General features: G+C 40.1%; 2 protein-coding genes across 12 annotated transcripts in view; one reads left to right on the forward strand and one right to left on the reverse strand.

Moving 5' to 3' along the window:
- Positions 1 to 6290: 6290 nt before the first annotated feature.
- LOC129817514 (clavesin-2-like) lies at positions 6291 to 35438 on the forward strand. The gene is made up of 5 exons (XM_055872841.1): positions 6291 to 7684; positions 8358 to 8532; positions 24753 to 24863; positions 25337 to 25557; positions 32825 to 35438. The coding sequence occupies exons 1-5, from the start codon at positions 7296 to 7298 to the stop codon at positions 32916 to 32918; spliced, it is 990 nt and encodes a 329-aa protein (XP_055728816.1). The 5' UTR covers positions 6291 to 7295; the 3' UTR covers positions 32919 to 35438.
- A 3298-nt stretch (positions 35439 to 38736) lies between these two features.
- Positions 38737 to 72089, reverse strand: part of LOC129817513 (triadin-like) — a 69063-nt gene continuing 35710 nt past the window's right edge. For 4 of the 11 annotated variants that reach the window (XM_055872833.1, XM_055872828.1, XM_055872831.1 and 1 more), the window contains 55 exons: positions 70037 to 70075; positions 69600 to 69665; positions 68942 to 68974; positions 67938 to 67964; positions 67237 to 67275; positions 67025 to 67066; positions 66672 to 66716; positions 66189 to 66233; positions 66027 to 66068; positions 65747 to 65803; positions 64851 to 64898; positions 63607 to 63792; positions 63264 to 63311; positions 63140 to 63178; positions 62890 to 62925; positions 62766 to 62813; positions 62633 to 62680; positions 60169 to 60216; positions 60027 to 60065; positions 59881 to 59949; positions 59488 to 59631; positions 59337 to 59372; positions 59163 to 59189; positions 58997 to 59044; positions 58855 to 58893; positions 58711 to 58779; positions 58516 to 58563; positions 56005 to 56052; positions 55863 to 55901; positions 55717 to 55785; positions 55324 to 55467; positions 55173 to 55208; positions 54999 to 55025; positions 54833 to 54880; positions 54691 to 54729; positions 54545 to 54613; positions 54350 to 54397; positions 51857 to 51904; positions 51715 to 51753; positions 51569 to 51637; positions 51176 to 51319; positions 51025 to 51060; positions 50853 to 50879; positions 50688 to 50735; positions 50546 to 50584; positions 50400 to 50468; positions 50007 to 50150; positions 49856 to 49891; positions 49683 to 49715; positions 46359 to 46391; positions 45486 to 45536; positions 44627 to 44689; positions 44472 to 44501; positions 42375 to 42419; positions 38737 to 42267 (listed from right to left, as the gene is read on the reverse strand). In XM_055872833.1, the coding sequence (XP_055728808.1) occupies positions 42107 to 42267; positions 42375 to 42419; positions 44472 to 44501; positions 44627 to 44689; positions 45486 to 45536; positions 46359 to 46391; positions 49683 to 49715; positions 49856 to 49891; positions 50007 to 50150; positions 50400 to 50468; positions 50546 to 50584; positions 50688 to 50735; positions 50853 to 50879; positions 51025 to 51060; positions 51176 to 51319; positions 51569 to 51637; positions 51715 to 51753; positions 51857 to 51904; positions 54350 to 54397; positions 54545 to 54613; positions 54691 to 54729; positions 54833 to 54880; positions 54999 to 55025; positions 55173 to 55208; positions 55324 to 55467; positions 55717 to 55785; positions 55863 to 55901; positions 56005 to 56052; positions 58516 to 58563; positions 58711 to 58779; positions 58855 to 58893; positions 58997 to 59044; positions 59163 to 59189; positions 59337 to 59372; positions 59488 to 59631; positions 59881 to 59949; positions 60027 to 60065; positions 60169 to 60216; positions 62633 to 62680; positions 62766 to 62813; positions 62890 to 62925; positions 63140 to 63178; positions 63264 to 63311; positions 63607 to 63792; positions 64851 to 64898; positions 65747 to 65803; positions 66027 to 66068; positions 66189 to 66233; positions 66672 to 66716; positions 67025 to 67066; positions 67237 to 67275; positions 67938 to 67964; positions 68942 to 68974; positions 69600 to 69665; positions 70037 to 70075 (3137 nt within the window). In that variant the 3' untranslated portion in view covers positions 38737 to 42106. The remainder of the gene's footprint in view (positions 42268 to 42374; positions 42420 to 44471; positions 44502 to 44626; positions 44690 to 45485; positions 45537 to 46358; positions 46392 to 49682; positions 49716 to 49855; positions 49892 to 50006; positions 50151 to 50399; positions 50469 to 50545; positions 50585 to 50687; positions 50736 to 50852; positions 50880 to 51024; positions 51061 to 51175; positions 51320 to 51568; positions 51638 to 51714; positions 51754 to 51856; positions 51905 to 54349; positions 54398 to 54544; positions 54614 to 54690; positions 54730 to 54832; positions 54881 to 54998; positions 55026 to 55172; positions 55209 to 55323; positions 55468 to 55716; positions 55786 to 55862; positions 55902 to 56004; positions 56053 to 58515; positions 58564 to 58710; positions 58780 to 58854; positions 58894 to 58996; positions 59045 to 59162; positions 59190 to 59336; positions 59373 to 59487; positions 59632 to 59880; positions 59950 to 60026; positions 60066 to 60168; positions 60217 to 62632; positions 62681 to 62765; positions 62814 to 62889; positions 62926 to 63139; positions 63179 to 63263; positions 63312 to 63606; positions 63793 to 64850; positions 64899 to 65746; positions 65804 to 66026; positions 66069 to 66188; positions 66234 to 66671; positions 66717 to 67024; positions 67067 to 67236; positions 67276 to 67937; positions 67965 to 68941; positions 68975 to 69599; positions 69666 to 70036; positions 70076 to 72089) is intronic. The other 7 variants (XM_055872829.1, XM_055872832.1, XM_055872834.1 and 4 more) reach the window with 7 other exon arrangements.

Raw genomic sequence — 72089 nt, forward strand, 5'->3', positions numbered from 1 at the left:
TGAGTACCACTCTCCATATCTTCAAGCATAGTGGGGCCTGCATTATGTTATGGTTATGCTTGTAATTGTTAAGGACTGGGGAGTTTTTCAGGATGAAAAGAAACAGAATGGAGCTAAAACAGGCAAAATCCTTGAGGAAAACCTGGTTCAGTCTGCTTTCCACCAGTCACTGGGAGATTAATTCACCTTTCAGCAGGACAATAACCTAAAACACAAGGTCAAATCTACACTGGAGTTGCTTACCAAGAAGACAGTGAATGTTCCTGAGTTACAGTTTTGACTTAAATCTACTTGAAGATCTATGGCAAGACCTGAAAATGTTTGTCTAGCAATGATCAACAACCAATTTGATAGAACTTGAAGCATTTTTAAAGAATAAAGGTCAAATTTTCCAGGTGTGGAAAGATCTTACAAACTTATCCAGAAAGACTCACCGCTGTAATCGCTGCCAATGGTGTTTTTACAAAGTATTGACTCAGGTGTGAATACTTATGTAAATTCGTTTTTTCTGTATTTCATTTTCCAAACATTTGCATAAATTTCTGAAAACATTATTTCACTTTGTCGTTATGGGGTATTTTGTGTAGATAAGTGAGAAAAAACATCTAGTTCATCCATTTTGAATTCAGGCTGTAACACAAAAAAATGTGGAAAACGTCAAGGGGTATAAATACTTTTTGAAGGCACTGTATGTGGACAGAAGGACATATTTCCAAGTCAGTAATGATTTTCTAAAGACAGGCCTAAGCCGATTGTGTGCCTTTGCTGCAGGTTTCCTTCCTTGGCTTTATCCTTGGTTTGTAGTGGGGCAGAGCCTCAGTAGGCAGCATTGAGTAGTTCAGGGTCAATGGTTTTGCCCAGGATGGAACATATTGGCCAAGGTCTTTGATCATGGTGGAGCCTTGGGGTCGTGACCCCTTTTATTCCACATGATAACAACTTTACTGACCCATGATACTATGTCTGCGTCCCTAATGGCACCGTATTCCATATGTAGGCCATTATGTTTGACCAGGGCCTGCACTATGTAGGGAATAGGGTGCCATTAGGAACGCACATAGCCCAACAGATGACCCCGCCTGCAGTTTAGGGGCACAGAGCTGGTTAATTTCTAAAGGCAGGTTTCCTCATTACATTTAGCCCCTGCTAACTGCCTTTTGAACTCTTGATGTTCACCATTGTTACATGCATTAACCAGGCTAGTTTGATATGGATATGAACAATTGCTCTGAGAAACACTGTACAAATAATACTTGAAATGATTCACAGTAGAAACACTATTCTGACAACCTCAATATTGTCAATTTGACTTTGAATTCCCAAGATATTGTTACTCCGCCCTTAGTTTACACAGTTCACTGTTGTATGCATGATACAGTATATTGCCATCTTCATTGCAATGGCCTGATGTTCTACAAAACAATGGATGGAGATGATGTGGTGTGGGAAGGTTGCCAGGACATACTTTAACACAATCAGACCTGACCTATGCATTCTGCTCATGTGGAAAATTGATGTTTAGGTTTAGTTTTAAACTGGCTATTCAATTGTTTAAAAGTACTCATTATGATCATCTTCTGTGTTATCATATTAGCATTAAAACTGTGCAAGCTATCTGTAGTTGCTGACCAAAATGCAATACGCTACTCTGTGGCAAAGGGGTCTGAAAAGGTGGTAGACTGCAGATTAACTGTTACAACAGTGCCATCATCTGGCATTATATGTTCATTGCATCCTTCTGAATAAAATCCTGCCAACAGTTTTGCACTTTTGTTGGTAGAGTGCATTGGTCATCTGTAAATATGGGTGTGTGCTTTTTACTTAATTAGGTAGTTTACCATTGGAAACTTGTGATGTGACCTGACTGAACATTTAAATGAATGGAATCATAAGAACAACAATAAACATGTCAGAACCTTAATATAATTAAATTACATTCCTCATATCATATGAATGTAGTGGTATGTTGTATTCTCTTATAGTTAATGTGACAAAGGAGGTAATAACAAAGGCAAGGGCTTTTTCAATTACATATATTAAAATAACTAATTGAAAAGCACTTCCCTCCCACATAAGAGTATAAAAGTGATTCTGGGATAAATGTAGACAAAGTGACATATAACCTAATTTTTCCCCATAATGTTACACAGAACAAAACAAGGTGTACAAACAGATTGTAATATTTTGTAACATAATCAGTGAACATGACATTATTGGTCTCCTGGGACCTCATTTATCATTCATGCGTAGGCACAAATCTGTGTAAACCATGCGTGGGATCATTTCCACGCAAAGTGCGATATTTATCAATATGAACGTTGGCTTGAGAGTGTGCCATGACCATGCGTACACACAGTGCCAAGTGGTAGAATAAGGGAACTGTTTGTCAAGCGTAGTATGGGGAAAATATATGTTGAAAATGTGTGAACCCGTGAGAGTAATCATGAAATCGTTTTTAAATGTAATCGTATTTCCATTTCCCAAACCCATTTTTATAGGATTTTTGCGAGGATTTAAGACTAACCTTAAAAAGAGATGCCATTCCGGTGCACATCCAAGTGCTATCCACCCTCGGGGTTTTGGCAACCGGTACTTTATAGCGGGAGCTTGACAATTCGCATCTCACAGCCCTCGATGAGCCAATGTTTTGGATGCAATCATCAGCAAAACGAACAGTAACACATACCATTTCCATAAACCATTGCACAACAGGTTGACGTCAACGGGGGTTTCTTTGCCATGATGCCATCAATGGGTTCCCAAATACGAACAGATCAATAGATGGCACCCACCACATCGACATAAAATCATCATCACAAAACGAATTGAACTATGTGAACAGAAAAGGCTTCCACTCTTTATGTGCAGGTTATGTGATGCGCAAAAGACGCTGCTGAATGTTGTGGCAAGATGGCCAGGTGGAATGCACGACTTGTTTATTCTGCAGAACAGCATTATTGGCCTATATGCCGACAGAAGGGAGCTGTTGAGGATGGATGGCTTATTGGTGAGTGTTGCATACTCAGTACCGATATTTTGCCATTGCTAAAGCAACTTGACTTGTCCTAATGGTCCTCTCTTTGTAGCTATGTTTTTATTTTTACTGGGCAAGCCACAACTGAGCAAGACAAATAACACATTTTGGTTGTACTCACTCTCTGACACTAGCACCTCTATTTAATGTATTATGTATCTTTTCTTAGATTTTTTTGGGAGAGCGGTTGTATTTCATAGTATGGCGTCGTGCAATCCCCACGGTTTAAATGGACCACGTGGTTAATTAGGGGCGTTTCGAAAAGCAAACAGCTACAGTCGTGCATGAGCACTGATGCTGGGAACAGTTGGTATTTGTTCATCAATGGTTATCTCCTACCCGTGTGCATATGACGCTCATAGGTTTGTTTGACAAATCACACTTTTTCTATGCATACGACAATTCTAAATTCCGTTCGTAAGTGTTATGCTATGACAACATCCCTCAACCCCCAGACTATTTATTGAAACTGTCGCCACTAATAACACCGTGTAGGCTGCGTCTGACAAGATGTCAGATAGTGAGATTGGTTCAGGCCTTAAACACGGGCCGGTGCGCCATATGGCGTGTAATTTATCATGAGTTATACCCTACAGCAGCTCAAGCATATTGCTCCATCTGAACATTAGCGGACACGCAGCGACCATATTGGCAAAGGCCCCGGGCAAGCCTCCGATAAACCACTAGTCCATTAGGTGGCATCTGAATCCCTGTCTGTCTGTACGAGCGAGCACACCCGGCCTGGCAGCACTGATGCTACTTAGCACTGGGCGCCATGTTGAACAAACTCACCCATTTCTCTGAACTTGCTGGAACCGGGAACTGGAAGGCTAAAAAAAAAACGTTTTAATGAAAATTCTTCATGACAGTTCTCGAGAATGTTAAATTAAACGGAAATTCGGGTAATTTGTTAACATTTCAGTTGTAGGCCTACGTGCTTCCATTCCCCCCATAGATTGTTCAGAGAGCCACCATTCCCTCCACCATCTGGCTATTGAGATAAGCTCCTGGGCATTGGCTTAGTGGGCGCCTGCCCCGTCTAATATTGAAGCAGCACCAGACCAGTGGTTTTCACACAACCACGCTTATGGACCAGCCAAGGTCAGAGGCCCCGGGCCTATGAGGAATTAATTGAATTCATTAACATGACTGTGGAAAATCAAAACTCAAACTAAGAGCACTGTCTTTCCATTAAGATGTGCAATTGAATCATCATTGATATTCAAGTTGAATAGGCATACACAAAACATTATTGCACTTTACAAAATAGGCTAGTATGCAACTCATGGCATCTGTCCATGCACTGATGTACTGAGTGTTCTGGACTATATGGTCCCGTGTTGTTTAATAAGTAGCCCGTTTTGTCTCACTACTGTATATTTGGGATGTTTTAAACTTGACATCTACACCCCAATCGAAACATCTAAAATAATGTTACATCGTAGTAATTTATACCAGCGACACCAGTTTCCAAATACCCCGCAGAGCTAGAGCAGAGTCAACAAGGCGCTGTCCACTCACCTGGTGCTGAAACGGACACCGGGCAGCACTGGAGTGACTGGACGCGTGAGTTTGGTCAAGGTCACTAATTTCATGACACCTTTGTGATCTGGCTCTGTAATATTAACCATTTTGTAAACATCCAACTTGTCTTACCAGGTAGCTGCTAAAGCCTACATCTCCAGTTTTTTTGTAGATAGGTGTAATTGTCATCAAGCATAGATAGCCTAATGTCATTCTGAATGCCATCATGCACCAATACAAATACTGCAAACTGAGTTCTAACATCTTAAGCTACGATTTTTTTTAAATAATCAAGGAATCAACCATCGAAAGACCAAATGGCCTATTCACAGAGCAACGTGAGAGAGCACTTCAAAATGACAGCTGTGCCTTCACAACAAAGGTAATTTGCAATGCAGGTCCGTCCATTCAATTCATTTCCTCCACACACCCGTCAGAACAGAGTGTAATTATCGTCTGCCCATTTCCCTCTCCCTCGGGAGTCTATTTTTCCTCCCTGTCACTGCTCAGATGTCAGTCCTGTGCTCCCCCTGGCCCTCGCGCTACATAAAATTATCCACGTGCTGCGCCTTATCTTCCGCTACATCCTCACCAGTGTCGAGCTCGAGCTGGGGGAGCGGTTGAGTGATGTCCAGAATATCTGATGTCTAACTAACACTATGAATCAGTTAACGAAATAACCAATTAATAAACCCCACACAAGCTCTGCAGAATAAGTGACTCCAGAGGAGATGCACAAGGAACAATGCATAATTGGTTCGACTTTGAGTGAGTGGGAGGACATTTCCTTTGTTGCACTAGGTTGATAAGCTCTGAAAATTGAGTCTTTTATATCTATAAGACTTTGAACTGAATGTCTCATCATCCACATGGCACAAGGAAGTGTATGTGCATCTCACTCTGGCTCAGACAACATCACCCATATGATTATTATCCAGGTTGGCAATTAGAATATAGGCCTACACAGGTTTGCGCACCATTATAAGGACTGAAATCAGCAGCCATGATGCGGATGGTACCTCAAAAAATCACATTGATTGGATCCCTGTCAAGTCAAGGGGTCCCCGGCTGTGGGCGCGCGCGTGTGCACCGGTGCGCATGCCAAGTCCTCCTCAACAGTGTGCGCCGTTGATCATCGCTCTCAGAGCTTGGAAGCAATTCGGGCAACCTTTGTAGCACAACTTGTAATCACATTTGTTTGTACAGGGGGAGAGAGCAACAAATGCTGGAACAGACAGGTTGGTATTTATTATTCAGTTGAGCGGCCACTGGCCCCGCCCTGAGTGGGAGGACCAGGAGGACAGTGTGCAACCGTAGACCACCACAAGACAATTGCCTTACTGAAACAAAGCCCATGTCGGGATTCTCCTGCAATCAATTAAATAGATATATCAAACCAATTGTGTTGCCTATTTGTTGCAACATTGTAAACATTTTGATAAAAAGTGTCACAATAATGAAAGGGAGGGCCATAGGAATAAACTAAAGAGAATGAAAATTACCCAAGAAGTCATAACACGTGCATTTTTTCCGGTTGTAATTGTAGGCTATAGCCATATGACCTAATGCATTTATAGCCTAACGCAAAATGGGTTCCCCAATGCAATGCTAAATGACATAAACATGGTTGGATGGTTGGAGGTCGTTTCAAAAATATTATTTATACAGCACTAGAATAACCTATACGCTAAAATAAAATAAATAATTCATGACCCACAAATTGATGACAGACTGAGATTGAGACGACGATAGAAGAGGAATCAGCATAAATTCGAATGTAAAATCAGAGTGGGCAGCCTATGTCTGGTCTGGTCGCAGCCAATGAGCAGGTGGTGTTTGGGTGCGATGAATAGAGAGTGAAGAGAGGGTTATTCTCCCTCCTACACCATGTGATGACGGACAGAGTGACTATAACACTGGAGCGATGGTTTTTAGTCACTTTCAACAGCAACAAAACGGCAACAGCATCACTGACGTAAAGCAACCACAAAAAGAACCGGAGCAGCACCGAGCTCAGAACAACGGGAATTGGACTTGGTCATCCAATATTGGGACCAAACACACATAATGGAAATAGACAGCATACTGGATGGAGTGAGGATGTCGACGGAATATGTCGCCTTGAGTCTTTCTAATTTCTAGCAGTCGGGGACAGCATCTTTCTGATTCTGAATTGCAATGCATTCGGTAAGGAGAGTTATGACAGTAGTTGCTGCATGGTGCCGCATTGCCTGACCGCTTGAAGGTAGCATAGTGTAATGCTTTTATGGTAATTGTAATGTTAGAGTATTTTGGGTGGGGATGGATGATAACGGTTGTCTCACAATTGTGTGTTTAGGCTTCCAACATAGCCAGGTTAGAGATGCAATCGGTGACTGAACATAGGCTATTCATAGACCTAATTAGGAAGTCAGCAACAGCCAGTATTGCGACTGATTTGAGAGCTATAAATGTCAACATATGAAAAGAAAGTTGGAAACAGAAGTCAAATGTTAGATAGGTACAGGTGGAAACATAATGTCGCTGTCCAAAAAGTGAATGCAGCCTATGTTGCACCTTCTATCACAGGCCTACTCAGGAGGACCCAGGACGATATCTGAAGTCAGGCTTTGCTTTTAGGGAACTGATTGAGAGGGTCCAATAGGCATATACGTGACGCATTCATTGTTGGAGGTTTTGGCTCCATCGACGGTAATATTTTACCTACCATTCAATATTGGCAGTGGAAGCAAGGACGATGGCTCACTTGCAAGCGGGCTTGTCTCCAGAAACCCTGGAGAAAGCCAAGGTGGAGTTAAAGGAGAACCCCGACACTCTACATCAGGACATTCAGGAGGTGAGGGACATGATCATCACCCGCCCAGACATTGGCTTTCTTAGGACAGAAGATGCTTTCATCCTGCGCTTTCTCCGAGCGCGGAAATTTAATCATTTCGAGTCGTTTCGCCTCTTGGCCCAGTATTTCGAATATCGTCAGCAAAATCTGGATATGTTTAAAAACCTCAAAGCAACCGACCCGGGAATCAAGCAAGCTCTCAAAGACGGATTTCCGGGGGTGCTGACCAACTTGGACAGATATGGCAGGAAAATACTGATTCTCTTTGCTGCTAACTGGGACCAGAGCAGGTAATGTCCGTCTGATATTTGGGAGCTGTCCTTTCAGAACTACTGTAACGCCACTTGACAGTTTGCTTTTAGTCGACCATCTATATATTTTCCCACAAATCTGTGGCATTGGCTTTGTTATAGCCTAGTCTCATGAATTTAACCGAAACATAAATTGAACTATTAACCAAAAGGCAAGCCTTGTCAGTGTCTCATTGATGTAGGCCAGGGCATGGGCATAGACTAGGCTGCACAGGTCAGTAAAAATGCTATCACCCCACTAGTGAATAAGGAATGTAAGTGTTGAACCAGATACAATCAAATTACGTTTCACCACATTACTTTAGAGATTTGAGTTTGTGATTTCTTTTACTTTAGGGGCCCACTCATGTGATCTCCATAGTCACAATGAAAACACAAACATTAGTAATTTCACACAATAGCAGGATGTGATAAACACACAAAAGGCCATCAGGAGTGCACATTAACTTAATAACAGCACTCATACAAGTCAAGTTGTCTCTGCAATCTGCATCTCTGTGTATTACTCTCCTGAATGAAAAGGTTAAAGAGTCACATTCTGTATTTACTGCCAAACAACGGTATGCTGGTTACATGTAATGTTTATAGTTAACTATATAACTGGGATTACAGTACTAGAATAGTCTCCTAATGCTTTTGCTCACCTCTATAGGTATACATTTGTGGATATACTGCGATCTATTCTGTTGTCGCTGGAGTCCATGATAGAAGATCCAGAGCTACAGGTGAATGGATTTGTCCTGATCATTGACTGGAGCAACTTCACGTTCAAGCAAGCCTCCAAACTAACACCGAGTATGCTGAGATTGGCCATAGAAGGTCTACAGGTAATAGTCTCAACATTCTTATAAACCTTCTCTTTGCTGGGCTCCACATCACTCAGATTAAGTTCTTAGCTACTTTTGACACTAAACTCCATTTACTGAGATTACCCAGATGACTCCTAATTTAGAGCGGTTTGCTACATTTACTAATTTTAGTCAAGTCTAAAACAATAAAGGTCTTTGGGGATTTTGAATACACCAGACACATGTCAGTCTTGCAGTGTGGAAGTGCAGATCTTCGTTGTTGTCATGGTCGGTTATAGAAATATAGCACTACTGCTACTAGTTTATATGGGGGGAACATTAGCGACAAGCTATATTTCAACCGCTTACCACACATGGTTCTGCACACCTGGGATGCTTGCTGGAGTAGTGGGACAAGTCACCGAATCTTCATGAAAAACAGTTTCTGACCAACTTTCTTATCATTCTCTTGGTGATGTGACAAGCTGTTATAATGTAAACGCACATCCACTCAATAATCACTCCTCTGTACTCTCAGAAAGGACTTTACAATCAAAGACTTGCATAAGAAATGAATTACATTTCCACTTTGATTTCTGAGCCTATGATTGCAATCTTCAGCAGGTGATGCAGAGACTCAAATTTGAACAACATTCCTTTGACCCTGTTCAATATTTTCTTGTCAAAAGACAAGGTCTCTGTCCAAGTGCATCCTTTGGGAGGTGGCCAACCAAATTATGAATATGATGTGTAGCCTAATAACAAAATGCATACAGCAATTGCATTTTTGTCATTTAGCAGACACTCTTATCCAGAACGACTTATAGGAGCAATTAGGGTTAAGTGCCTTGCTCAAAGGCACCGAATGATTTTTCACCTAGTCGGCTCTGGGATTCGAACCAGCAACCTTTTGTTTATTGGCTCAATGCTCTTAACCGCTAGGCTATCTGCCAACCAATTCCTCTGTAGTCCATCATTCAAATTTCAATGTATGGAAAGTTAAGATAGGCTAGTTCTATAGCTGTGTAGCCATGTAATATGTAGCCATGTAGAGCGTAGGCTGTTATCACCAGAAAGGTTCTTGACTGAATATCAATGGAGGACCATGATGAGGCCGTTGCACATTCCACTGCCTCTCCAGACACAGATTAGAGTGTGAATAATTGATCACTGCTATTAGTATTTCTGCCTCCTGATGTGCCGCTACCAAATCATGCGGGAACACTGTTGTCATCCTTAGAATGGAAAATAAAATAAAACCCAACAGAAACATTGTACTAACTAATGGAATCAGCCACATAATCAACAGTTACTGGCTGAATGTTTCTTGCTGTCTGAGTCGGAGACGAAAAGCTCCAACTGAAACCCATTTCAATCTGAGCAGGTTTATATCTACAGTACATAATATATGTTCATCAGTTCTACAATAGTAGATACTTCATAAGGTATATGTGCTATTTATTATATGGTATGGTATCTTCAACTATTGATTTTCCCCCTCAGACACAAAATGTGTTGTCCAGTGCCTGACCCTTCTCCTCATAATGCTTCTCTCCAGTGTAACGGATAGTGGTGACATCCTATCTGTGAGCCCGCTTGACACTGAACACTGAGAGCATCTCAGGGTGTTGTGACCCTCTGGTGGGTTGTGTAATGACATTGAAGGGCTCATGTGTGCCAGCCCGCCTCATGATTCACTATGACTGTCATGAAGGGCCTGAGCTGCTAAAGAAATCACACACAAAGAAAAGCACATTCAAGACATCAACATTAGGTTTTCATCCTCAGCTGAGGTTAACACTCGTTGCCTCTATGGGTATTGATTTTTGAAATTGCCAAGACGTCAAGACGTTGTTCTTTTTTGTTGTGAAGGACATGTTATAGCTAATGATTTATCCATATTACATATCATTTGTACATGCATCAGGTGCAGCTAACTGTTTGCTGCTCACCAGTGTGTTTGTGTGTGTGTCTTCCGGATCTCGGTTCAGCTTCTTTATAATTTCCTGTCAGTACATTTGTTAATGCACGTGGGTGGTGTGTTCAGAATAACATGATGAAATTCAACATTACTGACAACAATTTTTTTTTAAATGTAACACGTCCACTGGCAACAATGAAAACACTCTGCTTACAGAATTTGAAAGAGATAATGGAAGATTCTGAAGCTTAACAGAAAAATGAAAATTACCCGAAAATCTGAACATACCCCATAAGGATATTTCAAAAGGCATCTCCAACTGTGTCTGCTAAATAACTCAATTGTAATTGTCAATGTGTGATAATTCCGTTTCCTATTCCCAAACTGACAGTCACATCTATTGTTGTTGGAATAGCTAATACACAGAGCACAGCTCTAGTAGAGATTTCACTGCGTATTGCAAAACAAAGAGAAAGAAATTAAGACTTGTTTAGAGTGTGGGTATTCTTGGCAAATCAATGACAAGAAAAACAAATGGTTGAAATGAGTAGAACACTCCATGCCGGCCTTGGTTTCCCCAAGCTATGCTTTATTATCTTAGAGCCTCTGTTGTTTCCTCTTGCTCTCTCTCTCTCTCTCTCTCTCTCTCTCTCTCTCTCTCTCTCTCTCTCTCTCTCTCTCTCTCTCTCTCTCTCTCTCTCTCTCTCTCTCTCTCTCTCTCTCTCTCTCTGTCTGTCTGTCTGTCTGTCTGTCTGTCTGTCTGTCTGTCTGTCTGTCTGTCTGTCTGTCTGTCTGTCTGTCTGTCTGTCTGTCTGTCTGTCTGTCTGTCTGTCTGTCTGTCTGTCTGTCTGTCTGTCTGTCTGTCTGTCTGTCTGTCTGTCTGTCTGTCTGTCTGTCTGTCTGTCTGTCTGTCTGTCTGTCTGTCTTTGCCATGCCTTTTGTCCCTCTTAGTCTAGAGAATAACCTGTGTTCGGCAGCCAATCACAAAAGACCAGTCTTCCCCATCCCATCCCACAAGTTTCCGTGGCAACCTGTCCAACCGCCATGCTATGTACTCTCCAGATGGACTGTTCTGCTAGATGAGAGAAACACACTTCTCCCATTCTCTCTCAGAGTGGGTGAGGATTGTTTCTGTGGGTTTAAGACAAATTGGGGGACAAATGTTTTACATTAACATAATTCTGCAGATGTAGGGCTGTAGTCAGTCCCTCTCTCCATATGGTCTGCTTCTCCATAATTATGTCATTTGGTGCAATGGTGTTAATTCACATCTTAAAAGGTGACAGCTTAAAACCCATTTATCCAGGCTCAATCAATTAGTTATATATGATCAATAAATTATATATGAGTGCAACACATTTTTCAAATGCTCTTACATTTTTAAATTTGAGCCATTTAGCAGCCACTCTTATACAGAGCAACTTACAAGAGCAATTAGGGTTAAGCTCCTTGCTCAAGGGCACATCGACAGATTTTCACCTCGTCGGCTCAGATTTGCACCAGCGACCTTTCGGTTACTGGCACAATGCTCTTAACTGCTAGGCTACCTGCCGCCAAACCTTCATCACTATTATTAATGATAGTGGGAGATCGTCAGTGAAATAATTGGAACTGCGAGAGGTTCATGCTTGGAGCTATTTTTAGATCTCATTTTTTTGAGCACTCTATAAAGTATTCATATTGCATTGCCATTTTTTTCTAAGTGTATTGTGGTGAAAAAATACATTTTGTTCATTCACAAATTAATGTGTTTTTTCCCCCTGCCTATGGCTGATAGACTTATTTCAGTAGCAGCAGATAATGCCGTGTTGTGCTTTGAGGACAGCGGCTGTAGCTATACAGTATATGATGTTCTGTCCGAGGAGAAGGAAAGTCTACTTTTGTGAAAAGGTGTAGTATAAATATGATTTATGGCTTTATCCTTTAGAATTAAAGTGCTAGATAATTTGATGGAATAGTTATTTTTTTGCTGTGCGTTAAGTTGGGCTTTGCCTGAGCTTGGTGTGCCCTTGAGAGTGGTTCAATTGATTGAAAGCTGTTATCTCTGTCTGTGTCTTTTCCCTTTGTTATCTAACATCTAATCCCTGAGGATGTATATCTATTAGATGCCCAGTCAGTCTCTCACCCATCAATACTCTTCTACATACTGTAGCTACACATTGTATATACACTACATGACCAAAAGTATGTGAACACCTGCCCGTCGAACATCTCACGCAAAAATCATCTGCATTAATGTGGAGTTGGTCCCCCCTTTGCTGCTACAACAGCCACCACTCTTCTGTGAAGTCTTTCCACTAGATGTTGGAACATTGCTGCTGAGACTTGCTTCCATTCAGCCACAAGAGCATTAGTGATGTTGGGCGATTGGGCCTGGCTCGCAGTCGCCATTCCAATTCATCCCAAAGGTGTTCGATGGGGCTGAGGTCAGGGCTCTGTGCAGTCCAGTCAAGTTATTCCACACCGATCTCGACAAACCATTTTTGTATGGACCTCGCTTTATGCACGTTGGCAATTTCATGCTGAAACAGGAAAAGGCCTTCCCCAAACTGTTGCCACAAAGTTAGAAGCACAGAATCATCTAGAATGTCATTATATGCTTCGCGTTAAGATTTCCCTTCTCTGGAACTAAGGGGCCTAGTCATCCACCAAACTTTACAGTTGGCACTATGCATCCGGGCAGTTAGCGTTCTCCTGGCTTACCGTTGGACTGCAAGACGGTGAAGTGTGATTCATCACTACAAAGAACACGTTTCCACTGCTGGCTGCTCGGACATGGGAACCCATTTCATGTAGCTTCCTATGAAGAGTTCTTGTGCTGACGTTGCTTCCAGAGGCAATTTGGAACTCAGTAGTGAGTGTTGCAACCGAGAACAGACGATTTTTACGGGATACGCGCTTCAGCACTCGGCGGTCCCGTTCTGTGAGCTTGTGGGGCCTAGCACTTTGCGGCTGAGCCGTTGTTTCTTCTACACATGTCCACTTCACAATAACAGCACTTACAGTTAACTGGGGCAGCTCTATCAGGGCAGAAATTTGACGAACTGACTTATTGGAAAGGAGGCATCCTACGAAGGCTCTTCAGTAAGGCCATTCTACTGCCAATGTTGGGCTATGGAGTGGCTGTGTACTCGATTTTATACACCTGTCAGCAATGGGTGTGGCTGAAATAGCCGGATCCACTAATTTGAAGGAGTGTCCACATACTTTTGTATATATAGTGTATGTGTCAGGGTTAAGGTAAATTCAGGATGTACACTGAAATTCCAATTCCAATTATCCCCAATGATTTTCAGTGGGGAAAAATGTGAATTTTCGTTTACTTTCTGAATTGACAGGAATGGAAATAGAATTGACCCCAACCCCATTATGTAGTAATGCAGGGAGAAAACCCTATTCCCAGACAGATACTTCTTACAATCCACTGAGCAAAACATTTTGGTCAGTATTCTTAGTCAACTCAGTGTTACTGTATTGTTTGGATGCAAACTATGATTCATGCATAGATAATGATGTCATTACAGGTGGATAAAATAGCCCTTGAGCTTTGAAGGGATTATACAAAGTGTTTTTCCTTTTCTACTTGTGGTGAAAACTCCAGTAGAAGAACACTGATCAGATCCTAATGCCATTCCATCAATAACTTATTGAGCAATGATATATTCCCATCGATTGCATGTTTTATTAAGCCCACCCACAGGATGGATGAATTGAAAGCAGCAAACCGCTCGACACGGTTCTCTAAGCTTGCCGATAACGCAGTGGACTTGCTCCTTTGTATTCAAATTGTATTTATGAATTTAGTCCTAAACTAGAACCTTTTCAATGTATTTATCGCCAAAGTATACCCAAAAGCTGTGAAATATGGATTTGACCTTCCCTCAGTCGAGTCTGGACTTTTATCAAGGGCAAGTCTGTATAATATTTATAGATTCGACCTGTTAACACATTTTGAGTGATTCAGAAGAACAGAGCCTTTCCTCAATGAGAGGTCATGGATTATGCTGTGCTGTGCTCAATAGTGCAGTATGCACATGTAACAAGTTCAACCAAGGTGCTCCCTCCATCACTCTGTCTGACTGGGAGTCTCCCATCTGAATGTTCAGCTCCACTGCCTCGTATCCCACAGCCCTGTCCAGGGGACTCTCAGATGTCTGAGGAATCAGCAGCAGACATACATTATTTTGGACCGAGGGACAGAGGAAAAACAATTGTTAGTTTGCTTCCCTCAGATTCCGATTCCGCCTGGCACTCTGGAGTTGTAATGTTGTTTCTCCTGCAGAAGAACTGTGCTGGTCTGGTCTATAACAGAATGTTATTTTGCCAATAAGTTGAACTTATTGGACTTTTCCCCATCTTTTTCACTTGACTTTTTCACAAATAAAGCAGGCCGGATCTGGCAGGTGCAGATAAAGTGTCTCCTATGGTGCCTACGTTATTGACGTGACCTATCGTTTGTGACTGTCTCTCTTCTCTCTCCTTTCTCCTCTCTCTATTTCCATGGCTACGTATTAATCCAGGGTCTGTCTCTTCAAATAAAGCAGAGATTGTTCAATGGCTTTATGTCATTTTCAGTTTTCACTTCACGTAGTTCTCAATCAAACGCCTTCCCCAGATAGCCTACTACAGAGTGCTGTGGGCCTGTTTATATTGTAGTCTGCTGTTAAACTAGTGCATATGAAGAGGCCTGATTCCAGTAAAGGCATAGCCGTGGGAAGTAGGGGTGCTGAGGGGGCTGCAGCACCCCCTGAAAAATCATAATAATAATATATATATAGAAATGGGGGAAAAAATATAAAAATCCACAAAAGTGGGCCTTTAATAGTGCTGTATTAGCGGACCAATATAGCGTCTGTTGCATGGGCCAAAATATTTTTTAAGCGCCCTCTCCCTTGAAAATAAAGAATAATAAAACGCAACATCCCCAACCCAAACTACTTCCAGTGGCTGTAAGTAAAGGGATATAACAGAGTAGCATCTTCACTTCAGGCTACATTTTCTTTTTGAAAAGGACTCCACTCAATTGATGTTTTCTTTTTTCATTTTCACAGCAGGATTAATTCACTCCATCCTTTATCATTGACTCCTGAAAAGAGCAGAGCTGAATTTAGAGATCTCGTCAAGCCAATCTGTTAAGGCTGTCACTCTCCTCATCCTCGGACGAGGTGAGGAGAGAAGGATCTTCAGACCAAAATGCAGCTTGAGGGAAATAAGCCATCTTTTATTTCAAAAAACGATGATGATGGCAACACGAAAACAAACACTTTAACAAACTTACAAAATAAGAAAACGACGTAGACGACACCTGAACATAAACTCACATCACTAAACGTAAACTCACGGACAGGAACAGACTACATCAAAACGCACGAACAGCCAAACAGTCCCGTATGTTAATATACATCGACGACACGAGAGACATCACAGGAGACAATCACCCACAAACAAACAGTGAGAACGCCCTACCTAAATATGACTCTTAATTAGAGGAAAACGCAAACCACCTGCCTCTAATTAAGAGCCATACCAGGCAACCCAAAACCAACATAGAAACAGATAACATAGACTGCCCACCCAAAACACATGCCCTGACCATAAACACATAAAAAACAACATAAAACAGGTCAGGACCGTTACAGAACCCCCCCCTCAAGGTGCGAACGCCGGGCGCACCAGCACAAAGTCCAGGGGAGGGTCTGGGTGGGCAGTTGACCACGGTGGTGGCTCCGGCTCTGGACGCTGTCCCCATACCACCATAGTCACTCCCCTCTTCTGTCTACCCCCTCCAATGACCACCCTAAAACTAACTTCCCCTAAATAAACGGCCAGCACCGGGAGAAGGGGCAGCACCGGGACAAGGGGCAGCACCGGGACAAGGGGTAGCACCGGGACAAGGGGCAGCACCGGGACAAGGGGCAGCACCGGGACAAGGGGCAGCACCGGAACAAGGGGCAGCACCGGGACAAGGGGCAGCACCGGAACAAGGGGCAGCACCGGAACAAGGGGCAGCACCGGGACCAGGGGCAGCACCGGGACAAGGGGCAGCACCGGGACAAGGGGCAGATCCCGGCTGAGGGACTCTGGCAGGTCCCGGCTGAGGAACTCTGGCAGGTTCTGGCTGAGGGACTCTGGCAGGTCCTGGCTGAGGAACTCTGGCAGGTCCTGGCTGAGGAACTCTGGCAGGTCCTGGCTGAGGGACTCTGGCAGGTCCTGGCTGAGGGACTCTGGCAGGTCCTGGCTGGACGGCTCTGGCAGGTCCTGGCTGGACGGCTCTAGCAGGTCATAGCAGGACGGCTCTGGCAGGTCATAGCAGGACGGCTCTGGCAGGTCCTGGCTGGACGGCTCTGGCAGGTCCTGGCTGGACGGCTCTGGCAGGTCCTGGCTGGACGGCTCTGGCAGGTCCTGGCTGGACGGCTCTGGCAGGTCCTGGCTGGACGGCTCTGGCAGGTCCTGGCTGGACGGCTCTGGCAGGTCCTGGCTGGACGGCTCTGGCAGGTCCTGGCTGGACGGCTCTAGCAGGTCATAGCAGGACGGCTCTGGCAGGTCATAGCAGGACGGCCCTGGCTGGTCATGGCAGGACGGCTCTGGCTGGTCATGGCAGGACGGCTTTGGCTGGTCATGGCAGGACGGCTCTGTAAGGAGGAGAAGGAGAGACAGCCTGGTGCGTGGTCTAGGCACTGGCTGCGCTGGAGAGGAGGAAACAGCAGGAGAGAGAACCCGGAGAGACAGCCTGGTACGGGGGGCTGCCACCGGAGGACTGGTACATGGAGGTGGCACCGGGTCTACCGGACCGTGAAGGAGGACACGTGCTCTTGAGCACCGAGCCTCCCCAACCCTACCAGGTTGAATGATCCCCGTAGCCCTGCCAGTGCGGCGAGGTGGAATAGCCCGCACTGGCCTATGCAGGCGAACCGGGGACACCACCTGTAAGGCTGGTGCCATGTACGCCGGCCCGAGGAGACGTACTGGAGGCCAGATACGTTGGGCCGGCTTCATGACATCCGGCTCGATGCCCAACCTAGCCCTCCCAGTGCGGCAAGGTGGAATAGCCCGCACTGGGCTAAGCACGCGTACTGGGGACACCGTGCGCTTTACCGCATAACACGGTGTCTTACCAGTACGACGCCTTCTACCTCCACGGTAAGCACGGGGAGTTGGCTCGGGTATCCTACCCGGCTTTGCCACACTCCTCGTGTGCCCCCCCCCAAGAAATTTTTTGGTCTGACTCACGGGCTCCCAACCGCGTCGTCGCGCTGCCTCCTCATACCAGCGCCTCTCAGCCTTCGCTGCTTCCAACTCCTCCTTTGGACGGCGATATTCCCCTGGTTGAGCCCAAGGTCCTCTACCGTCCAGGATCTCCTCCCAAGTCCAGGAGTCCTTGTTGCTCCGTAGAGCATTCCCATGCCGCTTGGTCTTAGCGTGGTGGGTGATTCTGTTAAAGCTGTCACTCTCCTCATCCTCGGACGAGGTGAGGAGAGAAGGATCTTCAGACCAAAATGCAGCTTGAGGGAAATAAGCCATCTTTTATTTCAAAAAACGATGATGATGGCAACACGAAAACAAACACTTTAACAAACTTACAAAATAAGAAAACGACGTAGACGACACCTGAACATAAACTCACATCACTAAACGTAAACTCACGGACAGGAACAGACTACATCAAAACGCACGAACAGCCAAACAGTCCCGTATGTTAATATACATCGACGACACGAGAGACATCACAGGAGACAATCACCCACAAACAAACAGTGAGAACGCCCTACCTAAATATGACTCTTAATTAGAGGAAAACGCAAACCACCTGCCTCTAATTAAGAGCCATACCAGGCAACCCAAAACCAACATAGAAACAGATAACATAGACTGCCCACCCAAAACACATGCCCTGACCATAAACACATAAAAAACAACATAAAACAGGTCAGGACCGTTACACAATCCTATGAAAAGAAAAATGAATCCAGGAAAAGATCATCAACTTCACAAAAAATAATGTGAAAACATGAGAGCCGCATTCCAGAATTTTCAACATCAACAGTAGTCGAAAAGCACAGATTGACAATTCAAATAATCAGATTTACATATTATAGGCTATAACTTTTAGTACACCATCTTATCTCTTGGGTTTGCATTCATATACCCTTTTGTCATGTTTACGAATAAGTTGCCAAATTCATTCCAGACCATGAAGCTCAACTTCAAATGAGATTCATTCAAAATGGGGATAGTGCATTCACTGTGGCAATCGGGCTAATCAGCATTTTCTGGTTGACAAATCACATGTCATCAGTGTATACCATTGTATACCATCGGTATGGTATACACCATCAGTGTATACCATACCGAGTCCTTGTGGAACAACACATTCTGGGATTTTGCCAGTATGTGTTCATCAGTGTTCCCTGAGGGGTTTGACAGCTTGGCTTTATAGGCTTCTATTGCCATCAGTGCCTCTCTGCAATGCAAGGAAAGTCTCATCAGCAATCTCTGCCTTGTTAGGTGGGCTGCCCTTGAATCTCTGCCCTAGTTTCTTGCTTTTGTTGCTTGGGAAAATCTGTGAGGTAACATCAGGCAACCTATATGTTTTCAACAAAAGGACAAGTACATCAGGAGGCTAAACTGTGACATTACAGTCACCAAGAGATACAACAATATATATGTTTGGTTATTAACTAATACATCTAAACAGAAGCTAATAAATCAATTGAAGTGATCTTGTGATAAAAGATCTTTGGAGCCCTGCAAAATGGCCCACGTATGCCCACATCCATCTGTTCATGTTCCATGTTGCTGGCTTCTGATGATGCTTGGATGTCATTTGCCTTTTTAGTTGCTCACAGTTAAAGATGCATATGCAGAAATTGCTCCGGCATTTCCTGGTTGCTAAAATTCTTATACTTCGCCTAATTTCAGTTTATGTGACAAAACAATCAAGTATAGTGTAGAGAATCATTGTACCATCTAAACCGCTGTGAAATGTATTTTCCAATACCCCAAATGTTGTATTTTCAGGTGTTTGAAGCTGGTGTACAAAACAGAAAGTAAAAGACACAAAAAGGAATCTTAAGAACGGGAAGCATAGAAATAGCACACATATAACAGATCTACCGCTTCTTAGACTTGCTTTCAATGAGAATGACAGATGTATAACACACATTTCTATGACAATTTGGTCTGGTCACCCAAAAAGTGACATATTGCAGCTTTAAGCTTCATGCTCTCTCAATTATGGAAGTTTTCCTCCCCAAATGAAACTGCAGCAGAAGTAGTTTGTAGCTAGAATAAATCAGAGGGCAGCAGTGGTTTTCTATTCTTCCTCTTTCCCTCCTTCCTCCAACATCGCACTAGAGGTACAGACCAACAACAACCAGAGGAGGAAGACGAAGTCTCCATCCCGCATTCTATTTTGTGTTTCTTATACATTCAGTGTACAAAACATTAAGAACAAATTTTATTTCCATGACATAGACTGACCAGGTGAATCAAATTTTATTTGTCACCTGTGCTGAATACAGGTGTAGACCTTACAGTGAAATGCTTATTTGCAAGTCCTTAACCAACAATGCAGTTTTAAGAAAATACAAAAAAAAAAAGTATGAGATAAGAATAACAAATAATTCAAGAGCAGCAGTAAATAACAATAGCGGGGCTAAATACAGGGGATACCAGTACAGAGTCAATGTGCAGGCTATATACAGGGGGTACCAGTACAGAGTCAATGTGCGGGGGCACCGGTGGTGTACTGTTCTTTTCCCAGGTGAAAGCTTTGATCTCTTATTGGTGTCACTTGTTAAATTCACTTCAATCAGTGTACATTAATGGGAGGAGACAGGTTAAAGAAGGATTTTTAAACTTTGAGACAGTTGAGACATGGATTGTGTATATGTGCCATTCAGAGGGTGAATGGGCAAGACAAAAAAATATATAAAAAATATATTGAATGGGGTATGGTAGCAGGTGTCGGGCGCACCGGTTTGTTTCATGAACTGCAACGCTGCTGGGTTTTTCACACTCAACAGTTTCCCGTGTGTATCAAGAATGGTCTACCACCCAAAGGACATCCAGCCAACTGTGGGAAGCTTTGGAGTCAACATGGGCCAGCATCCCTGTGGAACACTTTCAACACATTGTAGAGTCCATTCCCCTGAAGAATTGAGGCTATTCTGAGGGCAAAAGGAAGGTGTTAGGAAGGTGTTCCTAATGTTTGGTTTACTCAGTGTATAATGCAGATGGCGCCTTCATCCTAGTCAAAGCTGTCGGATGTATCACTCTCCCTGTCCACTATCAGCTGTGCCTTATGATGTTGTGCCAGAAAACAGTTTCAGCCTGTGAGCAGCTCTACTGGTGCCAGACGCTGGACCGCCCAGTGTCCTTGCAGCCAGGCCAAGGGATGCTAACCCAGCTGTCCAGCATCACCGTGGCAACAGCGGCTGTCCTTCTTGAGATAGACAGAGCCCTTTAAGCTCAGTTCTGTCGTCTTCACCATCAAAGCACATGGCTCTTTTCTCTCTCAGTCCAGGCAGGGCAAGAGGAAACACATGCTAGCCCCACTGATGGTGATGAGGAGTATCCTGAACAAACGATGGACTGATCCCTGTGATGTAAAGGGATTAAGGTGTATGGATCCTTCTGTTTGGCTTCTAGGCCTAGACGTGCACATGAGGCCATTAGTGCCCTGTTTTAAAAATTAACAGCTATCTGGTTATCTGCAAACTATGCATAGCCAAGAGGCAAGATCTATCTCACACTGCAAGGATACCCTCTGACACTTCAATTTTTGGTCTGAAAGTGTGATAGAGAGAATTAGTGTTGTGAGTTGATTACCATGCTTAGTAGAGGTATACGTCCCGCTGGGTAGATAGGTATAGCACAGCTTGTGTTAATGAAGAATTCCCAGCGTTGGTTCTCTGAGCTGGGAGGAAAAAACTCAATAATAACAGTCGTGTGATCTTAAATGTCTAGCTTGATAAATGTGGATTAAAAAACTGAGACAGATTTAAGAGGGAAACCCTACTGGAAAAAAACATAATAGCCCAATTTTCAAGCTGGTCCACGCTGGGCTATGTTGTCCATGCAGGTCGAATTGCTGGTGAAGATGGTCTGACCAGCATGGTCTAGCTGGTTAGGTTGGCCAACTAGCTGGTCAAGCTGGCGATGCTGGTGAACAGCTCATGCTGGTATGCCGGTGATTCTGGTATGCAGGTGACCAGCTCATGCTGATGTGCTGGTGATGGTGGTATGCTGGTGACCAAGCTGGTCCATGCTGGTCTATGCTAGTCCAGCATGGTCTAGCTGGTGAAGCTAGTCTGCAAAACCACGCCCATCATCATCATATTTCCCAGCATGCTCTATTGTAGTTTGATTTTTGGAATTGTTTGTTTCAATATCAGTATCTTTGCATGTACTTGATTGATTAATTGATTCAATTATCTTATGCTACACAAAGATAAATAACATTTTCTAAACTAATCCAATCTATTAGTTGGAGTTATTGCACCTGTTACTGAAATGGTTGTTCCAGTTTAGGTGGCTTACAGTGCATTTGGAAATTATTCAGACCTCTTCCACATTTTCTTGCAGTACAGCCTTATTCTAAAATAGATGAAATTACTTTTTTCCCTAATCAATCGAGATGTAATACCCCACAATGACGAAGCGAAAACAGGTTTTTAGACAATTTAGCAAATGTTTTTTTATTTTTAAATACCCTATTTATGTAAGTACTCAGACCTTTTTCTATGGGACTCGAAATTGAGCTCAGGTGCATCCTGTTATCATTGATCATCCTTGAGATGTTTATACAACTTCATTGGAGTCCACCTGTGGTAAATTCAATCGATTGGACATGCTAAATTGTCTAATGACCTGTTTTTGCTTTGTCATTATGTGGTATTGTGTGTATATTGATGAGGGGAAAAAACTATTGAATACATTTTAGAATAAGGCTGTAACTTAGCATTCCTTGGGGCGGCAGGTAGCCTACTGGTTAGAGCGTTGGACTTGAAAGGTTGCAAGATCGAATCCCTGAGCTGACAAGGTAAAAATCTGTCGTTCTGCCCCTGAGCAAGGCGGTTAACCCACTGTTCCTAGGCCGTCATTGAAAATAAGAATGTGCTCTTAACTGACTTGCCTAGTTAAATAAAGGTACAATCTAATAAATAACAAAATTTGGAAAAATTTTAAGGTGTCTAAATACTTTCTGAATCCACTGTAGGTAGTCATTTATTAATATTTCTAACCCTGGCAGTCATTCTGAATGCAGATTTTAGGTGAATGAAAGTTCCAATTGTTGGATATCCCCAATCTGTCTGGATTCCAATAGGAATTAAACATTACTTTGCAAGCCAGCATAATGTGACTTGATGCTGGTTATGCTGGTCACTTGTGTCCAAAACACAGTGAAGGCTGGTCAGCAGCAAAACACAGTGAAGGCTGGTCAGCAGCAAAACACAGTGAAGGCTGGTCAGCAGCAAAACACAGTGAAGGCTGGTCAGCAGCAAAACACAGTGAAGGCTGGTCAGCAGCAAAACACAGTGAAGGCTGGTCAGCAGCAAAACACAGTGAAGGCTGGTCAGCAGCAAAACACAGTGAAGGCTGGTCAGCAGCAAAACACAGTGAAGGCTGGTCAGCAGCAAAACACAGTGAAGGCTGGTCAGCAGCAAAACACAGTGAAGGCTGGTCAGCAGCAAAACACAGTGAAGGCTGGTCAGCAGCAAAACACAGTGAAGGCTGGTCAGCAGCAAAACACAGTGAAGGCTGGTCAGCAGCAAAACACAGTGAAGGCTGGTCAGCAGCAAAACACAGTGAAGGCTGGTCAGCAGCAAAACACAGTGAAGGCTGGTCAGCAGCAAAACACAGTGAAGGCTGGTCAGCAGCAAAACACAGTGAAGGCTGGTCAGCAGCAAAAACACAGCGAAGGCTGGTCAGCAGCAAAACACAGTGAAGGCTGGTCAGCAGCAAAACACAGTGAAGGCTGGTCAGCAGCAAAAACACAGCGAAGGCTGGAAGGCTGGTGAGCAGCCTACAGTATGCTGGTCTATGCAGTTTTTTTTCAGCAGGGAAGCTACAGTGAGCTAGCGACACCATTGTCAACTGCCTCCATTAGCTAATTCAATTAATACATGTAGCCATTACACCAGTCTTAAACTTCAGTAAGGTCTGCAGAACAGATGGGAACCACACTTACACATGAAACTGAGGCTTTACCAACTTGTTAAATGTTGTGAGACTATTGTGTATTTTGAGCTTTCCTGGTGATTGTCCTCCCACGGGTTTGACTGACGCTGTGATGTTGCTCTGCTGCGGTGCCTGTGTGAGATGACTTTACCCTAGATTGTGTCACTAGATTACAGGGTGCGCTCTGGCTGTTCCTCCTGCGTCCTCCTCACAAACAATCCCCTAAATCATCAGATTGCTCCTTTACATGAACCTCTCTCCAGGGACACAGTTCTGCTGCTCGTCAGCCAACCCTGTTATATCAGTGTATAATCTCAGAATACTCCCTGTGTCCAAATTATAACAGACCATTATGATAATAATGTTCAATCTACAGTGCCTTCGGAAAGTATTCAGACCCCTTGACTTTTTCCACATTTTGTTACGTTACAGGCTTATTCTAAAATGGATGAAACATTTGACCATGACCGTGACCATGAACCTGACGGTCACTCTGACAGAGCAGAATGGGAGAAACTCCCCAAATACAAGCTTGTAGCGTCATACCCAAGACGACTTGCGGCTGTTATCGCTGCCCACGTTGCTTCAACAAAGTACTGAGTACTTATGTGTTTCTATTTTTTTAAATAAAAATGTGCAAAAGTTTCTAAAAACCTGTTTTTGCTTTGTCATTATGAGATATTGTGTGTAGACTGGTGAGAGGAAAAAACTATTTAATCAATTTAAGAATAAACCTGTAATGTAACAAAATGTGGAAAAAGTCAAGGGGTCTGAATACTTTCCGAATGCACTGTATGACTCAAACCTGCATGGTAATGTAACAGCACGGAAAAGCCAATGTAAGTGCAATATTGTAACATAAATGGACTGGGTGATTTTCAATGAGCAGCATTAACATGAAGCCAATAATGCCAATATGCAAACCCATCAAGATAAATCTGTAACGTTGGACAAGGAAATGAAAAAGAACAGAATTACCTTCTATTTACATTCTACAAAACAATGTTCAAATCCACTCTCATTAGCAACATACCCTCCTCATAATGTAGTTTGATAGAATAAAACAATATATACTCTTAGCGAAAACACAGCAAAAGTGGATTACCATACCAACAGGTAGAATAGTGAGTGTATTTGTGTTTTGTATTGCCCACAGGACAGCTTTCCTGCCAGGTTCGGAGGAATCCATTTTGTGAACCAGCCGTGGTACATCCACGCCCTGTACACTGTTATACGGCCCTTTCTGAAGGACAAGACAAGAAAAAGGGTAAGATGGGAGGATGTTGTTGACTGAACATTCTGAAAAATCCCTTTGACAGAGACCAACAAGTCAACTGTGTTGCTGTATACCATGAATGTCAGGTCATTCTATTCAACATATAGCATCGGTTATCATACTTTCTGAATAGCTGCTGTCATAAACATTGTTCAGGTCAGGACATTTCTTTTCAAAAGGGCAAATCTATCCACTCCAACAAACTGTAGACTTTTATAACGTGCTCTTAGACAGTATATACTCATTATCTATCTGTGTCAAGGTTGTGTTGTTGTTTTGTCCAGTGCTTGACTTGGACTAAAACAGTATGGTTTACAATTAGGTGCAGAAGCTCCACAATACTTTTGAGCTATTATTCTATAAGCGGAACATGATCTAAAGTAGTAGAACGTTCGAGGTGCCGGTACTCAGCTCCGGTGAGCTCCTGCCCAAGTCAACCACTGGTTTTGTCCATCCCTCTCTAGATCTTCATGCATGGGAACAACCTGAACAGCCTTCACCAGCTCATGCACCCTGAGATCCTGCCCTCTGAGCTGGGTGGGATGATGCCCCCCTACGACATGGGCACCTGGGCCCGCACCCTCCTGGACCACGCCTATGATGAGGAGACTGAGTACGGCCCCGAGTCCTACTCCCTGTCTGTCAAAGACCTGGAGAAAGACCTGTCTCCCAAAACCATGAAGAGGTCAGTCTAGACTCTGGACAGTCATGTTATTCACATGTGTCAATGTGATAGATTGTGTATTGTGTGTCTTCATACGAGATAAAGGTGGAGGTGTCTTCTAAGAAAGCGATATGTTATTCTGTCAGATATGTCAAAACTGATGTATTGTTTCCATTTATAAACCGGATGGTTCCAGCCCTGAATGCTGATTGGCTAAAAGCTGTGGTATATTTAAGAAATAATTAGAGCGTAATTAGAGCAGTAAAAATAAGTGTTTGTCAGACCATGCAGGTATACGGCCTGATATACCACGGCTGTCAGCCAATCAACGTTCAGGGCTTGAACCACCCAGTTTATAATAGACCATATTCCACGGGCATGACAAAAAAATACTATTTACTGGTCTAATTTCATTGGTAACCAGTTTATGCGTTGTGTCGTGCATAAGAACAGCCCTTAGCCGTATAATATTGGCCATATACCACACCCCCTCGGGTCTTATTGCTTAAATATTTTATAAAGTATGTGGTTCATGTAATAACCACAGAAATAGGGCAGATATGGAATATACTGTACGTAGGGCTTCCTAAAGCTAGAAGAGTACGTAGGACTTCCTAGAGCTAGAAGAGTAAGTAGGGCTTCCTAAAGCTAGAAGAGTAAGTAGGGCTTCCTAAAGCTAGAAGAGTAAGTAGGGCTTCCTAAAGCTAGAAGAGTAAGTAGGGCTTCCTAAAGCTAGAAGAGTAAGTAGGGCTTCCTAGAGCTAGAAGAGTAAGTAGGGCTTCCTAAAGCTAGAAGAGTAAGAAGGGCTTTCTAGAGCTCGAAGAGTAAGTAGGGCTTCCTAAAGCAAGAAAATCAATGGAAAACACATCCTACAGTAAGAACAATCCTTCATTAAATTGCACTACATGTGTAGTTCGGTGGAAATTATCCAACCATTATGTAGAAATTATGTAGAATATAATAATAAATTACATTTATCAATCTGACTCCATTATTCTGTGAATAAATGCAACAGGCCCTGTACGTCTCTGGAGGAATCTAGTCAAGGTAGCGAGCCTTACATCTCCTCTCAGCATGACTATAATGATCATGTGTCTAACTTGCAATTATTAAGAGACTAGATACAAATAGCTAATCCTGGCAACCAATGTTCTAGCATTAATTTATTCAGACAAGCAGATCAGAGATGTCAAGGTGTTACCCAAACGTGTAGTGTAAATAACAACTACAAATAGACCTACTAAATGATGAACGTGTAGTCAGTCAAAGAATTACTCTGTAAAACGAGGAATTTATTTACTCAATTCAGCTAATATAATTTATTAGTCACAAAATAATTAACGCTCAAACAATTACAGTGTAAATGAAATACATGATCCATTGCAGACTAGCACAGTAAATTACTACAACCAATAGGATAAGACTTAACGTAGTTACACATGTCTTCAGTTCAGAATAATCTCTAATCTAATCAACTCAATGTAAATTATTGGAGCGCACCCCTGTGTCACTCCCTCTTTGAACTACCCGTTGTCCGATGAACAAAATAACAGCTTCCCAGTAACAATAAATCCATAGCACTTACAGTACAATAAAACATATGGTATCAAAATTCATAGCTCTTTACGATCTCTTGAACAATCCAAACATGACAATTTAATTCCCACAGTAACATTCATTTAGTCGATTTCACATTTTCATCTAACTTCACATCTCCAAAGGTGCCTGTGCTCTCAGGGTTCTGTGGGAACGTCCCTCCCCACAGAAAACCATAGATACGTTTTTTTTTTACGCCTGTGATAGGCCACAGATGGTCATTCATCCAAACAATGTCATAAATCGTGATTGAGTCATCATCATCGGCACCTTCAAGTCGCCAGTCCCGACTTGAAGGTGCACCTTCTCTCATTCGTCCACTACACACGGTAGTGCAGAGCACAAAAATCCATATGCTTGTTTGTGTGTGTCGTGTATTAAAATGCCTCTCACTGGCATAATTTAGTTGAATTGCTCTGAGAGATAAGCATTGAAAATGGTATACTTGTAGATGATCTTATTTATTCACTATTCAAGATGCTAAACATTGTTCTGTGTGTTTCATTCAGGTGAGTAGTTTGAGAAATCCTCCTTGACAGATACACTACCGGTCAAATGTTTAGAACACCTACTCAGGGGTTTTCTTTATTTGGACTATTTTCTACTTCTTAGAATAATAGTGAAAACATCAAAACTATGACATATCTCATATGGAATCATGTAGTAACCAAAAAAGTGTCATACAATATATTTCATATTTGAGATTCTTCAAAGTAGCCACCCTTTGCCGTGATGATAGCTTTGCACACTCTTGGCGTTCTCTCAACCAGCTGCATGAGGTAGTCACCTGGAATGCATTTCAATTAACAGTTGTGCCTTCTTAAAAGTTAATTTGTGGAATTTCTTTCATTCTTAATGCGTTTGAGCGAATCAGTTGTGTTGTGACAAGGTAGGGGGGTATACAGAAGATAGCCCTATTTGGTAAAGACTAAGTCCGTATTATGGCAAGAACAGCTCAAATAAGCAAATAGAAACGACAGTCCATCATTACTTTAAGACATGAACTTTGAATGTTTCTTCAAGTGCAGTCGCAAAACCGTCAAGCGTTATGATAAAACTGGCTCTCATGAGGACCGCCACAGGAATGGAAGACCCAGAGGTAGCTTTTCTGCAGAGGATAAGTTAATTATAGTTACCAGCCTCAGAAATTGCAGCCCAAATAAATGCTTCACGGGAGTTCAAGTAACAGACACATCGTAACATCAGCTGTTCAGAGGAGACTGTGAATCAGGCCTTCATGGTCAAATTGCTGCAAAGAAACCACTACTAAAGGACACCAATAATAACAAGAGACTTGCTTGGGCCAAGAAACATGAGCAATGGTCATTAGACCGGTGTAAATGTGTCCTTTGGTCTGGTCCAAATTGGAGATTTTTGGTTCCAACCTCCGTGTCTTTGTGAGATGCGGTGTGGGTGAACAGATGATCTCCGCATGTGTGGTTCCCACGGTAAAGCATGGAGAAGGAGGTGTTATGGTGTGGGGGTGTTGGGGTGTTGGCTGGTGACACTGTCTGTGATTTATTTAGAATTCAAGGCACACTTAACCAGCATGGCTATCACAGCATTCTGAAGTGATACGCCATCCCATCTGGTTTGGGCTTAGTGGGACTATCATTTGTTTTTCAACAGGACAATGACCCAACACATCTCCAGGCTGTGTAAGGGCTTTTTGATGAAGAAGGAGAGTGATGGAGTGCTGCATCAGATGACCTGGCCTCCACAATCCCCCGACCTCAACCCAATTGAGATGGTTTGGGATGAGTCGGACCGCAGAGTGAAGGAAAAGCAGCCAACAAGTGCTCAGCATATCTGGGAACTCCTCCAAGACTGTTAGAAAAGCATTCCAGGTGAAGCTGGTTGCCAAGCGTGTGCAAAGCTGTCATTAAGGCAAAGGGTGGCTATTTGAAGAATCTCAAATATAAAATATATTTTTATTTGTTTAACCTGTCTAGGATCAGCGTGGCGCTAGCGGCACACCCCCCCCCCCCCCACTGAAAAACCAGTGCCGCGAAATTCAAAAAAAATATTTTTTTAAAATATTTAACTTTCACACATTAAAGTCCAATACAGCTAATGAAAGACACAGATCTTGTGAATCCAGTCAACATTTCCGATTTTTAAAATGTTTTACAGGGAAGACACAATATGTAAAGATGTACATCTATTACCTAAAAACACATTAGCATAATCCACCATCTTTTATTTGTCCACCAACACCAGTAGCCATCACCAATTCGGCTAAACTAAGATATTTATAGCCCCTAACCAACAAAAAAACTCATTAGATGACAGTCTGATAACATATTTATGGTATGGGATAGGTTTTGTTAGAAAAAAGTGCATATTTCAGGTATATGGCATAGTTTACAATTGCACCCACCGTCACAAATGGACTAGAATAATTACAATGAGCAACGTGTTTACCTAACTACTAATCATCAAACATTTCGTAAAAATACACAGCATACACGAATCGAAAGACACAGATCCTGTGAATACAGACAATATTTCAGATTTTCTAAGTGTCTTACAGCGAAAACACAATAAATCGTTATATTAGCTTAGCACATAGCAATTAGCAGCCCAGCATTGATTCTAGCCAAAGTGAGCGATAAAAGTCAACATCGCCAAAAGATATTAATTTTTTCACTAACCTTCTCAGAATTCTTCCGATGACACTCCTGTAACATCACATTACAACATGCATATACAGTTTGATCGAAAATGTTTATATTTAGCCACCAAAATCATGGTTAGACAATGTGAAATGTAGACAAGCTGGTAAAGAAAAAGTCCTTGCGCCACTTAGACAGTGATCTACTCTTATACATAAATACTCATAAACGTGACTAAAAAATATAGGGTGGACAGGGATTGATAGACAATTTAATTCTTAATACAATTGCGTTATTACATTTTTTAATTTATCCTTACTTTTCAATACAGTTTGCGCCAAGCGAAGCTACGTCAAAAAACATGGCGTCCTAAGCCACTAAAATGTTTCGACAGAAACACGATTTATCATAATAAAAATGTCCTACCTTGAGCTGTTCTTCCATCAGTATCTTGGGCAAAGGATCCTTTCTTGGGAGAAATCGTCTTTTGGTGGAAAGCTGTCCTCTTGCCATGTGGAAATGTCAACTGCGTTCGGGATGAACTGAAAAGCATGCCCAACTTTTCACATCGTTGCAAAAATAAATGTCCCAAAATCGCACTAAACGGATATAAATTGCTATAAAACGCTTTAAATTAACAACCTTATGATGTTTTTAACTCCTATAACGAGTGAAAAGATGACCGGAGAAATATAACAGGCTAAACTAACGCTTGGAACAGGTGCGCGCCGATGTCCTCTAGGCGCATGACGCAGCTCCCAAAGAATGACTAGCTTCAGGGTTTTTTCATTTGTAGGGCCTGTGAACGCGCAATCGACCCCATTGGAATCGTCATCACGTAAAGGCATCCAGGGGAAGACGTAAGAAGTGTCCGTATAGTATAGTCATAGCAACGACAGTGCCCTTTTAACTGACTTCAGAAAAGTGGCCAACATTTCTCAAATCTGACTCCATGTCAGGGAAATTGCTGTAGAATGGGCTCTGTTCCACTTAGAGACAAAATTTCAACTCCTATAGAAACTATAGACTGTTTTCTATCCAATAATAATAATAATATGCATATTGTACGATCAAGGATTTTGTGGGAAGCCGTTTCAAAAATTAGCCAAATTAGCATAAATAGTCTAAACAGCGCCCCCATCCCCAACAGGTTAACACTTTTTTGGTTACTACATGATTCCATATGTGTTATTTCATAGTTTTGATGTCTTCACTATTATTCTACAAAGTAGAAAATAGTCAAAATAAAGAAAAACCCTTGAATGAGTAGGTGTTGTAAAACTTTTGACCGGTAGTGTATCTTTTTTTGACAGTCTATTGTCTCAGTGAGTTTTTCAGGGCTGTGTCTCTTACGACTTACTGGGTCATGAAATGAGCATTAGGCAAAACAAATGAATATGATGCACTGATCTGCACTCAATTCACGGAGCTCTGACTTCTTCTGATTGCGCTAGCTACTGTAGCTACCTTCTGGAGCATGAATAGAAGTGATGGAGTTTTACCTTCGGCAATAAGCTCAGTTCCACTCCTGCTGCCTCACAAAACCCTCTGACTAAACCTGTACAGACATATGACATTGTCATGAAGGCCTTCTTGCCTTGGGGAAATTGGCCCCTCTAATGTCCTTTTTTTGAGAGCCATCTCAATTTGTCAAGTGTGTTTGTGTGTTTGTGTGTGTGCATGCATGCATCTACGTGTGTGTGTGTGTCTACCTGAAAGGAAATACATGCACTTCCCCCGTTCATAGCACAGAATCTTTAGTGAATACATGTCTGGATTCAGCAGATTTGAATTGGTAAAATTTATTCTCATTGACATTTCTGCTTACCAAGACAGTAGACCGACATAGCAGGCAAAGCAATGAGAGATACAGCACAGTATGGGATTTTCATAAAGGAAATAAAAGCACTTAATAATGTCTTTATTCCTATTGCTAAGCACTCTGTTGCCCTGCACTGCCCTGTATCTGTGACAGAAGAGCACTTGATTGGTGTATCATAGCATCCTGGCCAGGGTCCTGATGTATGGTGAACTAAAGGCTGTAATCACCAGCAGCCATATGATCTGAAGTGACTTCTTTAGTCAGGGCTATTATTTCCCCACTGTACACTGCCGTTCATACACTCCATAAAGTTCAAGCAAACATTACCTCATCAATTACTCGATTAATATAACAAAATTGTATATGAGTCACTGTTAGAGAAGTATATGTTTTGTATGATGAGCCACTGTGTCATGGGCACCCCATAATGACGAAGCTATACTGTACTGTGTGACTATGATGTCTGTGAGTGGAGGCAGATCTGTTTTACTTTACTGCTGCAGTAATGACATAGCTCCCCGCTAGCAGCAGTAGCTGTATGAACTTCTAAATGTTAACCTCACTGAGGCTGACGTGATTGAGTTCTACTATTCATTCCAATGGTAATTTAGCCCCTGTGTTAATTTAGCCCCTGTGTTCATACATTTTATTTTGTTTTTGGGTGGTTTTTTTGCCACAGGTGAATGAAGCTCTGGTTGTTGACTTAGTTATCATCATCAGTCAAATGAATCTTTCTCTGTCACGGTAGACACAGGAGACCAACCTGTCCCAGATTTCTGCATGATGAATGATAGCTCCCGTTCCCCAAAGCAGCTTAGGCTTTTATTAGAGAAATACATCAAAAATAGGTCAGATCAGTGTCTGAGGGTGACATTTTGTGATCAACTTTTTGGGCTCATGTACTAGACAAGATAACACCATTTTTTTTTCTAGGAGAAGATCATTTTTATTGATGGTTTTGTGTGCTTGTGCTTGTGCATGTGTGTGCATTTGTGTGTTTGCATGAAACCCAAGGCCTCTTCTAAAACAATTCATGCGGATGGATTTTGGGATGCATTTATGAAACCCATCTTATATGACCCATTGTCTATGACCCCCATATGTGCTACCTGCTCTGCAGGATGCACGGGGGCTCTGGGACTCACACATTTTCATCCCACTCCTTTGTACTTGAGTAGGTGAGAAGTCATCAGTGATAATGCTTCACTGAGCACAGGCCTCTCTGATGCCAGTCATCTTTTATTTATATCCACAGATCTCAGTCGGTGGTGGAGCCCGGAGTTCTTAAACGGCCGGAAAAAGTGAAGAGCGAGGAGGAGAACATGCAGCCACTGCTCTCGCTGGACTAATGTACAGTCTGACACAACACAAACAGCCTAGAAAACATTGACCCTCAGACAGACAGACAGACAGACAGACAGACAGACAGACAGACAGACAGACAGACAGACAGAGACAGAGACAGAGACAGAGACAGAGACAGAGACAGAGACAGAGACAGACAGACAGACAGACAGACAGACAGACAGACAGACAGACAGACAGACAGACAGACAGACAGACTGTACAGACTGTACAGACTGTACAGACTGTACAGACTGTACAGACTGTACAGACTGTACAGACTAGACAGACAGACAGACAGAGACGGAATGCCCTTGTTCCCCCAAAACAAAACAAAATAACACCGACATAAAAAGGAGGTGAGGAGCAGGGAAGAAATTGGAGCACGAGAAGAGCTCTGTTCTGTTCTGGCATCATAAAGATGGTCCGACCCACCATTTTGAGGGACATTTCTAAAAAACAAAAGGGAATAAGAGTTACTAGCAGAGTTCCATATGTTATTGTTAAGTGCCAATTCAAAACTGTAAATACACTTCTGATCTAAACCCCAGGAGGATGGGGACTCATTGTGACAGGAACACATCTAGAGACTGCTGTTAATATTCTGTATGTGCTTGTGAAATATTTTGTGAAAAAATGGTACCTTAGGAGGTTGATGGAAAATCATGCTTAAAGAGGATTGGGAGCTGGGGACTTTCGGTACAGTTTCTAAAATGTCCAAACCGGCAAGTGCAGCTCAGGATTAGTTCTAATAATGATGAGGTTCTCTTTAAATGTGAAGCAGAAAGTGTCTGACTGCTTGCACAGCAAGGCATGTGGCTCTTTCATCCGAGGAATTCAAACAGACGTTCAGGTTTCTCTATCTAAAAGCAAACTCCCCTTTACTGTTCAAGGCTCAATGAATTATGTGTTTTTGTCAGAGACCACATTTTTTGTTTGGTCTGGATCTTGCTATTGGAATACTTTCATCAAGAATGGCTTCTTATCTATGGTTAAATTTGGCTAAACAGTGTCTTCAAACCATTACATTTTTCAACATTTATGAAACATGTCAAGGTTAGCTATTTCATATTACATTTGAGACAAGATACACAGTAAGAAGTGCGTACAGTACCATGAAAACATTCTGCAACAGCAAGGTCACATGACAATTGTTTTATGTTTTGAAATTATTTAGTATTAGCTATTGGTTCAGCTCAGAAGTGTTAAGAATGTTTTCTCTGTGTCATGTGATTCCAGAAATGAGTTCTTGTTTAAGATGTATTAACTACACTTGCTTTGAGGATTATCTTGAAACTATTTGTTTCAATAGGAGAGAAGCTGTCCACAACAGCACGGCTACACCTACTTGAAAACCAATTTAGATACAGTATTTAAAAGATATAGACATTATTTTCTTATATCTTATTTTATGATGGTGGAAGTTAAGATATAATGTATACTTATATACAGTATGATAACAAGCTTTTGTAATGGCTGCAAGGGTACAGTCAGTGTATGCCACTGTGTGATCATCCGTTGCGAGCTCCTTTGTTTCTCCCTGCATGGTGGTGAAGCTTGAGGCAATGTTCAGCTCTGGAGCCTCTGAGCCCTGACACAGTGCTGCCTTCCTGCTATGACACTAACATGGGGTGAGTTTGTAAATTCACTCTGGAGTGGCTGCCTGCTGCCCAGAACTAGGCCAGGCAGACAGACATTCTTAATACCCAGTGAACACAGTACCGTAAACCGTACAGGAAATGTCAGCTCCAGCTCGATGACTGAGTGACTCGGGCTTTCAGCTGCTGCAGACCCAGGAACCTTTTTGGTTGCTTTGGTGAAGAAAGGGTGCCATAAGAGCTTATCAGTGTTACTCACTCTGTCTGTAGTAGGCGTTAGGTAGCGATGTGTGAGATGTTACAATAACTTGATAGCTGAACAATGTAATTTTGTATCTAAAGCCTCATTATCAGATGGTGCTGTCTGTGTGCATCACCCTGGTATATTTTTGTGTGATGTTCATCAGTATTTTTAAGGCATTCATGGTGCTTGTTTGTCCTGTGCACTATTCAGATCATGCAACAATAGCAGCAGCATTTTTGATAATTGAATATGCTTGTTTAGCATTTGGAATGTTCTTCCAACTGTTTTCCTGTATCCAGCCTTGCCATTTCAACCAAAGCCACCCATTGACAAAACAAAGATTTCAGTGTATTGTGCTTCACTTAATAGGAATCCATGGCTTGAAGGTAAAGCAACGACTTATTACGACAAAGTATTATTTTTCATGAAATTAATGCATATTATTGCTTTGAGTTAAGTCTTTGGTGTCATGTTTTCATGTCACTGATTGTATATACATGTAGGAACAGATGGCAGAGAAACTCAATTTAGAGGTCTAGTCAAATCTCAGATTATTCAAAGCGGACGTGTTGGGCAGAGTGTTTAATGTTTAAATGTCCTTAAAACAACTTGCTGACTTAAATTATGTAACTGAATCAAACATGTCATGAGCAAAAAACAACCAATAAATATGGACACACTTAGATTGGTATCGCTCTGCTGTCTTATTTACTGTTCTGCACTCCTGTATGCTGCATAGTATATTTACAGTGAATGAATGTCCTAAAATGGAAGCCATACTCCTGAGCGAAAACACCAATTTCACCTATAGGCAGTAAAGCATGCGAGTGAAATTAGCAGTGTCACGACCAAGGTAATAGTGAAGGTATTTACAGGCTCTTTTGTTAAGGGGACCTCTGCTGTTGAAGTATGATTTGCAGACCACTGAATAGAATACAATATGATTACAGTGGGTAATTGAGAGACCCTCAAAGCTTTCAGTAAGCAGGTCGCATTCAAACGAGAGCGCCTTCTCTAAACACGTGTATTGGCAAAGGGACCAATGAATACATTAAAAGCTCTGAAAGATATCAAAAGCTGTGTGCTCAGGGTAATTGGTTGGGTGGAAAATTACTTCGGAATGAATACCTCTAGGTCGCGTTTCAGAAAAATGCAAGCATCTGGTGTGCGTGTAGAGAGCTAATATGAGGAATTGTCGCAGCAGGATGATTTTTCCGTCCCTGCCTATACTGAGTGTCTAAAAGCCACACTGGGTTTACCCCCCTCTGAACACACACAGCAGCAAACCCACCAGATTTCTGAATTATTAATTGAAAAAGCCAGCGTTGTTCCCTCCCACATGACCATCACAGTGCAGTCTGTTTGGCTAGTTGGCTCACCCAGTCAGAACCCATACTGACTGAGACAACAGATGTGGTTTGATTTATAATTTAGCATGGGATCCTCCACTTTCAGAGATTGGTCAGAATGATGGATGGACTTGACTGTGTATGAGTCTTCTGATCATCCCTATTGACTTCAATGAGATAGTGTAACTAAAGCTATGTTTTTCCTGTGGGGGAGGCGTTTCACTGTCGGTTGAGAGCATGAGGGGCCAGGGCTATTACAGGAGTCATCATCACACTGCACAGTGGAACCAGCAGCTTCCATATTGCCTTGCTTTGCCCTGGTCCACTCCCATACAGCCTCTTATGGAGATGGAGCTCTGATCCTGGCCTGAGGTGGATTCTGGGAGCTGCCTGCGTGTTTAGGCTGTTGATGCTGTGTTGTGGAGGGTGCTGTGGCCAGACAGGCAGAGATGAATCACACCTCTTTACCTCATGACTCTTACCATCACACACATGCTGCTCTGGGTACGTGGGAAGGAGCAACGTTCTCTCTGTCTCTGTCTCTGTCTGCACAGTGGTTATATCAGAAATTCAAACATCCCCCCACAGCGTCATTCATTTCAATCTGTTTTCAACATAAACTCCTCGGTAGCTTCAAACCAAAGACAAGCGGTTCTATTATTTATTGCAAGTGGCAGCATTACTGAGCAAATCATGTGGCACATTGTACTAATTTAGTGCTCTGGCTGACCCAGATCTCCTGGCTCATTAGTTGATGGTGTGGCCTAGCTAGCTAGCTAGCTTGTGCTTCTCTCTATCTATCTCTCACTGTAGCTCAGGCTGCATGGGGCCCCACACCTCTGATCAGATTATTGCAGCTGTAGAGCCATGGAGAATTAAGCCTTTAAATAGTGTACTGCTTTAAGGTGACAGATTAGAAAATATGTGTTCAAGTAGCACCATTTTATCGGGAATTAACCCAATGTAAGAGAGGAATTCACTGGATTCTATTTTTGTTCCCTGCCCTGTTCGGAGCAGATTTGATTAAATTCCTTTAATGAATGGCTCAGGCATGGGCTGGGCTGTCTGACTCCTCTTGTTGGACCAGATTGTGAGGAGTCTTGAGAGAAAATGGAAAGCACAAACCCACAAATCAAATTATACAGTACCACGAAAGTACTTTGGCATACAGTAGCAGATACTCATACTGTATCTTTGGAACTAACTCAATTTGATCTGCACTGCATGATATTTAGGCAATTACACCTCAAGTACAGATGGCATATCTTAATTAGATCATCCTGTTGTTGCAGGAATTTTCCTGCACAACAGGGATGCCAACTTGTACTGTATTCATGGTTTACATTTTTTTCTAAAGTTAGTACATTTCAGACTTGATTTGCTCTAATGAAAAATGTAGAAACCACTACAAAAAATGGCTATTAATTATAATCCACATAACAATTCACATTTCCTGTTGCTGCATGAGTATTTTCCTGCTCTGAGAAACTGGGTCAAATTAAGATACGGCATCTGGACTCTATTATTGTCTTGTTTTTATTTCCTCTCAGGCCTGGGAATGGACTATGTATCCTTGGAGACGTAAAGGCAGCTTGTGTGGTAAAGTTTCAGAAAAACAACCAATCTGCAAATCAAGGGAAGCACTCGATAGCAGAACATAAGGTTGCCTTCCTCGTAACTGTGGTAACAAAAGCAATGAAAACGTCAAGTATGATTACCCCTCTATTGCAGAAACAGTATTACCGCTGCTGTTTTAGCCCCTCCAATATTAGTCCCCGTCTATAAGGACTGCTGTTACACAGGGGAAAGTGGACATAAGAGGATCTGACGTGATCAACAGTCTTTATACCCACTGTTGTGCCTCAGAATTTGACAACTTTGTTGCTGGGTGGCATGACAATATGCTGTGCAGAATACAACCATTTAAGAAGGATCGCTGGGTCCCCCACGGGACGGTTGAGCTAACGTAGGCTAATGCGATTAGCATGAGGTTGTAAGTAACAAGAACATTTCCCAGGACATAGACATATCTGATGTTGGCAGAAAGCTTAAATTCTTGTGAATCTAACGGCACTGTCTGATTTACAGTAGCTATTACAGTGAAAGAATACCATGCTATTGTTTGAAGAGAGTGCAACATTTTGAACATGAAAAGTTATTAATAAACAAATTAGGCACATTTGAGCGGTCTTGATACAAAGTTTTGAACGGACATGCAATGGTTCATTGGATCAGTCTAAAACTTTGCACATACACTGATGCCATCTAGTGGCCAAAATATAAATTGCAACTGAATAATACATTATGAGCCTTTCTCTTGCATTTCAAAGATGGTACAAAATAATACGGTTGTTTTTTTCTTTGTATTATCTTTTACCAGATCTATTGTGTTATATTCTACTACATTCCTTTCACATTTCCACGAACTTCAAAGTGTTTCCTTTCAAATGGTACCAAGAATATGCATATCCTTGCTTCAGGGCCTGAGCTATACGCAGTTAGATTTAGGTATGTCATTTTAGGTGAAAATGTAGGCTAATCCTTAAGAGGTTTTAAGTGGTTAACACAAAAATAAATCTTCCATGACTAGAAGACATCTATACCTATAATTGGAGGAAAGCCCATAACAAAATCAAACCGACTTATTTTTATTTTTTGACATGTTTACTCGATTTGTAACACTAACATTGCATTGCCATGAGCAGTCCACGTTTTGCTAAATGTATACACAAAAATGAAGTTAACAACAAAATAAGTCAAGAGCACATTGTTCTGAAAACAAAAAAAACAATACATTCTTATAAATACTGCAACAATTGATAAATCCTTTTTTTTTAAATCAGTTCTCGATTGTTTTATGCACCATGTACAACATACTTTAAATATATATTTTTGGGCATTGATTGATGTGTTGTTGCTGTTTAAATAATGGTTTGAACTTTGTTAAAACTGCAACAACAAAAAAACTACAACTTAAGAACAGCATCAGTGGCATCATGTTGTGATCAATTACAGAACATACAGTAGCCACAGAAGACAAACATAGTTTAGAAACAGTCTCAGAATCTAGCAATAGAGCATTGACAAGATAAATATCTATAAAAAGGAATAGCTCAAAATAAAGTATGTATTTTTGGCAAGACATTTAATCTGGGATGTAATTAGTCTTTGGGAACATATCTGATATTTAAGGCTGAGAGTTTGTTTTCCTCCGTGCATGTTAGGAAACTCTTCTGTATTAATGAGAAGTCTCAAATGAACAGAGCACACACATCTCATAGTAAAGCGATCTATATCCATCCTTTACAGCTCAACTGATGTCTGACTGAGATATGATTAAAGCTAATATTTCAAGTCCTACAGTGCTCACCAGTCTGACTGAGACATCGAACCAGAGACAATAACTGCCAAATGTTTTGTCTTTTTTTAAATAACAGTCATGCATAATACACAGGAAATTACCAAAAATGAATCGTCCAAAAGAACAAAACAACCCAAAATATATTTAGTTTGTGAATAATTTTCTTTAAAATGACATTGTTACAGCTAACATAATCAGTACAGAATCCGTGCTTATTAATCATGTATATCTGAGGTATGTACTCTGTCAAGACATTCCACAATGTGCCAGGGGCACTGTTGTAAATCAAGTAAACATCAGTTATTTAAACCTCATACTGTACGGTTGTCTAGTCAATGCTTTGTTATACTTAATGACTGGGAAGGTATGATGGTATGACCGAGCTCATAATGTAAGAGCAGTCAACCAACAAGTCCATTCTGCCAAGAGTAAATCTGTTTCTCTGACAAAAGAATAGAAAGGTAAGACATAGTTATAATTATAAAAATATATAATTAGTGTAATCTCTGTTGTTGCAGTGTAGATAAGTGTGGGGGACTCTGCCTCCATCAGTCAGATCCACAGAAAACAACACACAGCACACAGACAGCAGCATTTCCCCTGGTGGTACAGGAAATGGTGCACTGGAACTTCAAAGTCAAGATTTTTTCCTTTGGCCTACTTCACAATACTTTGTCGAGATGTTGTTGCGGACTGTGGATGCATGTGACACTGCAAAACGTATGGATAGATAGTAGATACCATACAACAGGCTGAGACAGCTGCAGTCACAACAAAGTAGAGTTTCTCGGCCTTCCCTCTCAGGCTTTCAATAGTCTAGGTACCAGTCTTTTTAGCTAACATTCCACTCCTTGCCACTCCTGTCATTTACCAAAGCTGGCAAATGACAGGAGTGGCAGGGATGGGAATGTAATAGCTGAATAGAGAAGGTAACCAGGCTTTCACAATATGGGCTCTCAAGCCACCACTTACTGAGCATTCTTATTTTCCCTTCTACTGTATAAAGGACATCTGATCTCAGGCCCAATAGTTTCTTTCACATGGTCTTGAAACATGGACTCCTGACATCAGTCTTTAGTTGAGTAAGACAACAATGGATACGCTGGACTCAGCACAGCAGCACCATTATCAGAATAAAGGCACTCCTCCTTGAACATGTTTCAGCAGTAGGCTGCTGCGCATGGCAGCAAGCCCAATGATAGTAACATGACAGCGATGATAAAGTCATCCTCACCTATATATCACAGGATGACATCATAACACCATCTCACGAGAATCATTGTTAGTTGTAAAAAAAATAATGTGTGGACAGTCATTGACTTGACCTCTAGTGTTGCATTCTCAGTACACACACACACTCCCCAGGAGAGAGAGAGAGAGAGAGAAGAGGTTATTCTGGTTAACAACGGGAGCATCCATGAGAAATGGTACCATACTCATCTTCCCACAATTCTTTACCAACATGCCAAGCAGCAAGATACAAGTTGATACAGTTATTTACATGGAAGTAGCATATTAAACAAAAATGACAACATAACATCACCTTGCTTTAACAGTGTGTGTAATGAGTGATAAGGCAGTGTTCTTCAGCCATGTGTTTTATGCAGATCTGGTCAGATAACTACAGTTAGTGGTAACATACCTGTACCTTATCTAATAACATCTGACAAGGAGTAGAAACGTTTACTGTAGGTGAACACTTCTTGTCATCTTTGGCAGGCGAACTAATTTGATGAATATTTTTTTAAATAAAATAATAATATTCTTTCTAAATATAGATATGCTCAAATAAACATTTCTGCCATTTTTAGGCAAATACAAATATCGATCCTCTTTCATGATCAAACTGTGATGCACACAATTTCTAAAATGATTATGAAGATCGTCACTGTTGATTTGATGCTCAACTATTACAATAGTCTTAAAAAATGGCTTAGGATTTCCTGTTATAGCAGGAAATGTCACACATCAACAGAAGCATACAGACATGGACATGTTCGGAGAAAGTGAGCTATATTGTTAATTTGTTATTGTATAGCATGTTCAATTTGTTTCCTTAATAAAATTGGATCAAAACATGAAATAAAAACTAAACTCAATTTTTATCACAGTGCCATTGACAATGTATGACTCCAAAATCAATTTACAGATGTTTTGTCATCCTGAACTTGATGAATATTGTGATAAAAGTAACAAATGAAAAAATTATAACGTGAAGTAATTATTGAACAAATGAAAATGTCAAGATGTTGATATTACATGTACATTATATACATTAAACTTGAGCTAAATTACAATTTATATGCATATGTTCATTGAATTTGGTTGAAATTTACAGAAATTGTCAATTTCATTTGCTTCCTAAGGTAATATATAGCCATAACTTACACTCCTTTTCTTATAAATAAATCTGTTGAAAAACATAGATCACAAAGGACTCAGCGCTGAGCGCTAGCAAAAGCGGCAAAGCCACAGGTAAAAGAAAAGAGTTCAGGGACTTTACTCACGGGAGCTCGACCGGTCATAGAAAAATAAATAATACTGTACTGTCCATCCATCCTTCCCCTTTTGTCCCTGATTATCCTGGTTAAGGCTGCCGTGCAGACGACTAGAGGGAGCAGCATGGAGGTGAGGAGCGAGTCTACTGCCCCGCCGCTCTGGCTTTCTGCTGCTGCGCCTGCTGCCACATCATGGACCGCATGGCTGGGCTCATCGACACAGGGGTCATACCAGGGGTGGAAGGTCGCAAAGGGTAGTGGGCATTCTTTCCAACCATTAAAACACACTGCAAGACTTTCTGACCTGTAAGATACAGTGTGGAAATAAGGAATCAATTAAGGATTTTTATAAAGGAGCGTTTTCGCATGTTTATCACAGTAAGAAAAAGTTAAGACAGAAATTCATCTAACCTTGCTTCTTCTTGTCCATTGCATTCTCGTCAGTCTGAGATTCTTCTGATGAGGGCAGGGAAACAGGGAATGAGAGATAGACATGTTTGAGAGGAAGAGAGGAGAAAGACTCCTGGTACCCAATGTATATATTATCCTTATATAAATACACAATGTGATGGCTCGCATTTCCCCCGAGTGGCGCAGCGGTCTAAGGCACTGCATCTCAGTGCTAGAGGTGTCACTACAGACCCTGGTATGATTCTAGGCTGTATCACAACGGGCCGTGATTGGGAGTCCCATAGGGCAGTGCACAGTTGGCCCAGCGTCGTTAGGGTTTGGCCGGGGTAGGCCATTATTGTAAATAAGAATTTGTTCTTAACTGACTTGCCTAGTTAAATAAAGGTTAAATAAAAATAAAATGTATAAATAAATTACCAGAGGATATGAAGGGAGTTTCAAAGCAGACCCTTTCAATCCCAATGGGACTTCTCCAGCCCTGTGAGGACTGCTGTATATGTACTGCTGTGCTGACAGGGAATTCTGATCAGGAAGTCTATTATAATCCACTGGAGAAAATGGGCTCTGAATTTCAATGATACAGGTGACCTTAAAAAATACTGTGATGGATAAAGGAAGGAAGGAGTATTATTTCCCCATTAGAAAGAGGTGTTTTAAAAGTGTTCAATCTAATCAAATATAACACAGGGTATTTGTTTGGTCGTTAGGAAGAAAAACAAAGAATGTAGAGTAGCGGTGTTGAAATCATTTTGTCCCAGGGGCCGCATTCGGTCTTCATTGAAGTCCGGAGGGCCACACTGAAAATTGGTTATATTTCCTTGCTGTAAAAAATTGCCAAAAATAGTCCTCTATCCATAGTTTTTGCAATTTTCGATGCTACCTGACTGTCTAGTGATTATTATCGATCTGGACAGTCAAGAAGCTATGAATGTAGGTCCATTGACTGTACACAGTGATTATTAGCGAGCTGGACAGTCAAGAATCTGAGTGAATATACTTCCATTATCATTTCTACACAGCTTTGATTTGTTTTTAGTCATTTTAAAGTATATTAAGATCGTTTTTTTATGCATCAACATAGTTACTTTAGAGAGAAGAGTGAGAGCATACTTACTATGTTTGTTTAACTAACTTTAAGTGCCGAGAGTGGGAAGGCCATGGCGGTGAACACAAGCATGACTACAACCCTTATTTCAAATGAAGTAATTGCAGCTCAGGTCTCAAAAGACATGTAAATCACTTTTGCCTTAATGTAATACATACAGTAGATAGTCATCATATTGAGGATAGTGATTGAGCATTGCTTGATGTCCCTTCACTGTGAGACAAATCACACAGGACGTGAAGAGAGAGTGACTGGGAATATGGGTAGGGAAGAGATGGGACTAGAATATCAAGACTCCACAAGTTCAGTCAATAGAACATCACCCTAATGTCTTTGAAGCTTCTGGCTTTAACTTAAATCAATCCAGTAAGTGTTGTTACTATTTATCACTAGGCACAATCTATTTGAATAACTAAATGTTTCTCCGTGAACAATTAACATGGTTAATTTACTCCCCAAAACCCCCCAGAGAGCAATATCAGCAAAGAGTCATTGAATCCTAGTTTTATTGTGTTGGCCAGTGGAGGGGAAGGTATAGCTACTACCTTAGTCATGAATAGAAGGTAAAGAAAATTCTGCCCCAATCTCTAGAAACATATAATAATTTTAATGGAAAATTGCAAGGGAAACATTTGCTACAGTAATTCATTCCAATCATATTGGATTTTATCAAGGCGAAATCAATTCTATAAATGAGGTATAAATATGCAGTTATAAAAAATAAATGACACAAATAATATGATTCCACCTTCCAGAACACTGTAGCAGTAAACGTTTTTACACATTACATTTAGATTTTACTAGTGCAGGATGACACATTGAGATAATCCTCAATAGTAAGTGCAGCAGACAACCAAAAGAAATCATTGGGTTAGATAGAGCACCACCATGTGGGGCCTAGTGAACATGGCTGCACTAAATCTAACAGCACCCACTGCTACATCCCTATCTCTTCTTTGAAGCACAGACACAAGGCATTGGTATTTACTCACTTGCTATACCAGGAGGCTTCACTTCTTTCTCTGAAATCAGAGGTGGGGAAAATCATCAAGCATAAATAATCAATGGAGATCAATAGTAAGTTATCAACCGTTTATGAGGAAAGGTACCAGTAATACGAGTTATTTGATACTTTGAGCCGACGTACCTTTAGCCTCCTTCACAGCTTTCTTCTCAGTCTGCTCAGTCTTCTCAGTCTTCTCAGCTTTATCTGTGAGAGGAGAAAAATACATTTGTCTACATGCCATTTCACCCGTTCTTCAAACTCTGCTTATAATCTCAAATATATTCTCTTCACACTAACAAAAAGTGACATGGCTGTAATTGCAGTTTTACCATGCATAAATTTAAGCTCTAATCATGTTACGAGTGACTGGTTTCATTTTTCATGGGTTGTGAATTTTTCCCAACAAATGTATATAATAAGTGATGTGAAAGGGAATCGTAGGAACGCGTATTCAGAACTGATCTGTCTAGTAAACAAAGTCATTCTGCCTGGCCTTTGTCTAAAGCTGTGCCATTTGACAGATCCAATTTCCAGTTGTCAACTAGAGTTTTGTGTTGATTAAGCATGAGAAAGATAACTGATGCTGGCATGTAATCAACCAATCACTATCATAATATATTATTATGCACAATATACTATTCACAATTTTTTTTTGCAGCTTTACAGGACACTATAACAGAGGAAAAGAGAGTATCCAGTCATTAAGAACATGACATTCACAAGGCTGATCCATGGGCAAGGAGCATCTTAACAAAACAATGAATAAATAAAAAGACATTTGATGGCTATTTACCATGACAAATGTATTCAAAACCTTGAAACCACTCACTCTTATCTACTCAAGTTTTAGGCAAATAAATAATTCATTAAGTCCTATATAAATTTGTGTTAAAAAAAGAAAAAAGAAACTGACCTACTTATCAATAGAAATCAGATTTGTTGCTCAGGGATTGATTGGATATGATCCCTATGGTTTTGATTTAGTTTTCTGTTTACTTACGTGCTTGAGTGGGCTGGGCTGTCTTCACAGAGGGTGTGGTTTTAGCTTTGGCTACAAGACAAAATAAACCAAAAGTACTTTTACAATAACCTTAGTACCAGGTTGAGGAAGCATTTAGTACTATATACGCCGGGATAAAGCTTTTACACCAACTACATTATTCAGTAACAATGCATTATTCAACTTTAATTATCTAAACAGCTTTGAATTAGTTTTAATGGGAACAAATCCTTCGCGAAAAGCATTTAACCCATTTAATGACCAACGATAAGTCAATCTGTGTATAAAATCGGTTTATAACACTTCCTGTCTACAAAACTTGACAAATGAACTATGCATACACTAAACAGTGCTAGTCCTTCCACACATACAGTATGTCAAGGAAGGACTGAAATAACACAGAAAAAACTAAATGCTGCACCACAATCTGTTGATTGATCACTCTAGTTGGCCTGGGGTGATTAATAGTTAAATTGAGCCATTTGCTTCAGGTTTATTGATTAAAAGTGTTCTCCAGCCACACTTTGATATAGGCTACATTTCAAATGGTCAATACCAGATTTGACTTTTATTTAGCCTAGTTCATTACTGGAATCTAGTGCTGTTGGCCCGTGCGGTAAAAGGCTGGAGCCCATCTCAAATACCCATTAGTCAGAGGATGAGGCATAGTCAAGCAAGGACTGTAATATCTTATCACTCAATTGGAAAATAAAAGGAGAAGCTGTTTGTAGTTGTGTAAACAGACATACTGCAAAGACACTGCTATGGTAGCTAAGTTTGATGAAACCTCATCCTTTTTTTATTCAATAGCAGCATCTATTCAATTCATACTAGAGCAATGTATTTGCATATTGTTATATGAACCGAACTCACCATCTGATGTCTTCACATCCTTTACCTTGTCTTCTTCTCATGCAAGAAGGAGGAAAAATGTACATGAGTGGTATGTATTCCTCTTATCTAGCTGGAAGGTTTACACATCAAACAGTAGAGGAACGAACATCTTAGCAGTAATTCAGGTCAATCTATGTTACAAACCCAAATAGATTCTTGTCTCTTTTAAAACTGGATGAAGATTATATTACACATACTCTACTCATATTTTCATATCTTTGTGTGGAAACGTATAAATCAGGTTCAATGTTGTACACTGGGTTGCCTGCAGTCCTGTAAGACATACAGTAGGAATCTGGGTTTTGATCCCAATAAGAATCCAATCTAAGAAAGGCCACAAATGCAAATCTCCTTCATAGCTACCGGTCTTGCCTTCACAACATTCTACAATATCACCAACATGTGATCATTCACAAAATACGTTTCAGCACGAAGCTCTACAAAACAATAATTCAAGTTGAATTTGTAAAGGGCCTTTAAATTGTATCTTTGGTTGGTCTAAATTAACCCAGGGTAAAGCTAGGATAAAATTTGAAGTTTGTTTTTTTAGGGTTAAAGGCAAACTCTTGAGAATCTCACAAAGCTACCAGATTCTTTCTTTGGAACTAGACAAGCGAGATAAACCGTTAAAATCAGTTATTCATACTAATGAAAATAGATGCATTGGTTATGCAAAAGGATACGTAATATCCAGAAAACACCCTATTTCACCCTACTGTAGGCCTATCATCAATATAGGCAAAGTAGAGCAGTCCTTGCCGATGACAAGAATACCCATTATATGATGCAGCCACCACTATGCTTGAAAATATGAAGAGTGATGTGCTGTGTTGGATTTGCCCCAAACATAACACTTTGTATTCAGGACATAAAGTTTATTTCTTTGCCACATTTTTTTGCAGTTTTACTTTAGTGCCTTATTGCAAACGTAATGCATGTTTTGGAATATATGTATTCTGTACAGGCTTACTTCTTTTCACTCTGTCATTTAGGTTAGTATTGTGTAGTAACTACAAGATTGTTGATCCATCCTCCATTTACTCCTATCACAGCCATTAAACTCTGTAACTGTTTTAAAGTCACCATTGGCCTCATGGTGAAATCCCTTTCCTTGCTCTCCGATAACTGAGTTAGGAAGGACGCCTGTATCTTTGTAGTGGCTGGGTGTATTGATACACCATCTATAGTGTAATTAATAACTTCACCATGCTCAAAGGGATATTCAATGTCAGCCAAAAAGAGTAGAACCTGCTCAACTGATTTTACACTATGATTTGACTAGATGTTGAATGTCTCTTTTGAAAATATATTTCAAAAAGGACTAGTTTCACCATAAAACAAGAGTTCAGTTCACGTAACAGGGTTGACCTTAAAATGAGGGATAGTTACTTAAAATTAATCACTAATAACATGAAATAAAAATAATCTTCAGAAATGACTTAAAATCTTCCTTGGAATCACAGAGGATGCATGGAGGGACAGGTCAAAATGCTGAATTTTGGCACTTTAATGTCTTTATTCATTAAAAAAAACAGATTTATTGAATTTTCCATGTGGTCTATATTAAAGGGAACTTACTGTAATATACCAGGCTTTTAAAATGTAATATGTGTGTACAATCTCTCTTAAAATATCAAAGAGCACTCACTTCATGAAACGACCCATATATTGTTAACCATATTGGTTTTGTTAACTCAGATGTGCCAGTGTTTGTGTTTTATTTTAGGGTTCAAGTCCTTGAAGGGAATTACATCTGAGTGTTGTTTTTCCAAGCACATTACCCAGTTAAGTAAAACACCACTTTGCTCTACCATGCAGACACACCGCAGGCGATAGAGAGAATGATGCCACTGTAATGGTCTAGATACAGGGAGGAAATTAGGCGTTGGGTTGGGAGGAGCAGAACATATGTTGAATGTAGACTGAGAAGAACTGCCAGGTTAAAACTTGAACCCTACATATAACTAGTCAGGAGGGTGTTGACAGTCAGGAAGCCCGTATGTCAGATTCCAGCCTGCACTAACCTGATTGCTCCATGCTCCGCAGAATATGAAGACAATGTATCATGTGTTTTAATATGTGTGTGTAACCTTTATTTAACTAGGCAAACAAATTCTTATTTACAATGACGGCCTACACCGGCCAAACCCGGACAACGCTGGGCCAATTGTGCACCGCACTGTGGGACTCCCAGTCACAGCCAGATGTGATGCAGCCTGGATTTAAACCAAGGACAGCAGTGACGCTTCTAGCGCTGAGACAGTGCCTTAGACCGCTGCGCCACTCGGGAACAGTACAAATGTAGCATCTTAATTTGAGCCAGTTTGCTAGAGCAGGAAAATAATTCTGCCGCAACAGGAAACGTGAATTATTATTATTAATAGACATTTTGGTAGGGGTTGATACATTTTTATAAGGGAAAATTCAGTTTGAAATTGCAAAGTGTAAATTACAAACATCAGACGCTTTTATAAACATCAAATACATGTTTACAAGTTGTTACACTTTTAAAATGTCCTGCCCCTGAACATGACAGTTAACCCACTGTTCCTAGGCTGTCATTGTAAATAAGAATTTGTTCTTAACTGACTTTCCTAGTTAAATAAAGGTAAAATATAAAATATTTAAACCTATCGATGTTATGGGGTTTTCACTAGCTTCTATAGCCACAAAGTCAGATTCCACTGCCACAAAGTCCAAAATGTGTTTTTTGGTCTTTATTTTAAGTTAGGGTTAGGCATAAGGTTAGCAGTGTGGTTAAGGTTAGGGATAGGTTTAAAATCATATTTTAAGAAGATCAATTGATGAAATGGACGGGGTTATGACTTTGTGGGTATAGAAACTAGTGATGACCATGTTATGGGCTTCTCTGGGGGGTTGCTATAGTAACATGATGGAGGCTTGTGTATGTGATAACGGTTATCACCAACATGGGAATGTGAACAGCACAAGCTTATTAACATCCAACAACAGAAGGAAGAAATACTGGATGTATTACAGATGTTGCATCATCGTTCTGAAGGACTGTGTCAATGAAACATGCATACTATACAGTAATCAAAAGAAATAGCTACCATCAGTAAAATAGTGAGATATTATATATTGTGTACAAAGCCAAGCTCCCACTCTGCTAATAGGAGTCATCCTTCAGGGTTGAATCACCATTACGTACATCATGGGAGAGAAGTGATTAACTGCTGTAGGTCACATGTTGAACACTCTACTGTTTGAAGTGTTAACTTGTTTGACTCAGCTGGCAGGACATGAGTTGATCCACTCAAAACACAGTTAAATCATTCTTACCTTTTTTCTCTGCCGCTGCTGGTTTCTCTTTTGCTGAAGGAAAACGTTTTGATTAATTATGTGTTCAGTAAATTGCATTCAAAAGAAAAATAATTAAAGATGATATACTGTTTGTACAATACTGTTAATGCTGAGTTTCTGCCCTGCACACTGCTAGGACAGATACATTTTACCTGTCTCAGGTCCTTTGGATAGCTTCTCCTCCTTCACTGCAGGAGATAAAAGTGTTAGAACAGTTAAACAGCATGTTTCCAATTGTCATTGTATCTAACTGAAAATAATCTATATTTAGTTTGATGAACTTTTGCATTGCTGTTTGGTTACCTTTTGTTGTAGGGATGGGTCTTATAGCGACAACTCTTGCCATGGCTTTTACCATTGGCACCACTACATTTGTGTGGTTACCTTTCCTCATGGTGGGGACTCTTGGAGTGGCTTTCTCTTTTAGGGGCTCAGGTTCTGAAACAACTGGTGCATAGACAAATTAATGTATTACATTATGTACTCATAAAGCATACCATTAATAATCGCCTTGATTGAAAAAGTTAATTAAGCCAAATTGGGATGAAGAAGCGCTATACCATTCTTTACAAGCGACCATTCAGCTTTGGCTGTTGCAGCACGAAGTTCTGAGATAAACAAGACATGTAAGAAGTGTTTCACTACCACTAATAGTAAGTATCTACTCAAGTTAACATTTGTGAAATACAGTATTACCTTTCTTGGAAGTGCTTGTGGTTGTCTTGTTAGTGCTTGTCTTGACTTTTTCTTTGGAGATTGCAGGCTCTAAAACCATAATATATCCACAGTTAGAATATATGTTAAATCATCGACTGGAATAACTTGATCTAAGTTGTTGTTACCTTTCTTTGTAGAAGTTATTTTGTCCTTTTCCACGGGCTCTGAAACAATGAAAATACAAAATATGCTCATCATTCAAAATACTGTAGTCATACAACTCAATGTTACATTGTGAATCCCATAGCAACTAAATATATTCGTTACCTTTCTTGGCAGCTGTTGTTTTAGCTTTATCTTTGGAAACAACAACCTCTGAAACAAAGAACACAGACCAAAAAATTACATTCACCCACTAAAACATTCTAAAAGGAAAACATAATTAACATGTCTGGAAATAAATCTACTCAAAACACAATCAATAATTCGTACCTTTTTTCTCTGCCGCTTTTGGTTTCTCTTTTGGTGATGGAAAACGTTTTGATTAATTTATTATTCAGTAAAATACATGCAAGATAAAAAATGAAAGACGATATACTTGTTTGTATAATATTTCTAATGAACAGTTTCTGCCCTACACACCGTTACGACGGATACATTTTACCTGTCTCAGGTTCTTTGGATAGCTTCTCCTCCTTCACTGCAGGAGATAAAAGTGTTGGAACAGTTAAACAGCATGTTTCCAATTGTCATTGTATCTAACTGAAAATAATCTATATTTAGTTTGATGAACTTTTGCATTGCTGTTTGGTTACCTTTTGTTGTAGGGATGGGTCTTATAGCGACAACTCTTGCCATGGCTTTTACCATTGGCACCACTACATTTGTGTGGTTACCTTTCCTCATGGTGGGGACTCTTGGAGTGGCTTTCTCTTTTAGGGGCTCAGGTTCTGAAACAACTGGTGCAGAGACAAATTAATGTATTACATTATGTACTCATAAAGCATACCAATAATAATCGCCTTGATTGAAAAAGTTAATTAAGCCAAATTGGGATTAAGAAGCGCTATACCATTCTTTACAAGTGACCATTCAGCTTTGGCTGTTGCAGCACGAAGTTCTGAGATAAACAAGACATGTAAGAAGCGTTTCACTACAACTAATAGTAAGTATCTACTCAAGTTAACATTTGTGAAATACAGTATTACCTTTCTTGGAAGTGCTTGTGGTTGTCTTGGTAGTGCTTGTCTTGACTTTTTCTTTGGAGATTGCAGGCTCTAAAACCAAAATATATCCACAGTTAGAATATATGTTTATTCATCGACTGGAATAACTTGATCTAAGTTCTTGTTACCTTTCTTCGTAGGAGTTATTTTGCCCTTTTCCACAGGCTCTGAAACAATGAAAATACAAAATATGCTCATTATTCAAAATACAGTATTCATACAGCTCAATGTTACATTGTGAATCCCATAGCAACTAAATATATTCGTTACCTTTCTTGCCAGCTGTTGTTTTAGCTTTATCTTTGCAAACAACAACCTCTGAAACAAAGAACACAGACCAAACACCTAAATTCACCCACTGAACAACTATAAAAGGAAAACATATACAGTGAATAAGGAAATAATTCTGACCTCGTCACTATTTCCACATTTTATTAATTATGTTACAGGCTTATTCTAAAATTGATTAACTTATTTCCCCCCCTCATCAATCTACACACAATACCTCACAATGACAAATCAAAAATAGGTGAATTTGTTGCCAATTTATGAAAAAAAATATGTAATATCACATTTACATAAGTATTCAGCCCCTTTACTCAGCACTTTGTTGAAGCACCTTAGGCAGTGTTTACAGCCTTGATTATTGGGTATGACTCTACAAGCTTGGCACACCTGTAGTTGGGGAGTTTCTCCCATTCTTCTCTGCCAGGTTGGGTGGGGAGTGTCGGTGCACAGCTATTTTCAGTTCTCTCCAGAGATGTTCGATCAGGTTTATGTCCGGGCTCTGGCGGGGCCACTCGTGGACATTCAGAGACTTGTCATGAAGCCACTCCTGTGTTGTCTTGGCTGTTTGCTTAGGGACGTTGTTATGTCAGAAGTTGAATCTTCACCCCAGTTGGAGGTCCTGAGCGCTCTGGAGCAGGGTTTCATCATGGATCTCTCTGTACTTTTCTCTGTTCATCTTTCCCTCGATCAGGACTAGTTTCCCAATCCCTGCCGCTGATCAACGTCCCCACAGCATGATGCTGCCACCACCGTGCTTCACCGTAGGGATTGTGCCAGGTTTCCTCCAGACGTGACGCTTGGCATTCTGGTCAAAGAGTTCAATCTTGGTTTCATCAGACCAGAAAATCTTGTTTCTCATGGTCGGAGAGTCTTTAGGTGCCTTTTGGCCAACTCCAAGCGGGCTGTCATGTGCCTTTTACTGAAGAGTGGCTTCAGTCTGGCCACTAACATAAAGTTATGATTGGTGGAGTGCTGCCTGATATGGTTGTCCTTCTGGAAGGTTCTCCCATCGCCACAGTAACTCTAGAGCTCAATCAGAGTGACCATCGGGTTCTTGTTCACCTCCCTGACCAAGGCCCATCTCCCCCGATTGCTCAGTTTGGCCAGGCGACCAGCTCTAGGAAAAGTATTGGTGGTTCCATACTTCTTCAATTTAAGAATAATGGAGGCCGCTGTGTTCGTGGGGACGTTCAATGCTGCAGAAATGTTTTCGTACCCTTCCCCAGATCGGGGCCTCAACACAATCCTATCTCGGAGATCTTCGACCTCATGGCTTGTTTTTTGCTCTGACATGCACTGTCAACTGTGGGACCTTATATAGACAGGTATGTGCCTTTTCAAATCATGTCCAATCAATTGAATTTACCAAAGGTGGAGTCCAATGAAGTTGTAGAAACATCTGAAGGCTAATCAATGGAAACATTATGCACCTGAGCTCAACTTCGAGTCTCAAAGCAAAGGGTCTGAATACTTATGTAAATAAGGAATTTCTGTTATTTATTTTATATAAATTTGCAAAAATTCTAACAACCTGTTTTAGCTTTGCCATTACGGGGTATTGTGTGTAGATTGCTGAGGATTTTTATTTATTTAATACATTTTTGAATAAGGCTGTAACGTAAGAAAATGTGAAAAAAAGTCAAGGGGTTTGAAAACTTTCCAAAGGCAGTGTATAAACTGTACGGTGCCTAAGCGTAAGTTGCTCATCATTACTTCACAGGAGAGCCATTTGAATGTAAACGTTAAAAAAAAATCTAAATATGTTTTTTGGCAGAAATGCCTTCTGGAACGTGTGGACTTTCATGTGCCTTAATAACAAACTTGTATGCCATCTGTAAATACAAATACAATTGTTAATTAAGAGCCTAGTTGGTTTAGCCATGAAAAAAGCTAGGAACCTTCCCGTTAGGCATGTTTGGCTGAGATAATGGGTGGGCTGGACATGCCGAGAGATGAGTTCGGATCGGTCTGCCATGTAGCACGCTCCTGTCTATAACAGAAGCTGGTCAGTATGTGTAGGTAATCCTTTCTAATGCTGCTTTTTTCAAAAGACACCACAAAGTGGAATTGAAAAGGTGTTGCTCTCCACTTTCTGAAGGACCGAGTTTTAAAATCAGTGGAATGCCCGGTGGAATTGGAGTATGATGGCTAAGGATATGGAGAAATTTCTGCCGTTTGATTGCAAATATGGAAAGGGAGTTGAAAAGAGAAGACAGAAGACTTTTGCATAAAACACCTGTCTCTGGATTACATCTTCAAACTAAGGGCAACCATGGCATCCGTGACAGAGAGGGAGAAACGTCCATCCATGTATACGGGCAAGATAGTCTAGCTAGCTACATTTTCAGATATTGCACGTTTCTAATTTTATCAGAAAGTTGTTTTCATTTCAAGTTAAAGTATACTATTAGCTAGCTAACATCAGCTCGCTAGCTAATGTTAGGTGTAATATTATTACAACATGCAATAAAGTACCTTTCTTCACTGTGGTAGGTTTTGTCTTTTCTTTGGAGACAACAGCTTCTGGAATGACAACATCATGCTCAATATTCTCCAATAAAAGTCAAGCATGCAGTATGTTATTAATAATGCACTACAAAACCACAAGCTTTTAACTACAACTAATAGTAAGTATCTACTCAAGTTAACATTTGTGAAATACAGTATTACCTTTCTTGGAAGTGCTTGTGATTGTCTTGTTAGTGCTTGTCTTGACTTTTTCTTTGGAGATTGCAGGCTCTAAAACCATAATGTATCCACAGTTAGAATATATGTTAATTAATCAAATGAAATAACTTGATCTAAGTTCTTGTTACCTTTCTTTGTAGGAGTTATTTTGTCCTTTTCCACAGGCTCTGAAACAATGAAAATACAAAATATGCTCATCATTCAAAATACAGTATTCATACTGCTCAATGTTACATTGTGAATCCCATAGCAACTAAATATATTCGTTACCTTTCTTGCCAGCTGTTGTTTTAGCTTTATCTTTGGAAACAACAACCTCTGAAACAAAGAACACAGACCAAAAAATTACATTCACCCACTAAAACACTCTAAAAGGAAAACATAATTAACATGTCTGGAAATAAATCCACTCAAAACACAGTCAAATAATTCGTACCTTTTTTCTCTGCCGCTTTTGGTTTCTCTTTTGGTGATGGAAAACGTTTTGATTAATTTATTATCCAGTAAAATACATGCAAGATAAAAAAAATGAAAGACAATATACTTGTTTGTATAATATTTCTAATGAACAGTTTCTGCCCTACACACCGTTACGACGGATACATTTTACCTGTCTCAGGTTCTTTGGATAGCTTCTCCTCCTTCACTGCAGGAGATAAAAGTGTTAGAACAGTTAAACAGCATGTTTCCAATTGTCATTGTATCTAACTGAAAATAATCTATATTTAGTTTGATGAACTTTAGCATTGCTGTTTGGTTACCTTTTGTTGTAGGGATGGGTCTTATAGCGACAACTCTTGCCATGGCTTTTACCATTGGCACCACTACGTTTGTGTGGTTACCTTTCCTCATGGTGGGGACTCTTGGAGTGGCTTTCTCTTTTAGGGGCTCAGGTTCTGAAACAACTGATCCAGAGACAAATTAATGTATTACATTATGTACTCATAAAGCATACCAATAATAATCGCCTTGATTGAAAAAGTGAATTAAGCCAAATTGGGATGAAGAAGCGCTATACCATTCTTTACAAGCGACCATTCAGCTTTGGCTGTTGCAGCACGAAGTTCTGAGATAAACAAGACATGTAAGAAGCGTTTCACTACAACTAATAGTAAGTATCTACTCAAGTTAACATTTGTGAAATACAGTATTACCTTTCTTGGAAGTGCTTGTGGTTGTCTTGGTAGTGCTTGTCTTGACTTTTTCTTTGGAGATTGCAGGCTCTAAAACCATAATATATCCACAGTTAGAATATATGTTTATTCATCGACTGGAATAACTTGAGCTAAGTTCTTGTTACCTTTCTTCGTAGGAGTTATTTTGTCCTTTTCCACAGGCTCTGAAACAATGAAAATACAAAATATGCTCATCATTCAAAATACAGTATTCATACAGCTCAATGTTACATCGTGAATCCCATAGCAACTAAATATATTCGTTACCTTTCTTGCCAGCTGTTGTTTTAGCTTTATCTTTGGAAACAACAACCTCTGAAACAAAGAACACAGACCAAACACGTAAATTCACCAACTGAACAACTATAAAAGGAAAACGTATACAGTGCCTTAGGAAATAATGTCGACCTCTTCACTATTTCCACATTTTATTAATTAATTTGTGGATGCCATGGTTTATTCTAAAATTGATTAAATTATTTCCCCCCCCCCTCATCTATCTACACACAATACCTCACAATGACAAATCAAAAATAGGTTTTTAGAATTTGTTGCCAATGTATAAAAAAAAAAATGTAATATCACATTTACATAAGTATTCAGCCCCTTTACTCAGCACTTTGTTGAAGCACCTTTGGCAGTGTTCACAGCCTTGATTATTGGGTATGACTCTACAAGCTTGGCACACCTGTAGTTGGGGAGTTTCTCCCATTCTTCTCTGCCAGGTTGGGTGGGGAGTGTCGGTGCACAGCTATTTTCAGTTCTCTCCAGAGATGTTCGATCAGGTTTATGTCCGGGCTCTGGCGGGGCCACTCGTGGACATTCAGAGACTTGTCATGAAGCCACTCCTGTGTTGTCTTGGCTGTTTGCTTAGGGACGTTGTTATGTCAGAAGTTGAATCTTCACCCCAGTTGGAGGTCCTGAGCGCTCTGGAGCAGGGTTTCATCATGGATCTCTCTGTACTTTTCTCTGTTCATCTTTCCCTCGATCAGGACTAGTTTCCCAATCCCTGCCGCTGATCAACGTCCCCACAGCATGATGCTGCCACCACCGTGCTTCACCGTAGGGATTGTGCCAGGTTTCCTCCAGACGTGACGCTTGGCATTCTGGTCAAAGAGTTCAATCTTGGTTTCATTAGACCAGAAAATCTTGTTTCTCATGGTCGGAGAGTCTTTAGGTGCCTTTTGGCAAACTCCAAGCGGGCTGTCATGTGCCTTTTACTGAGGAGTGGCTTCAGTCTGGCCACTCTACCATAAAGGTATGATTGGTGGAGTGCTGCTGAGATGGTTGTCCTTCTGGAAGGTTCTCCCATCGCCACAGTAACTCTAGAGCTCAATCAGAGTGACCATCGGGTTCTTGTTCACCTCCCTGACCAAGGCCCATCTCCCACGATTGCTCAGTTTGGCAAGGCGACCAGCTCTAGGAAAAGTATTGGTGGTTCCATACTTCTTCAATTTAAGAATAATGGAGGCCGCTGTGTTCGTGGGGACGTTCAATGCTGCAGAAATGTTTTCGTACCCTTCCCCAGATCGGGGCCACAACACAATCCTATCTCGGAGCTCTTCGACCTCATGGTTTGTTTTTTGCTCTGACATGCACTGTCAACTGTGGGACCTTATATAGACAGGTGTGTGCCTTTTCAAATCATCTCCAATCAATTGAATTTACCAAAGGTGGACTCCAATGAAGTTGTAGAAACATCTGAAGGCTAATCAATGGAAACATTATGCACCTGAGCTCAACTTCGAGTCTCAAAGCAAAGGGTCTGAATACTTATGTAAATAAGGAATTTCTGTTATTTAATTTTTTAGAAATTTGCAAAAATTCTAACAACCTGTTTTAGCTTTGCCATTACGGGGTATTGTGTGTAGATTGCTGAGGATTTTCATTTATTTAATACATTTTTGAATAAGGCTGTAACGTAAGAAAATGTGAAAAAAAGTCAAGGGGTTTGAATACTTTCCAAAGGCAGTGTATAAAATATACGGTGCCTAGGCGTAAGTTGCTCATCATTACTTCACAGGAGAGCCATTTGAATGTAAACGTTAAAAGAAAATCGAAATATGTTTTTTGGCAGAAATGCCTTCTGGAACGTGTGGACTTTCATGTGCCTTAATAACAAACTTGTATGCCATCTGTAAATACAAATACAATTGTTAATTAAGAGCCTAGTTGGTTTATCCATGAAAAAAGCTAGGAACCTTCCCGTTAGGCATGTTTGGCTGAGATAATGGGTGGGCTGGACATGCCGAGAGATGAGTTCGGATCGGTCTGCCATGTAGCACGCTCCTGTCTATAACAGAAGCTGGTCAGTATGTGTAGGTAATCCTTTCTAATGCTGCTTTTTTCAAAAGACACCACAAAGTGGAATTGAAAAGGTGTTGCTCTCCACTTTCTGGAGGACCGAGTTTTAAAATCAGTGGAATGCCCGGTGGAATTGGAGTATGATGGCTAAGGATATGGAGAAATTTCTGCCGTTTGATTGCAAATATGGAAAGGGAGTTGAAAAGAGAAGACAGAAGACTTTTGCATAAAACACCCGTCTCTGGATTACATCTTCAAACTAAGGGCAACCATGGCATCCGTGACAGAGAGGGAGAAACGTCCATCCATGTATACGGGCAAGATAGTCTAGCTAGCAAAATTTTCAGATATTGCACGTTTCTAATTTTATCAGAAAGTTGTTTTCATTTCAAGTTAAAGTATACTATTAGCTAGCTAACCTTAGCGCGCTAGCTAATGTTAGGTGTAATATTATTACAACATGCAATAAAGTACCTTTCTTCATTGTGGTAGGTTTTGTATTTTCTTTGGAGAAAACAGCTTCTGGAATGACAACATCATGCTCAATATTCTCCAATAAAAGTCAAGCATGCAGTATGTTATTAATAATGCACTACAAAACCACAAGCTTTTAACTACAACTAATAGTAAGTATCTACTCAAGTTAACATTTGTGAAATACAGTATTACCTTTCTTGGAAGTGCTTGCGATTGTCTTGTTAGTGCTTGTCTTTACTTTTTCTTTGGAGATTGCAGGCTCTAAAACCATAATATATCCACAGTTAGAATATGTTTATTCATCGACTGGAATAACTTGATCTAAGTTCTTGTTACCTTTCTTTGTAGGAGTTATTTTGTCCTTTTCCACAGGCTCTGAAACAATGAAAATACAAAATATGCTCATCATTCAAAATACAGTATTCATACAGCTCAATGTTACATCGTGAATCCCATAGCAACTAAATATATTCGTTACCTTTCTTGCCAGCTGTTGTTTTAGCTTTATCTTTGGAAACAACAACCTCTGAAACAAAGAACACAGACCAAAAAATTACATTCACCCACTAAAACACTCTAAAAGGAAAACATAATTAACATGTCTGGAAATAAATCCACTCAAAACACAGTCAAATAATTCGTACCTTTTTTCTCTGCCGCTTTTGGTTTCTCTTTTGGTGATGGAAAACGTTTTGATTAATACATTATTCAGTAAATTACATGCAAGATAAAAAAAATGAAAGACGATATACTTGTTTGTATCATATTTCTAATGAACAGTTTCTGCCCTACACACCGTTACGACGGATACATTTTACCTGTCTCAGGTTCTTTGGATAGCTTCTCCTCCTTCACTGCAGGAGATAAAAGTGTTAGAACAGTTAAACAGCATGTTTCCAATTGTCATTGTATCTAACTGAAAATAATCTATATTTAGTTTGATGAACTTTTGCATTGCTGTTTGGTTACCTTTTGTTGTAGGGATGGGTCTTATAGCGACAACTCTTGCCATGGCTTTTACCATTGGCACCACTACATTTGTGTGGTTACCTTTCCTCATGGTGGGGACTCTTGGAGTGGCTTTCTCTTTTAGGGGCTCAGGTTCTGAAACAACTGGTGCAGAGACAAATTCATTTATTACATTATGTACTCATAAAGCATACCAATAATAATCGCCTTGATTGAAAAAGTGAATTAAGCCAAATTGGGATGAAGAAGCGCTATACCATTCTTTACAAGCGACCATTCAGCTTTGGCTGTTGCAGCACGAAGTTCTGAGATAAACAAGACATGTAAGAAGCGTTTCACTACCACTAATAGTAAGTATCTACTCAAGTTAACATTTGTGAAATACAGTATTACCTTTCTTGGAAGTGCTTGTGGTTGTCTTGGTAGTGCTTGTCTTGACTTTTTCTTTGGAGATTGCAGGCTCTAAAACCATAATATATCCACAGTTAGAATATATGTTAAATCATCGACTGCAATTACTTGATCTAAGTTCTTGTTACCTTTCTTTGTAGGAGTTATTTTGCCCTTTTCCACAGGCTCTGAAACAATGAAAATACAAAATATGCTCATCATTCAAAATACAGTATTCATACAGCTCAATGTTACATCGTGAATCCCATAGCAACTAAATATATTTGTTACCTTTCTTGCCAGCTGTTGTTTTAGCTCTATCTTTGGAAACAACAACCTCTGAAACAAAGAACACAGACCAAACACGTAAATTCACCAACTGAACAACCGTGAAAGGAAAACGTATACAGTGCCTTAGGAAAGTATTTAGACCCCTTCACTATTTCCACATTTTTTTTACGTTACAGCCTTATTCTAAAATTGATTAAATTGTTTTTTTTCTCATAGATCTACACACAATACCACATAATGACGAATCAAAAACTGTTTTTAGAATTTGTTGACAATTTATGAAAAAAATAAATATACATTTACATAAGTATTCAGCCCCTTTACTCAGCACTTTGTTGAAGCACCTTTGGCAGTGTTTACAGCCTTGATTATTAGGTATGACTCTACAAGCTTGGCACACCTGTAGTTGGGGAGTTTCTCTCATTCTTCTCTGCCAGGTTGGGTGGGGAGTGTCGCTGCACAGCTATTTTCAGGTCTCTCCAGAGATGTTTGACCGGGTTCATGTCCAGGCTCTGGCGGGGCCACTCAAGGACATTCAGAGACTTGTCCCGAAGCCACTCGTGTTGTCTTGGCTGTTTTCTTTGGGTCGTTGTGTGAACTGGGGTGAACTTTCACCCAGTTGGAGGTACTGAGCGCTCTGGAACAGGGTTTCATCAAGGATCTCTCTGTACTTTGCTCCGTTCATCTTTCCCTCGATCCAGACTAGTCTCCCAGTCCCTGCCAATGAACAATGTCCCCACAGCATGATGCTGCCACCACCGTGCTTCACCGTAGGGATGGTGCCAGGTTTCCTCCAGACGTGACGCTTGGCATTCACCGTCGAAGAGTTAAATCTTGGTTTCATCAGACCAGAGAATCTTGTTTCTCATGGTCTGAGAGTTTTTAGGTGCCTTTTGGCAAACTCCAAGCGGGCTGTTATGTGCCTTTTACTGAAGAGCGGCTTCAGTCTGACCACTCTACCATAATGCCCTGATTGGTGGAGTGCTGCCGAGATGGTTGTCCTTCTGGAAGGTTCTCCCATCGCCAAAGAGGAACTCTAGAGCTCTGTCAGAGTGATCATCAGGTTCTTGTTCACCTACCTGACCAAGGCCGCTCTCCTCCGATTGCTCAGTTTGGCTGGGCGGCCAGCTCTAGGAAGAGTCTTGGTGGTTCCAAACTTCTTCCATTTAAGAATGATGGAGGTCACTGGGTTCTTGGGGATGTTCAATGCTGCAGAAATGTTTTTGTACCCTTCCCCAGATCTGTGCCTCGACACAATCCTATCTCGGAGCTCTTCGACCTCATGGCTTAGTTTTTGCTCTGACTTGCACTTCAACTGTGGGACCTTATATAGACACGTGTGTGACATTTCAAATCATGTCCAATCAATTGAATTTACCAAAGGTGGATTCTAATCAAGTTGTAGAATCATCTGAAGGCTAATCAATGGAAACAGGATGCACCTGAGCTCAACTTCAAGTCTCATACTTATGTAAATATGGTATTTCTGTTATTTATTTTTTATAAATTTGCTAAAATTTATAACAACCAGTTTTTGCTTTGTCATTACGGGGTATTGTGTGTAGATTACTAAGGATTTTTTTTATTTAATACATTTTAGAATGAAGCTGTAACGTAACAAAATGTGAAAAAAAGACAAGGGGTCTGAATACTTTCTGAAGGCAATGTATAACATATACAGTGCCTAGGCGTGCGTCACTACTTCACAGGAGAGCCATTTGAACGTAAACGTTAAAAAAAAATCTAAACGTGTTTTTTGGCAGAAATGCTTTCTGGAACATGTGAACTTTCATGTGCCTTAATAACAAACTTGTATGCCATCTGTAAATACAAATACAATTGTTAAATTAAGAGCCTAGTTGGTTTAGCCATGAAAAAGCTAGGAACCTTCCCGCTAGGGATGATTGGCTGAGATAATGGGTGGGCTGGACATGCCGAGAGATGAGTTCGGATCGGTCTGCCATGTAGCACGCTCCTGTCTATAACAGAAGCTGGTCAGTATGTGTAGGTAATCCTTTCTAATGCTGCTTTTTTCAAAAGATACCACAAAGTGGAATTGAAAAGGTGTTGCTCTCCACTTTCTGGAGGGCCGAGTTTTAAAATCAGTGGAATGCCCGGTGGAATTGGAGTATGATGGCTAAGGATATGGAGAAATTTCTGCCGTTTGATTGCAAATATGGAAAGGGAGTTGAAAAGAGAAGACAGAAGACTGTTGCATAAAACACCTGTCTCTGGATTACATCTTCAAACTAAGGGCAACCATGGCATCCGTGACAGAGAGGGAGAAACGTCCATCCATGTATACGGGCAAGATAGTCTAGCTAGCAAAATGTTCAGATATTACATGTTTCTAATTTTATCAGAAAATAATTTTAAATTCAAGTTAAAGTATACTATTAGCTAGCTAACATTAGCTCGCTAGCTAATGTTAGGTGTAATATTATTACAACATGCAATAAAGTACCTTTCTTCATTGTGGTAGGTTTTGTCTTTTCTTTGGATACAACAGCTTCTGGAATGACAACATCATGCTCAATATTCTCCAATAAAAGTCAAGCATGCAGTATGTTATCAATAATGCACTACAAAATCTGTACCTTTCTTTACAACAGCTGGTTTGACCTTCTCTTTGGACACCACCGCGTCTAGAATACAAGGCAAGAGATAATAACTATTCAAATACAGAAAGCAATGATGCAGTTCAACTGTACAAATTGTTACCTTGCTTCTTAACTTTTTCTTTAGGGGGTTCTGGCTCTGGAAAAAATACATTATTGACAAAATATCAGTAGAAAATCTTATTGATGTGTGTATGCTTTGGTGTAACACTTATAAGCAGCTATATACCTTTACCTTAGGTAACTTCTAACACTGAAACCCTTACTGTTGAGTGCATTTACATAACAGTATATATTCAGTACATGTTTTCAGTAAGTGTGAAGGATGATTTGGTATGTAGAGAGTCTCTTACCCTTCTTTGGGGCAGCTGCCTTGGTCTTTTCCTTTGGAACTGAGGGTTAAGAATAATGTGTTCAGATCAAACAAGAACAAGTTATGTAAGTGTATCCCTTTGAATCAATACAATATGTTCATACCCTTCTTTATGGTGGCAGCCGTCTGCTCTTCTTTGGGAGCCTGTGGTTCTTCAATGACAAAAAACATCTGTTAAGAGTATCCTTTCAAGTACAGTATCAAGGGTCAATAAATCGAAATAGGACATCAGATATGAGCATTCTCATTTACACGGAAAGAACAGAAGATTACTGTTTTCCTCACAAACTATTATGTCTATCTGTGTGGAAAAGCAATATACATACATTTCATTATATTTTATAATATACATTTGATTTGCAAGCACTCTGTCCCTTTAGTGAAAATGACCTTGTAGTTCCAATATTACCGGCTAAGTTAGAGCTTTAGTTCTGAGAGAATAATTACCTTGAGTCCATGAAGCTGGTTGAGTTTCCGGTGCAAGTCCAGGTGCAGGATCTGTTGGTTGAGTTGCAGGTGCTGGTTCAGCTGGTTGAGTAGCTGGTGCAGGTGCTGGTTCAGCTGGTTGAGCTGGAGGAGCTTGATAAACTTGATACGCTGGAGGAGCTTGATAAAATGACTGAGTTGGATGAGCTGTTGGAATATGCAGTGGAGATGCTGAAAAAAGTTGTAAATTCGTGTATAATGCAACTTTGGATAAAACATGTGAATCAAACATATTAGCCAATTAAAATGACATCTGATGACAAGGAGAAAAAAGTAGCTGAGGTGTTGAGCAACAAGGGAAAAAACAAGGTGTGTTAAATAAGGTTAAACAGCAGGAAGACAGATCAATTAACTTCCCATTACAGTGTCTTTTCATTGCACACTTGGTCAAATTATAAAAGTAATTAATAAGACAGAATGTATTTTTAAATAATATAGGGCATATTGTTGATATTTATTTAGAAAATGTACAGTATATGTCTACTGTTTGTTTTAAGTTGTAATCACAAGACCTTTTCGGTGAGAAACACCAGGAAACTGCTGGGAAATGCCACTGTAACTTGAGGCACAACTGACACAATAGAACAATAAAGGAACATTGGGCAGAGCAACTTAAAGATGGAGATCTTTAGTATTTTCAAAATGGTTATTGTTAACAATACATCAATGTTTACCAAGAGATAATAATTAGAAACCTATACAAGGACATAAAGACATACAGATGTAGAATCTTAATTTGATCACCCTGTTGCAGGAGAACATTGTTGCATTTCAGGACATTTAAAACTTGTAGTTAATTGTTTTTTGGTTTAAAAAAGGCTTCTGAAGTTTGCAATTTCCACTTTGAAATTTCAGGCTGGATTTTCACTCATGAAAAATGCACCAACCCTTACATGAAATGTAATCTATATAATAATTCTAATTTCCTGTTACTGTAATATTATTTTCCTGCTATAGAACATTGGCTCAAATTAAGATCCTATATCTGTACAGTAAATGGTGTATGTGGAAAAGACTGTGAAGTAGATAACTCTCAGCCCTAGTAACTAGGGGTCGGAGGTTTTCTTGGTCTGGTTACATGATCAGGATTAACTTCTGGCCATAATTACAACACAGAGCTCTGCAGACATGTCAGAAACATTTAAATAGTGTTAATGTTAACAATTAATTACCTAATTTGAAATAATTAAAATAATACTTAATACCTGTCATAGTTGTAGGTGGGAATGGATTGTCTGTGAATATGTGATGCACTGGAAGATAAATGGATTATTTTCAGTCAAGTTTGAGAAGGACATATTATACTGGACATATACAGGACATGTTATGCTAGACATGTTATACTGGACATATTATACTGGACATATACAGGATATATTATACTGGACATATACAGGATATATTATACTGGACATATTATACTGGACATATACAGTACATATTATACTGGACATATACAGGATATATTATACTGGACATATACAGTACATATTATACTGGACATATACAGGATATATTATACTGGACATATACAGTACATATTATACTGGACACATTATACTGGATATATACAGGACAGTTTATACTGGACATATTATACTGGACATATACAGGACATATACAGGACATATTATACTGGACAAATACAGGATATATTACACTGGACATATACAGGATATATTACACTGGACATATACCTGACATATTATACTGGACATATACAGGATATATTACACTGGACATATACTGGACATATTATACTGGAAATATACAGGATATATTACACTGGACATATACCTGACATATTATACTGTACATTTACAGGACATATTATACTGGACATATACAGGACATATTATACTGGACATATACAGGACATATACGGAACATACACACAACATATTATACGTGACATATACAGGAAATCTTAAGGAATGTATTAAGGATTGTATTATTACTGTAATAGAAGAGTGACATACAGTATACAGAACAACAATTACCACTGATATGAATATGTATGAAGCAAATAATAAAGTTATTATTATTACTATTGTTATACAGTACCTTTAGGAGGTGCTTCAGAGCGTTAGTGCATACTTACGATACCAGCCAGGAGGTGATGATGGCCAGTAGACTGGTGTGGGTTGACAGGTGGGAACTACAACATACAACATCACACATTCATACACAACATGCATGCTGTGAAATGTCAATGTATTGAATAATCTGTTGCTTGAAATAGTGTTTCAATGTACATGATAGAAAGACAACATGCTCAAAATGTGGTCTGATTCTTGTCTACTGTATGTTCTCTCGTACTGCAATGTGTCCTAAGATGAGACAATGCTATCTGAACGGTACCATGAAGAAGACACATTTACCTGGTGCAGGTGCAGGTACCCCCGCATCTACATGTTGAGAATCTGCAATATGATAAAAAGAGGACAGAAATATAGACATGAGGTGTTGGACAAACATAACACAAGTCCGGGCACAGACTCTGACTCTTAAAAAAAGCTTGAATTAATGCATGACTGAGTTACCTTTCTTTGTGGACTTCTCCTTCACTTCCTTTTTAAGTCTGAGTTCTAAGGAGGGAAAGGGAATGGCACAGCGGGGTTACATCTGATCGGTGACTTTGAAGTATTTTTCCACCTCAGCCGCTCTAAAGACCTTACTCTCCCAACTAGGAGAACTGGGGAGAAGAGGGTGATCTCCACACATATTTGACTGATTTGAACTAAATAAAACTGGGCAGTTTAAAACCAGACGATTTACTTTCTTTAAGCAGTGAGTGCTATGTCTGTCTTTTCATGAATTGTAAGACACTGAGAAAAGAATACCTTTATCATTGAGTATTTTGTTCTGTATCCATCAAACTATATAGAAGTCTGTACTGTTCTGCACTGTACTGCTCAGGGACATTGAAAAATCATTGAATATATGTTTTATATATCATATCCTTTATACATATACATAGCTAAGTCATTCAACTTGGGCTTGTACTGTTTAAAAAAATACTGTACCTCTCTTTCTGATCGCCTCTTCTAACTCCAATTGCCTTGCAACCTCTGGTTCAATGACATTGTTAGAGGAGTTACAGAGAGATGTTCCACCACACATTCAAAGGGGCAAAGCAATCTTAGAATATTTTTTATTTATTCATTGTTGTATTTTGTTTTATTCAAATAACTTGCAAACAGCATTTCACTTGTGTGTAAATCTGTTCTTCATTTCAAATACAGACAATATAGTAGGCTATTGCATAAGTTCACTGTACTTGTCATTCAACTTAAATAAATATTTCAAAATCTCCTCAAGATTAAACATTTGTCTTTCAGAGATGTGATAATAAGCTGAAAATGAAGATTAGTCCTACCTCTCCTTTTTGTGTTCTCAACTGGCTTGCACATGTCTCGTTCTTTATAATAGAAAAAAATCACATAACAATAATGAATATGTCATTGATGTTCTTCTCATAAATAGAGCAACTAGTACCTTCAGCATGTTTCTGCATTACCTAATATTATGTATTATCAACATTGAAATACACAGTAAATGTACAGAAAATACATCGTTTTCCAATGGTACCTCTCTTAGTTCTCACTGCTGGTTCCTTTTTAGGGGCCTCTGAAAATGAACACAGAATACATGACACAAGGGAACATTATATACACATTCTTGCTTAGTGCTGTAGTTGTATGCCAAAGCTGAATGCCAAACTTTTAGAGAACACGTTCAGGAATCATTGGCCAATTTAATAAATGGATCACTAGTCACTTTATTAATGCCACTTTAATAATGTTTACATATCTTACATACCTATCTCATATGTATATACTATATTTTATACCATCTATTGCATCTTGCCTATGCCTCTCGGTCATCGCTCATCCATATATTTATATGTACATATTCTCATTCACCCCTTTAGATTTGTGTGATTAGGATGTTGTTGTGGAATTGTTAGATTACTTGTTAGATATTTGTGAGAATTGCAATAGCTAAGATTATAATTGATATAATCATACTGTACAGCTAACTACTTCTGACAAATGTGGCTAAGCGGTGAAGCGGATAAACCATCAAGAATCTACAATTCAATCTCTGTTTCATCTTTAATTTTAAAAAGATTTCTGATCAAACTGGAAGAGAATTAAAGATCCTCTACCACTTTAAAGATGAACAGCTTTGCACTAAGATTGACTTGGTTCATCAAACCTCTCTAGTCTCTAAGCTACTTTCAAAGCAACATTCAAAGCAACATGAAATATCAGCTTCACAACACATACTCTTCCGATCAGGAGTGGCCTTTTTAGCTGTGGATGAGGAAATGGTTATGGTCAAACAAGTCATAAAGTTGTATATGTAAATGTATATTATTAGTTCATTTAAAAAAATACTCTCAGACTCATCTAATATGAAATTGTTACAGTCCAGTGTTCATTTTGATTGCCTAAACCTTTTCTCTTACACCATGCTTGAGACACTACAAAGTCAACAACTCAGAGTGCATACTGTATCATGCAATGCTCATGTCATGTGCATATCTAGCATATAGCTATCAAATAGAAAACACATTGACACATTGTATAGAGATGTATAGATGTAGGATACATACTCTATATCAGGTGCATTCAATTCTTACCCTACGAGGTCTGAAGCCTGCTCGTTTTCTGTTCTACCTGATAATTAAATTAATTGCACCTACCTGGTGTCCCAGGTCTAAATCAGTCTCTGATTAGAGAGGAACAATGAATGCAGTGGAAATGGCTTCTAGGTCCAGAGTTGCGTTTGAGGGCTCTATATCTGTTACCAATGTAGATTTGCCCATTTTCAAACAGCAGGGGCCAGTATTATGCCTATTGAGGCAAGGTTCAATAATGCCATGCTTTCTAAGGTTTCAACATGCTCCCAGTTACAAACATGGTAATACACAAAAGCACGCTTTGTCTGAAAACTTCCACTGAGCATTTTCTCCAAAATTGCAATTAAGATGTTTATGTTAATAGAAAAGCTGCTTCTATAAATATACAGCAGGCAAAAAAGTGAGATCATCATCACTGGCACAGCAGTATACATGGATTACCACAGTTTACGGTACTTTCTATATGGTGCAGTTACACATTAAGAGTGCCTTAGTGCTGTTTAGGGCCTGTTAAGGGCTTTTCATTCCTCTGCTTCTACATAAGCTCTTACTTCAACAGCAAACAACACCCTCCTTGGGGAGCATGAAGCGATGCACTACTGTGCTGCTATTCCTAACCACATAAAGGATAAAGTGACTCTAACATACCTTGCTTGGCTACTTTCCTCTTGACATGTTTAGCTACATATGACACAGATATATACCAGCAATTAAAGAAACGCACCCTAATGCATGGCTTATCTAAACTTCTCCACTAGATGGCGACTTTGAGAAGCAAAACCAAAGAAACGCAAACCATAAGTCAAAATTGAGTTACTGGGGAGTTACTCACTACTGAACTTTTATTAACCTATGTTTGGTAGAAACACTGCAACCCTGCAGCACATATGGGTCAAGTTGTAGCAATGGACTTTGAATTACTTGATTGTTAGTATGTCTACAACAACATTTAAGCCATAAATGAAACTTATAACACTGATATCATTAAACCAAAGTTTTAAGTGTTGCCAATAGCCCAATAAGTCAGAAGCAGAAAAAGGTGTTAAGTCTACTACACGTAGGCATCCTCTCAAAGTCACAAAACACTTTTATGACAGCCAGTTCTACATTCAAGGCTATATTAAGCAGAAAGAATCACTCCAATAGTTGTCCTATACAAATACATTTGACCCATAGGGGAATGTACCCTACTCACAGAAATAAGGCCAGCCAAAAGTATGGTAAAGATATGAAGAGGTTAGTAATGAACAGCTCTCACTTCTCCACAACCATGCATGATATTGATCTATTAGTGGTATATCAATACCTTTTTCCTCCGCTGGCTCACTTTCAGGCTCTTTTGGTTTTGATGAATGCATACAAGGGCACACTACTGTAAAATGGAATGCACAGCTTTAAGTTTTACGATAGATCTTTGTATTTACATGTCACTATTTATTCGTTTCTCTTTTTCAATGATATTCAGATGCAGGGGTGCAACTTTGGTTTTAGAAGTGGGGGAACGTAATATATATATATTTTTTAATAAACACTCCAAATAGCCTACCCGACCGCTTGGAGGCATCCGCATGGTCCTAAAGCACACCATTGCCTCATTTTGTATCACATTCCAATTATAAAACTGGGGGAAAAATGACATTTCAGAATGTGTGTGTGGGGGGGGGGGGGGGGACATGTCCCCCCTGTCCCCAGTGAAAGTTGCGCCCCTGGTCAGATCAATAACCGACAAGGCTACTGATATACCTTGATGTGCAGGAGTAGCAGCTTGCTGGACCTTTACCTCTGAAAAAGAAATTGATTCACTGATCAATACAAATAAATATGTAAACAGCCAAATGGTCTGGTATACTAAACCCTCTTCTAAATAATCAATCAACATAAATGTAAGATGGAGCTCTTTTCCTTTGATGTCATACACATATATCCTCATAAAAGACCTGTAGTGACATGCTTCAATAGCAGGGGGGAGAAAAGTTAGGTGAATAACAAACAAAGAATATGATTAATTCTTCAACCAAGAGGGTGATTTTTCTACTCAGAAAATCAATATTCAACCAAAAAGGGGATTTTCTGAACTAACAATACGCATGTTTCCTTCATTAAAAGTCAGATCTCTTGTACTGTAGCGTTAACATTATGCATTCATAAATAAAAAAAGGTTACGACTGGAATTAATTTGAAAAGTGGCAAGTGTACGTTACAGGATGCAAATATGACAGCTTTATTAGAAATCTGGATTGCTTGAATTTGTCAGAATTAATGTGACACATTTTGATTAAACAGTAACCTTTCACTTGAGAGATGGGATCTTCACAGCAAACCTATGCAGCTGAATCTAGCATCCAATGACAAAGTTGCAAATAACAGAAAAATAATGGTGGTTGCCATAGTGCTTGAGGCCATAATCAGTGGGGAAATATAATATAAGGATACCACAATACTTCCAATTTGTGTAAATCAAAAGATCATGCTGCAGAAATCAAATTTGAAGCTGCTTCTCTGATGCTTTCGGGGACATTGAGACTGATCTCATTTGAAAGCTTTTAGCCAAAAATGCTAATTCCTTCCTTGATTCTATTCAGCCCTGCGGTTAAGTACATGATCTGTGTTATTAAACAATTATTCCTTTATCTTATTTTTTTCTGTTTGTATTGTATAAGCTGATAAAACAAAGCATTTCTCTTTATCCTGATTGAAATCATCAGGGATTCCAAGAGAAATATATTTCAAAAGATGGAGGTTTAATTGTTTCAGTCTTGTCCTCTTTTTGCAGTTTGAACACGAATGCTGGAGAAAAAAAGGTCAACATGTAAAGCATGCTTTAGGGCTGTAGGACAAAACAGGACAATAAAACTAGAAGACCATGATGTCACGATCAGCTCCCTTTCTGGATCCGTCCTGGAATATATTACTGATCGATCCATTAGTAAATATATCACTGATCCATTAGTAAATATATCACTGATCCATTAGTAAATATATCACTGATCCATTAGTAAATATATCACTGATCCATTAGTAAATATATCACTGATCCATTAGTAAATATAAAAATATAGAGTAAATAGATATATGAATATATAGTGTAGTTTCCCATTCTATCAAATTAAAATATATGTTATTACTCATACTGTAGTCTGAACAGTGTTCTTCTTTCTCAGCCAGATGCAAACACAAAATAACATATACAATAGATGCTCAGTTGTTGAACACTTTTCAGCTTGAGGAGAGACAAAGATTTTGCAAGACATGACAAAAAGAAACAGTTGTCAACCAATCCTGTTCCAAGGCTTAAGGTCAAACCGCTTCACGAGACAGAAGAAAAAGCTGTTCCACAGACTTTAACATAATACTTTTTGCTGTGGCAAGGTGTCCTCAGATTCTGAAGAGAATTAATAACTCCTACAGTACACTGTCAGTGGGCAGCTGCACTTAGTGTACAAGAGTATTGAAGAGTATTGCCAACAGGAGTGATTGATTTACAGAGGGGTTCAAAATTATTGACATATTTTGTGCAAAAACAATGAGAAATTATGTTACTTTATACTAATGCAATTCCTCAGAGAAAAATATTTTGTTTAATAAGTAATGCTTTATTGTCTCAAAAAGGTAGGGGTCAGAATTATACTGTAGGTGTCTCTGTGTTCAATACCTCACCTTATGAGGATAACGGCACTGAGCCTTTTCTAAAATGTTTTATGAGTTGGAGAACACATTGGGAGGGATCTTCTGTGAAATATGGTGTTGGATCTTTGGTGTTATCAGGCTATTTTGCTTCCACTGGTCCCTTGTTAAA

This window comes from Salvelinus fontinalis, chromosome 20 (genome assembly GCF_029448725.1).
Source record: "Salvelinus fontinalis isolate EN_2023a chromosome 20, ASM2944872v1, whole genome shotgun sequence".
NCBI lineage: Eukaryota > Metazoa > Chordata > Actinopteri > Salmoniformes > Salmonidae > Salvelinus > Salvelinus fontinalis.

Excerpts from the sequence above, each read along its gene's own strand:
- LOC129817514 (XM_055872841.1), top strand. The coding sequence starts at position 7,296 with ATGGCTCACTTGCAAGCGGGCTTGTCTCCAGAAACCCTGGAGAAAGCC. Across the intron at positions 7,685-8,357 it reads GCTAACTGGGACCAGAGCAG|GTATACATTTGTGGATATAC; the intron begins GTAATGTCCGTC and ends TCACCTCTATAG. Across the intron at positions 24,864-25,336 it reads AGGACAAGACAAGAAAAAGG|ATCTTCATGCATGGGAACAA; the intron begins GTAAGATGGGAG and ends ATCCCTCTCTAG.